This window comes from Hemitrygon akajei, unplaced genomic scaffold (assembly GCF_048418815.1).
Source record: "Hemitrygon akajei unplaced genomic scaffold, sHemAka1.3 Scf000068, whole genome shotgun sequence".
Classification (NCBI taxonomy): domain Eukaryota; kingdom Metazoa; phylum Chordata; class Chondrichthyes; order Myliobatiformes; family Dasyatidae; genus Hemitrygon; species Hemitrygon akajei.
Genome location: NW_027331954.1, coordinates 2,852,468 through 2,924,556, shown reverse-complemented (window position 1 = coordinate 2,924,556; position 72,089 = coordinate 2,852,468). Strand labels below are relative to the sequence as shown.

Sequence of the window (72,089 nt, the reverse complement as noted above, 5' to 3'; positions counted from 1 at the left end):
TGATGCATTCAAGGACGTTGTGACGAGCCAGAAAAGTTATTCCTAAGGCTTTTACATGGATTTCTGCTTCTTTTCTAGCCACACCTTTAACATATTGAAGACTGGAAAGAGTTTACTAAAGTTCATTTAAAACAAAAGGAGAACTAAAGAGCTGCAGATCAATATGCCTGATATGGACGATGAGCAATCACCTGAGGGGATATTGAGTAACAGAGTCTACCTCTATATTAAGGGCCACGTTTGATACCCGACAGATAGAATGTTTTTGAGGGTAAGATATCATGTCTGCAAAGTCTCTTGAAATTCCTCTTGGAGTTAGCTAATAGAATAGATGGAGCTGTCACTTTTCTCTGTACGGACATTAACAATGTCCTTTCCAATCTCCGTTCTGACTTTAGTCCTGACGGTTAGATTGAATGAGATCGAGGGGGCTACAGCAGATGCGCGTCATAAATGACTCAGTAGTGGGAAGTGGAGTGATATGATGCAATGTCAATTCTAAGACTAGAGACCAGTGTCTATCGGTGTGTTACAGGGGTCTGTGCGAGGACTTCGTAATTTTCATGAATATCTTGGTAGGAAAGTGCAGGCATGAGTAGGCAGTCTGAAGACAATAACGGAACGGGTGTTGTTACCGATAATGGAAAATCTTGTGCACAATTCCCGATGGTGGCGTGTTTGAAATCAGCAATGCATGTGTCGAGAGCATGGCACATGATTTTGAATTGAGATAAATATTGCATGCTGGAGGAAATGAAACTAATGCATGGTCTACAGAGTGTGGAGAAGCCGTGTGTTCAGTGCTGTGCGTTTATTATGTGTATCATGGTCATGTGTCACCTGCTGAGGATGTTGTTAAAGGGAAGATAAAGTTCAAAGAGGCTTAATTGAACGCTTGCTAATTTCTGCCAAATGATATAAATGAGTCATTTGAATCTTTGAGGCACTCATTGTAGCTGTCACACAAGTATATCAACTCTCTCTGGCATCGCAGGTTGGCGGCAGTTGTTTATTATAATTTCGAATCTCTCTTTTGCTGCTACAGAGTTAAAGATAGGGCTGTGTGGGTGAAACTGCTGAACTCTATGTCACACGTACATAGGACGGTGAAGAAAGCGTTTGACACGCTGTCCTCCATCGATCGGCGGTGAAATAAAATAGTCAAGATACTCTATATAATGTAGGGTGCTGGTCAGGACACACAGGAGTATTTTATCAGTTTTGTTCAGTCAGGAAGATGTTAATGAATGATAGTAGTTTTCCTCTTGCTACCAAGCTCAAAGTAGAAATCTGTCAGTTACTCCTTTGTTGTCCTTTTGCTTTCTGAGCGCATTCTCGGATGGACTATCCGGTACTGCAGTTTCGTCATCCCCTGTTATTCCAATGTCGTCGAACACTGTCCCCTTCCTGCAATTTACTGGGCAAAATAAAAATAAGATGGATAATCCGCAAATATAATTGTCTTATTTAAACAGGAATCTGTTTTTATTTGAATCAGAATGGTTAAGGTATCAGTTTCGAGGAAGAAGAAGACGCCAGTGCCGAACTTATGACAAAGAGCCTGTTAAATACAAGAGGACTGGAGCTCACTTGTCAAAAGCGTTAATCAAAAATGAAAGGGTTAAATGTTCGGATGATCAAAACTAAACAGGCTGCAGAAGGAGAAACGCGGGTTGTTTTAAAAAGGGGGTTGCTTGTGTATAATATATCATTGGGCACACTTTCACATTACCATGTAGTGGATACATTCAAACCTGGCTTGGCCATGGATGAACTGTAATTTTAAAAGCAACACTCCCTTTTAGCATATATCCATGTCTCGGCTTCAGCGCCCTCAGCTTTAGACTTCCACGCATTCTTTACTCTCACCTTGGCAACAAGCCTTTGCTCTCCGCAACGAGGTAAAACGACTGATTCAATTTGCGTGTCTGTGCCCCTCCTGATCTTTAGCCGTCGAATTGAAATCTCTCCTTGCGGTCAAAGTCAAGAGACGGTCGTGTTGAAGAAAAAGGAAACTGCAGTACCGGTTGACTATCATCAGGGCGCGATATTATTAACGAGTTGGAGCAGTGACATGACCGGATATTTCACTACGCTCTTCACCTGCTCCCTGAACTTGGACTGAGTTACCGCGTAAATGAACGTATTCGTGCAGCAGCTGAAGTTACTTAACAAATACCCGACAAAGTGAAAGACCAGTTCCGATTCACTCGGATCTGCTCCAGTTCCTGAGAGCTGATAATAGATAAATTCCGCCACAAACGGCATCCACAGAAGGATGAAGCTGCCGGACAGGGAGAAGAGTAACGCCACGGACCTCCTTCTGCTCTCCATCTCTAAGTCCCGGTGGTTCTCTCTGATCTTCTGGCCTCTCAGCCCCTTACGCACTAGACTAGCCAAAAATATGTGCCTGACGGTCAGAGCGTTGAGCAACTGTATTTGAGCGAAGGGGAAAAACGGAGTTAAAACCATGTCAAACCAATCAAATAGCACCCACAAGGGGTCAGTGTAATAACTATCCCTCGGGCCACAAAAGAAAGGCACATCGTCAATGATCTTTTCGGATTCCTGTGTGAAGTAGAACGGAACGTCTTTCAGACAGAGAAGAATGCCAGTCGTTGTAAGAACCACAGCCGCAGTTTTCCCTATGCAATATTTTGTTTTAAGTTTCTGGCAACAAATGAGGACAAATCGATCAAAGGTGAAAGCGACGGTGAACCAGACGGAACAGTCGGATGCTGCCCGGCGCAGTACAAGTACAACACTACACACAGCAGTGATGTGCAGAAAACACAATGGGAAGTAATGATGCTTAATCCGAGCCAGAATCACCTCACTGATAATGACCAATAGATCCGCTGCTACCATGGCCACCAGGTAGCGAGAGGTGCAGATGGTGAGGCCGCACTTTCCCCGTGATAGGACCACAATTGCCAATAAATTCACTGGAGAAAGAGAAGCGAAATGGCATTACTGAACACATACTCTGGATCCGAACTCAGGTTCAGTTTTCTTATGATTATTAGGACTCTTTTATCCGGCGCTTGGCTGCATATTTAACTAATTAATGGTAGCAACTTAACTGTTTCAAAGTTGAAGATCATTGACGGAACGAAAACGAGCAGACATTTACTACGATAAACTGAAGGACACTTCATTAGCAACTACGCTTACTGTACCTGATGGAGCTCTTTTCACAGAATTACCATGACCTAGGTAGTGTAGCTACGGCTTTAGCAATTCACCTGCTGGAGGCACAGAGTAGGCTTGAACTCAAAGTGGGGGTAGTTAGTGTCGAGCAGCAGAGTGGCTGCGGGAATGCATCAATACCAGATTGAGATCAATCGGAAAATAACACAAACGATTAGATACACGGCTGCTTGTTCAGGTCATTCGATTGAATTATTGACGAACATGTGATAGGCTCACATTCAGCCTAGTGAACTTGGATGAAGGGCTGAGACACTGTAAAAGTAACAATGTAAAACCCAGCCGACACGCCTTCCTGAGGAGTTCTTTTTCCCGGCACTGGTACAACTCTGCATAAGGGATGCCTAAGGGCAATCCCGTTAACTATAATAGAACCACGAGTTTCTGGAAAGAATGGTTTTAATTCACGTTGTCCGACATTCCGAGAAGGGCAGGGCATTTTTGGATGGGATTTATCGGTGGTGCAGTAGCGGAACGTTGCCACAGCACCATCAGCGTTCCAGCGAAGTTTGTAAGGAGTTTGGACGTTCTCGCAGTGACCGCTTGGGTTTCCTCCGGCTGTTCCTGTTTCCTCCCAAATGCCAAAGATATACCGGTTGGTAGCTTAATACATGACATGCTGGTTTCAGCGCTATTATCTAAAACAATAGCAAATAAGCGTAATAACGATTTTAGCATTGTTCTATTTTTCCTAAAAACAGTCGATTCAGAGGGTTATGAAGAAAATTAAAACTGGTCATTATCTGTTAAAAGAAGAAGCTACAAAAGGTAAATTGCTCTACTCGTTTACCGGGAACTCCAATGACGGCAATGATGACGTACAAGATTCCCTCAACGCCTTTGTATCTGTCCAGCATTTTCGCTGCCAATCCTGTGTTTCCGTGTAATACAGGTAATACCTGGGAAATGCGCACTGAGGCAGCACATTCACAGGACTTTTGGTTTTATACAGTTTGCCTGGTGAAAACGAGCTATAGATACACCCGGTAAAATACTACAACACAATGAAATCACTGCTGTGATAGTCCGTGGTTAATTAAGGAGAAGTAATTGCGATTCCCCGATGACTAGAGATTGCAGTATACCGAGGAATTCTGACAAATGTGATAGAGTTTCAAATGCAATCAGATCCAAATCTACTACACACGTATTTGATCCGATTTCCTTCAGACTAGCTCATTCAGCAAGACCGTCAGAGTTTCTGTCCGGCCAGTTTGAAGGTGGATTTCGCCAAATTTGTCGATCGCATCTTATGAAAATAGGTTCTAATCTCCACTTCTACAATGAATATGAAATTGATTCATTGGCTATAACTAGAGCTTTACACCCAGTAACCCCGCTATCCACAATTCATGGCATGCTTGCCCGGAAAACTCTGGGGGAAAGTATATCTTGTTACACTGCAGGGCATCGACACTCTGACAAACTGACCATTGCGCCTCAGTTTTTTTTTAAATTTACGTAGAGAAGTAGAAATGCAATAACGAACTGGCCATTCAAGCTGCCACTAACATAAAAAGTCTGCACCTGAATGCCCGGGATCCATCTCCCTTTTCTCATTCCACGTTCTGTCTGTTTTCAGTTGCGGCTACACGACTGCTACTTTATCGGCATCTATCATACATCCGAGAACTGGGAACGAGGCGCAAACTACATTGAGTCAGAAAAATAAACTGCCTCAAACATCCCATTTTGCTTCATGCTCAGTCATGCCCCCAACCACAGAAATTCACAGTAAATTCATTATCCCTAAACTTTCACATTTCTAAACTATATAACAGAATTCAACTTTTCAGCGTTTACACTATCATTCTACCTGATCGCCTGTCAGCCACTGATTCTCCTGGAAAAAGGTAATCCAAATTTCTCGAAGATATTTTCATGGTTAACATTTTCTAACCAGGTGGAATCATGATGAAACTTTTCATCCCATTTGACAACGCTCTTACATATGATTAAGCTGTCTATCAAACGTGCATACGATAATCCAAGTGCAGCAGATTAAACATTTGTATAACTGTGCTATGATTTGTTAACTATTGCACTCAACACCTCGACCAATAGAGCAGAATAAGCCATAGAGTCTCATCACACCACTTTTGAGTGAGCTATAGACCTGCAACCCAAGATCCCTCTGTTTAACAATGCGCTTCCGCTATTTACGGTATACTTATTTAGTGCATTTGTCTCCTAAAATATGTGAACACACCTGACGGGGCTTAACGCACCCTACCGCTTCTATGAGCAAACCTTCACAATTCTACACGTTTTATCAAGCTGGTGCTGTTTATTTAATCATTTGCCTCAGCGTGTTCTAGCCATTCTGCATTACCGCAGATTAATAACATACCAGTATAATAGCTGGAATGATTTTAATAAATGCAGCAACGGAAGTGGATAGGGTACTCAATATTTTTTATTGTATGATTGCCTTCCTGTGTCTGGGAATTGATTTTAAAAGCCCTGTGTTATAGTTACGCCCTCCTCCACCTCGTTGAAATAAAAAGAAATAATATATGAGCGCTTTATGGTGCACCTCTGCTTACTCTATACAGGCCATGTGGAGCTTTCGGCTGAGAATCGTTTTATTTCCTTTCCAGTGCTTACAGCGGCCATTCTGTCTTTGACTTCCAACACTTCCAGTGTGAGGCAAAACGCAAACTAGAGAATCAACACCTCCGTTTCCACCTGGTTATGTCTGCAACTCCATGACATTGACTCCTTCAATATCTGGCCATCACCTCCCCCGTTTATTGCTTCTTCGCTCCCTTCAGCTACTATTCACCTTCCACATGCACACTATACCTCCATGCCACAGCCTCCTGATACGCACTGTTTCACTCGGTTCATGTTTCCATTACCTAACATTCCTCTCACTGGGTACACAAATATTCTTCCACTGCCTTGATTTGCCCAGCATTCCACCCTTTTCTCACATTTAACTTCATTTCTCACTCTTCATACTGTCCGGCTATAAGATACAGGAGCTGTAGGCCGTACAGCCCATTGAGGGTGCTCCGTAGTTTCATCGTGGCTACTCCCTTTCCCTCTCAAACACATTCCGTTGTATTACTCCGCCACCGCGCCGCAGATTTTCACGCCCTGAATAACTGATCAGTCTCCGCCTTAAATACACCATGGCTTCCGCAACCACCCATGATAAACGAATTCGAAAGATTCAGAAATTCCTTCTCATCTCATTGGAAAACACCCTCGCTCCGAGGCTGCTTCGTCTGGTCTTAGACTGATACACCATAGGAAACATCACTCCACACTCATTCTCTCTGGGACTTTCATGATGCTGTACGTTTCAATGAGATCTCCACTCATTCTTATCAATTCATGTGAGTACAGGGCCACAGCTATGAAACATTATTTATATGTAAACATCAAACACGATGAAATCTGCAGATGCTGGAAATTCAAGCAACGCACATAAAATGCTGGCGGAACACTGCAGACAAGGCAGCATCCATAAGGAGAAGCACTGTCGACGTTTCGGGCCGAGACCCTTCGTCAGGGCGAACTGAAAGGAAAGATATGTGAAAGTAGTGGGGGGAGGGGGAAATGCGAAATGATAGGAGAAGACCGGAGGGGGTGGGAGGCAGCTAAGAGCTGAAAAGGTGTTTGGAGAAAGTGATACAGAGCTGGACAAGGGAAAGGATCGTGGGACAGCAGGCCTCGGAAGAAAGAAGAGAGGGGGGGGGGGAGCACCAGAGGGAGATGGAGAACAGGCAGATGGACAGAGAGAGAGAAAAAAACAAACAACCAAATATGTCAGGGATGGGGTAAGAACGAGAGGAGGGACATTAACGGAAGTTAGAGAAGCAAATGTTCGTGCCATCAGGTTGGAGGCTACCCAGCCGGTATATAAGGTGTTGTTCCTCCAACTTGAGTGTGGCTTCATCTTGATATACCGGCTTATTCACCTTATAAGAATGAGAGGATAACTTATATTAAAATATCAAATTATGAAAGGAGTAGATGAGATAGATGTAAGACAGTTGTCTTCAGTGATAGGTGAGACTGGAACTTGGCGGCATAGCATCAAGAGTCAGGTGAGTATATTTAGGACGGATTTGAAGGGGACAGCTTTTCTCGAGAATGGTGAACCTGTGCCCAGTAAGGCTGCCTCAGTAAATATATGTAAGACAAGGCTGGATATATGTTTGTATTGTACGGGAAATAAATGTTATGTTGAAAAGACAGGTAGGCGGAAATGAGTCAGTTGTCAGATCAGCCATCTTATTGAATGGCGGAGCAGATTCGACGGGCAAGAGGGCGTACTCCTGCTCCTACGTCTTATCTGATCCACCAATATTCCTCAGAATTCCAGAGAATGCAGGGCCAGCTCAGACAACATCGTCAACCCCGCCCACCCCCACCCACACAACCATTCTGCCATCTCTAGAACCTGCCCAGTCAGTGTAAGGGAAATCTCTGATGCAGGGATAACATTCCTGAGTAAGTGCTGCGAGACCCGGTGGTAATATTTAAGATGCATTCTCACCAGAACCACATACGACACCTCCAGTAGGACCTCGACACATTTTTCCCATCATCCGGCATAATATGACACGATACTATTCTTCTGCCTAATTATTCGATGTACATGAATGTTAACTCTTAGTGATTTATTACCAAGAACCCTCAGGTCGGCTTGAGCAGGCATTTTTGTCCACATTTTAAGATTACTTTTCTAGTTAGTTCCACTCGGAATGGATGTCTTTACATTTCCCCACATTCAGTGTATCTGCCACAACTGCACACATTCTCTTCCGTCTGAATCCCCGAACACTCTCTGTGCCCTTCTAACCCTGCCGCTCAGCCCTGTACAGCAGCCGACATGGATATAACACATTTGGTCCTCACATCCAAATCACCAATGTAAGCTGAGAACAGCTGTAGTCACAAACTATTGGCTGGGTATTGTCTATTTATTCTCTCTGTCTGCCTTTGACCTGCATACCAATTCTATTTCCACACGCGCACATTATCCACGGCCCCATCTCCTAATCAGAATTTCCTAAATTCCACTGACACCACCTTCATCAATTACAAATTCTTGATAGGTTTGTCCTGTCCTTAACCGATACCGACATTGCCAACCATGTTGTTGCTGTCGCCCCAGTATCGTGGGTGTGGATTTGGGGTCCGGTTCAGTATCTCCACCTGTATGGCACAGGGTACAGAATAAAGTGGAAATAAATGACAGCTTGTGCATTAGAAAAATATAAGTGTGCGTGTATTGGTCTTTGTCATTGGAACTTCCCCGTTCTGTCCAGCAGGTCTTTATTGTTCAAGAGCTTTCATGCAGTTATTTTCATTCAGCCCAGTACTTACATCAAAGATAATGATGTCGAAATAAAGTGCTTGATCAAGTAACGGTAACTAAAAAAAAACAATTGCCAGTGTCGTAACCGTATCTCTGGAGGCTGATGCTGTGTGTATATTAGTCCCGTTTTAAATGCATCAGCTCAGAGTTTCTACCGGAGCTGTGAATTTAGGAGCAACAGAAGTCGAATTTTTTTTCCCACTGAAATGGTGAATCCAGTCATTTTGCGTATAGGAAAAGTTTATTATCCCTTTATTTCAGCTCTTGGAATTCCTGGTAAGCCGCAGTGTCTGCTGCCGTAGGTGGGAATTGAAGTTGAATGTCAATGTAGTGATTGCTTCTTTCGCTGGTTCCCACCTCCACATGTCCAGTTCGGCATTCTAGGAAGGGAATCGAAATTAGCGACCGGAGTTTCTCATATTTAGATCAAAAAGTAAACCATTGCAGGAATTCAGCGAATCCGCCAACTTCTGTGTATCTCTCTGGATCAGGTAGATTTGGCCCAGCGGTTTGTGTTCTATAATGCGATGTTCAGGCTTCTTTGTCCTTGCTCTCGTAGCAGCTGCACTGTTTTTGCAAGTATTGTGTTTGGACAGCCGTGGAGGTGATACCAATCTATTATCTGTATTTGTATGGTTAGCGATTGTGTGTGCTACGTGTAATGACCAAACTATCGATTGGTGTTAACAATTTATCAAATGTAAAGAGTTCCATCTTGCAGCATAAAACTTGAGGATTTTTAATAAATGTGTGTGGTGTGACTGAAAGTGAAGCATTTGTTGAACGTCGTTGCTGACGAAGCAATGTGGTGATTGTAACTATCAATACTGTGAAATCTGTACTATTATATCTACATGTGACACCGTTGCAGAAATATGTCACCGAGTCTGCTGCTGAAGGTAGAATTCCTCTCCCCGGTTTCCCTGTGATGGGTTCAGTGGAAGGCTTGAAGTCACTCTGTGAGGTTGTGTCAGAGTGCGCTGTGACTGCTGACATCAGTCATTGTTCTGTTGTAAAGTCAGCGAGGTGGCAAATGCCGGAATTGTAAACAATCACGGGAATGCTGGAAGCTTGTAGAGAAAACGAAAGTCGTGCCTGTGGACACTCTGCAACAGTTCAAATAAAATACAGGTTAACTACTTTTCCACAAACTCTATTTTGTCTGGATGAGTCGTTACGGAATTTGTTGTTTCTGTTGCGTCCTTCGGCTATTCTGTCGCCGACAGAGAGTCGCGTGGAAGTTGATGATTGTCTAATGCAAGAATACCGCCATCGGCGTCCGGATTTATTCATTTCATCCATACCAGACGCTGATGGCGCCTATAGAAAATGTTCCAATCAATGTTTTGTCTGAGATTATCTTTCTGCTGACTCTTCACATTTTGTTCATCAGAAAGGAATCCGTATTCGGATCATATCGATGTTACTTTAATGTTTAAATCTCCTTCCATGTCTCAGCCAGCTCTTCGCCCTCTCTACACCATTCTACCGCTAAATGCAGGAATAATGTAGACATAACATGAAAGCTGATGCATTTGCTTATGCTCAGTATTTTCTCAATTTGCTCTTTCCTGACTCTCTTCCAGCGAACTTGGTGGCGATTGTGATCCTGTCCCGGGGAAAGTGCGGTCTCTCCAAATGTGTCACTCGCTACCTGGTGGGAATGGCAGCTGCCGACCTCCTGGTCGTTATATCGGAGCCGCTGCTGACGTGGACTGCTTGGATTTATTTCCCCCGATCATTCCTGTTCATCACCCCTATGTGCAGTCTTGGTGTTTGGTTGATTTTTGCGAGCACTGCGACCTCTGTCTGGCTGACTGTCGCCTTCACTATCGATCGATTTGTGGCCATTTGCTGTGAGAAGCTGAAAACAAAATATTGCACCGAGAGAACAGCTACTCTGGTTATCGGGGCAGTGAGTGTGCTGGCCTGTTTGGAATGTGCCCCATGGTGCTTTACATTGGAACCGTTGGTAATAATTGACAGTGTTCCCTGGTATTGCGTTGTTACACCGCGCTACAAAAATTCTCCCTCGTGGGCGGTATTTACGATGTTCCACCGCATTCTAACCCCTTGTGTCCCATTTTTTCTGATTTTGCTGCTCAATATTCTTACTGTCAGGCGTATTCTAGCGGCCAGTCGAGCCCGTAAAGGGCTCCGGGGACAAAAAACTGGAGCGAAGGCCAAGGACCGTGAGATGGAGAACCGACGAAAGTCCATCACTTTGCTCTTCAGCATAACCGGTAGTTTTATATTGTTGTGGGCAACACAGGTGGTATTTTACTTCTATCAACGGATTACAATGCGTTTTGTTTATTATTCTGTCACGGATCCAATTTACATCACAGAAGAGTCATCCGGAATGCTGCAGATTCTCAGTTCCTGCACCAACACGTGCATTTACACGCTGACTCAGAACAAATTCCGAGAGCAACTCAGGAATGCTGTGAAATGCCCACTGAGTCCGATTTTGAAACTCATGAAACGTTAGCAATCTATTTCCCCAGCGGCTTAATATAGGGAGTGATAGCCCCCCAACCCGGCCAAACTTATGAAATGTCGTATGAAATGTTGTGTGATGTGTCCCCTGTTACAAATCAATACCCCGAAATATCAAACAGTACACTGTATGTGATTAAACAATTAAGCTTTATAACTCTTACATTGACTTATGGTTAGTCGAAAAACAAAATATTAAAGAAAAAAAGGCCCCATGTCGTAAGATTTGATAGTAAACATTCTGTGCACAAAGCTGTAGAACATTTAATTCAGTAGTCCCTCTTCTACCATCAGTCTCCTCTGAGTGTCGCCGACCTTCGGACACCCTCTCCGAGTCCACCCCGTCCGGCCGTCTACCATATCTCTCCAATCGCGTCTTCTCTTTTCATCTCTCTCTCTCGCAGAATCCCGCAAACTGCTTGCAGAATAGCAAGACACAGCTAAAATGCATCTTGTAATCTCCAGCCGTAACCTAAACATTCCTCTTATAGAGAAACCGTTACATCAGCAGCGAACAGTACAAAGAAGTCATTACATTAGCAGTGAAAACTTACTACGCGTTACAAGTAAATGAAACAACATGGTGAACAGAGTTACAAACAAAGCATGAGAAAATCTACTGATATTCAAAATACAGACCAGCACACACGAAATCGGCGTCCTCATGAAGCCTGCTGGTGTCAAACTTTGAAGGTTTACTCTTTTCCAGAGTTCCTCCTTGTCTAATCAGTTGCTCCACCGATTTGTGTCTGTTGCCTTAGAGTTATAAAACAGTCGTTTACAGACAATGCCCACAACATCACTGGCGTCAGCATCCCAGAGAAATCCCATTTGCACCTGACCTCCAGCCATGCTGAAACTGAAGCTTGAGGCGATCCGTCTTCCCTTCTTCCCGATTCTGACAAAGCTGTGTGATCTTGGAGCATATTTTAGCCAGAATCAATCATTTCTAACCTGTCTTTTCCTTCACGCTCTTTGTCTCCTCTGTCTCTACATGTAGAGTTTCTTTTCCTTCTCGTTTGAACTAAATTTCAGTAACAGAATGTTAGCTCTCAGAGAAAGAGAGGTGGGAAGGTAGGTGAGGGGGGAGATGTTGTGAACCCAGGAACAAAAGACACGCTGAAGCGAAATGGGAACAGATATGATCTAATCCTACACAAAATGCTAGAGGACGCCATCAGCCCAGACAGCAAGATTGGAAAGACAAAACAAATCCAGTTCTGCCGAAGGGTCTCTGCCAAAGTGTCGACAGTTTACCCTTTTCCATCGATGCTGCTTGGCCTGCAGAGCTGCTCCAGGATTTTTGGTTTGTAGAATCTGCAGATTGTCTCTTCTTTCTGATTGATCTAATCTTTGTCAGTGTCTACGTAATATTCGGCTGTGCAAATCAGAACCGGCTCTGGACAAAGAACAAGCGAATAACGGTTGAAAAGGACAACGTGATAGATTGCAAAAGCAGAAACAGACACTTGGTAATCAATGGAACAAAGTTAATTTCGAAATCATGCAATTGGGAAATTGGAGTGTCTCGCCAAACAAACACGATTGAGAATGGTGTTATTTATACGACTAGAAGATGATGGGTGTAGCGGCAGTTTGTATTCAGATATTACATACTCCAGGTGAAGCTGAAGTGTGGAATCAATATGAGTCTATCGGTCAGAGTCCTGCCCCTCTCTGGTTAGTCCGTTAATGTTAATCGTGAGTGGGTAATATTTACATATAAACTTTAAATATAAGCTTGATTAAGAATGCTAACAGGTAGTACGGATAATCCTGGGAATTGTAAGAGAGTCCTCTTGGCATTAATGGAGGCTGAACCTTCGAAGTGGATTCGTAACGATAAGGTTAACAAATATTTGGAGAAGCCTAATTAGTGACAGTCAAATGGCTTTGTGAGGAGATGGTCGTGCTTTGCGCACCAATATGACCTTCTGAGGAGTTGACAAACCAAATGAATGAGGGTAGAGTGGTGAATGCTCTGTGTATGGAATTGAGTGAGGCGTTTGACAAGAGCCCACACAACAGACTCATCCAGAAGGTCAAGAGGCATGTGATTGATGGAAACTCGGCGGCCTGGATTTTGAATTATCTTGCCAGCTAAGGGATGGAACGTTTCCAAGAGATCTATTCCGTAACCCAGCTTTTTTTCTGATATGTGCAACTGACTTGAAAGTGGAAGTCGATATGCGTGTTGGTAATTTGTACGTTGGGGCTTCACGTAGCCAAGCGATTAGAGTGAGATTATTTCAGTTGGGGGCATTAAAATCGGAGTTCAATTCCATTTTATTTTTTGTCTGGAAAGAGTTTGTACGTCCTCCACGTAATAATTATGGGTTTTCCCCCAAGTTAAAAAAAATAGCGGTGAGGCGAGGGTTAAATTGAGGCTGCTGGGCGCCCGGGCTCAGTGTTCCTCTCTTCATCTCTGAATGAATCAGTGACACTGTGTGGTGTTGTTGTGGACAGCGTAGAATTTGGTAATAGGTTACAAAGGGACCTCAACACGGTGCAGAGCGGGGCTTAGATGTGGCAGATGGAGATCCAACAGGAACAGTATGAGCTAATACACAATGAAAAATCAAACTGGATTAAGAGTACAAATGGCAGATTTGATCGCAATTTTGAGCAGCTGTACGTTTATAGAATCCTCAAAATTTACTAGCAAGTTGATTCAGTGGTTAAGAAGGTTTATGGCTAAAGAACTATAAACAGCGGATTAGTGAATTTAGGATTACTTCCGGCTTCACAGGAGGGAGGAGTTGCTAAGGAAATAAATGTAAATGCGTGGCTAACAGTCTGTGCAGGAGGAAATGCTCCGCATACACGCATTGTTGGGCACTCTTCCAGGATTGTTGTGACTGGTGTATGGAGTAAGGGTTCTACACCTTTTAAAATTCTATCTGGGAAGTTTGCTACGGGTCGAAGCGGAGCAACCTTTACGCTTGGGCTGGACATGGCGTCATTTGTTATCTCGTGTGGCTGAATCCTTGAAATGTTCTCACCCCAAAGCTGGTACACAGGTGCGTTCGGGAATGGACCATAGATATAGTGGCGGCACCTGGATATTTAAGTGCAGGTGTTTAATATTACAGACAAGTGTCTAAACTGGTGGAACCCCACTGACAGGTTATTTTCCTGCGTTTTGACTACTCTAGCCATTGATTCTGACCAGTCCAGTCCCACGGCATGTGATACTAATAAGGCGGGAGACTATTTTAGCTGTCGATCCACTTTAATAATATCATTGGTCTCATTCTCTGTGCTGGTGTGCTGTTCAGTTTCCCTATAACCACGCCCACACCTCAGGCAGCGTTCCTAGCAGCTAGCAGTTTCCCGCAGAGCGGCTCAGCTTTGGGAGAGAGGAAGCGTGACCTGTCAGTGTGGGTGTGTCAGCATGCTGCGCTCCCTGCCCTGGGAGCTGGCTACTCCTAGTGGGGCAGAGCATACTATCCTGATGCGCAACCGGTATCGACGATAGCCCGCTTTTGTCGAAAGATGGAGACCAGCTTAATGCAAGCAGCAACAGTTTTATAGAGTTGTGCAATTAAGTTGTGAAGTGGCGTTACCAGGACGGAACAAATGTCAGAAAGGCAATGTGGTCTGTATCGAGCCCCGAGAAAGAGCGGCCAAACGCCGTGAACAATGGAATATGAGAACCCTTGCAACCACTAGAGTACAGGGGAGTCATTACAATTACATCAACATAGGTGGATCATATCAAACTTCAGCTGGCTGTGCTGCCCCAGCGTACGTTCATACAGAAATGGCCCGTGACTTCAACCCTGAACTTACAAGGAAGACACAGAGATCCCCTCCGCCCCCAGGCGTCAATCTGAGTGTCCCCGTGGACTTTGACGGGTTCTGCTTCTCAGTATTACACCCGAAATGAAAGCGATCCTATGGAAAGACAAATCTGTTTGGTAACGTTGACATGGCGCCCCAGGCTGACACGGTAAAAGTCTTCTCAGGGCTACATCACTTAAGAACTTAGGTGTGGTGATTTTGAGACAATAGGGTTTGGAAACCTCTTTTCCCGGGTAATAACGTTTCCCTTCATTGACTGTTCATGGAGGGTTTGGGTTTCTAGAAGGGTGCACACAGGTAGATAGTTTGTGAAGCCACGTGCTTTTTAGCTGAGTCAATAAAAGTTACATGTCGGCATATGCAGATTCTCTGTACCTCACTGACCGTTATTACAAGGGGTGGTACTTGTAACAGAATTGGCGTATTGGAGGATGGAGGTGATCTGGAGGATAAATCTGATTGTTCACCAGGATATTTGAGTCGGTCCACGTGGGTGAGGTACAGAGAGATCTGCGGTGGGGTAGCTAGCGGTTACTAACCGGGATGTTTACTGTAGGGAATTAGGAAACTCTGCAAGTCGGAAGGACTTGGATTGTTTTAATTCGAGGAGATAGCTCTAGAAATGCGTGTTGAGGAAGTTATCGCAATATGAGGAGTTTGTGTTACCCTGCCTCTGAAGGGAAAACTGCTGGGGATGCCCTGTGGAAAATCGTTCAAAGGGTGCTGTCGAGCAGGAAGTGTAAACAATTACAAAAAAAACAGTAGCAGATGGCTGTCTATATCAGTATTTTATATTTACGACAAAATGCGAAGGGAGAACGGCGCAGGTTAGAATCGGAAAACGAAAATCAAAATAAAGTAGAAGCCAGCGAGATAGGTTACAGCAGGAAGTCCTAGGATGTCAACATAAAGCAGAAGCCGAGTGAAATAGGTTAGAAGGAGAACACAGAATGCTTCAAAAGGAGGTAGATCCTTTTTTTTTTGGGAAAGGGTTACACGGTTTGAGAGGTATGGACTTGTTTCATATGATCCAGTTTCAGATGAAGTGTGAGCAATGACAAAGGAAAATGAAAGCTAGAGGAAGCATGCAAACTAGCGAAGTGTTACGTGGAGGGATTAGGCAAACAGTGCAGTGTTTTAAAGAAGGTTATGAATGGGATTCAGAAATCTGCACAGGAAATGAAGAGCAACACTGGCGATCATGCAAAGTGTTTAAAGCAGATTCAAAAGCTGCAGAGCCAACTTGCTGCACAGAGAGGAGTAATGTATGTTTTTTGATCTAAGGAAAAGGAAAGAGGAGGAAGGTAAATACCCATATATTGATTGGCATTATTTAGCAGATAAAGCAAATAGCTATGTTTACGATAATTACGAAGCACCATTTCCTGAATGATTTCCACCAACAACATACTAACGGGAGCAGTCTACACGACTAACACCCCTAGTTACTATCAGACAAGGGGCTGCGGGAGCGCGGGGGCAAATCATATCAGATCTGGACATCCATACCAGTTCCACGATAGATACAATATCACCAAGACCAAGGATATGGTGGTGGACTTTAGGAGATCTAGGCCTTATATGGAGCCAGTGATCATTAATGGAGAATGTGTGGAGCAGGTTAAGACCTACAAGTATCTGGGAGTACAGTTAGACGAGAAGCTAGACTGGACTGCCAACACAGAGACAGGATGAAGAGGTAAATACTCCCCAATGCCATTAGGCTTTACAATTCAACCGCCAGGACTTAAGAACTTTTTAAAAGCTGTTATTAATGCTTTTTGAGATAGTGATTTAGATGCATATCATATTTTTTACTGAGTTAATTATTGTATGTAATTAGTTTTGCTACAACAAGTGTATGGGACATTGGAGAAAAAATTGAATTTCCCCATGGGGATGAATAAAGTATCTATCTATCTATCTATCTATCTACAGAAGTGAGACTTTTTCCAGGCTACCGAGGGCTGCACTTTGGTTTGAATTTCACACTGGGTGTAGAATGGTGAGAATTTGTTATTCCAATAAGACGAGGGCATCGCATCGGTACGAATTGTACGATAGGCACGGAGTAGTTTGTACTACCAAAGTAGTAGGGGATGAGATTGAAAGGTGAACTTGAACACATCCTCTGTTCTGCACATACTGAGACTGGTGACGCTAATCCGTGCAGTAGACTTGTCAGAGTCAAGAAATCAACCATCCCCTCTCTGTTAATCCAGAAAAGTACGTTCATCAATCCGTCCACAAGCCGCATCTAAATTCGTGTGGGCGCGTAAATTTTATTATCAAATGTCCCGGGAATATTGCTCTCGATCTCTTTTATATGTTTAGAAGAACATGCATACAATGTGTTTTATTGTGATACATGCCATTAGCTGTTACTGTGACTTTCGTTATTCAAATGATCTCGAAATGACTAGAACAAGCGTAAGAAAACAAGTGATACTATCCCCCCCCTTAAATAACGTGTACTCCATTGCAGCTTCCGAGCTAATGGTCAGCCCCTAATGTCAGAAGCGAAGGTGCTCTCCTGAATATGACAAGATAAATCTGTCTGAAGTTGATTGTCTATGTTGATTCTTAAAGATGATCGTCTTTGTTAGAAACAACACTGACCAGAAAATGGCCCATACATTGGCAACGTTCATATTACCTTTTCATTAAATGTTAATAAATTGTAACATTCCTTGGGGTTACGAATTCATGGCACGGGGATAGAGTGAGAAAAAACACTTTAATGTAAGTGTTTGTGTAGCCGGTCGTCCCTCATGCGACAGATGCCATAACCACACTAATTGCCTCAGTGGAATTACTCTGAATTGCATATAACTCTGTAAAACCTGGCATCAGTCCATATGTGTGGTTGGAATATTCCGTGCAGCTGAACACAGCTTCTGACAGAATATGGGATACCCAGCGATTTACTACATCGCAGGCGTTTTCTATCCTGCAATTGTAGCGATCGGTATCCCTGGTAAGATACTGGAACTGGTCACTATATGTATGGTGCCGTCGTCATCTTGATATTGTACCGCTGTAGTGCTTGGACTTTTACTGAGCACAGATGCCACAGTCCTCTGAAATGTGTTTCCAGAATTGCGGATTTGTTTCTTCTTCCTTTTGTCAATTCGTTGGTGCCGATACTGCCATAGTTTCACCGTCTCACCTTACTCGGCTCTCTGAACCGACAGTTTTTCCTTTACCAGATCGGAGGTTTTTATTCAACTGACCGGCCAGTCGAATATCGGCACTCCATAAGCCACAAAATTATAATTTATGCATTAAATCTCATATTTTCACTACATAAATCCCTGCAGCTATTTCATCTGAAATAATGCTGTTATTTGTGGAGCGGTCGACCGTTCTCCGGTAGGTGACACGTGGAATCAGATTCCCGCCTCTTAACTGTCTGAAAGTCGCCATCTCACTGCCAGTTGTGTCCACTACTGTCCTCCGGGAGGAGAGCAACGGCGGCGTCCGCACACATTGAATTTATGTTTTTCACTTCCAAAAAATCTATGCCCTGCATAACATTCAGGCATTTGGAGCTAACGATAATTCTGGGTTCTTGTCTTGTTTTCCCTCTCTCCAAATTTCTTGTAGTAAATTTAACGGCGATTGTCATCCTATCTCGGGGAAAATGCGGACTCTCCAAATGCATCACCCGTTACCTGGTTGGAATGGCAACAGCGGATCTGATGGTGGTTATCATTGTTGCTTTAGTGGAACAGACCAACAATATCTTCATTTATTCCAGATCCCTGCTCATCACTCCTGTATGCACAGTGACACTTATATTTAAAGTTGTAACGAGGGACCTTTCTGTTTGGTTTACTGTGAGCTTTACCTTCGATCGTTTCATCGCAATATGTTGCCGAAAGCTCGGGGAACGATACTGCACAGAGAGAACAGCAACTGTGGTTACGCTGACCGTGTTTGTAGTGAGCTGCGGGAGATGTGTTCCGATTTACTTTGCCATTGAACCTTACGTCATCATTGACAACATGCCGTGGCGTTGCGCCTTCACACATGAATATGCTACTTCACCCGAGTGGAGAGGATACGAATTACTGGATAGCATTTTAACACCGTTTCTACCAATCGGCTTAATTTTAGTGTTCAATGGGTTAACGGTAAGACATATCATTGCGGCAAATAGAGTCCGCAGAGGGCTTCGGAACAGCAGTGATAATCAGAAAGATGCCGAGGTGGAAAACCGCAGAAAATCGATGTTTCTGTTGTTTGCTATATCAGCTAATTTCATCTTATTTTGGATACCCTATGTAGCTCATTCCCTGAAATGGCAACTGGTAAATTATTTTTATCAGGACAAATATCTGAGTTCCCCGGTATATATACTACAACAATTTGGGCTAATGCTGCAAATTCTAAGTATGTGCACCAATACCTGTATCTATACACTGACTCAGAGGAAGTTCAGAGAAGAGCTGAAGAATGGACTGAAATATGTGTTCACATTAAACGGCCGTCTGTGTAGATAACGACAAAAAATTGCAATTCGGAGGAATGTTCCAATAAAACAGTTTTAAATATCAGTAGGTTGGACATAAATTCAAACAATCATTTGCCTGGTCATCCAGAAAATGCAGATCCAAACTATCAAAGAGAATTGGCAATCACAAGAGTGGCAATGGCTTCTGGACATCCCTAGGTTCAGATATTTCAAAATGCACAGAGTAGGGAAAAAGAGTGCAAAGGGTGTGCCAATGAAACACAGGGAGAGTATGATTCTACATCCGTAGAAAGGGAAGAAACTGTGGAGAGATTGTCTACTGATAAACTTAAATTGATCTCAGGAGCAGAAAGGGGGAAAAAATCACCCGTTTGAGAGTATTCTGTAGAGACCACACCCCCTCTCATCCAGTCAAAATAAATACATAAATACATGGAGAGGCGAGGATCTGTTCGGGAGATGGTTTTTGAACAGTGCCATATTAAGACGGCTGTTGTCATAGGAAACTTAATCTCCCTGATATTCATTGCCACTGAGATAGGTAAAATAGTTTAGAAATGACGGAATTTCTCAGTTGCGTCTCGGAAGGTGTGCTGGGTCAATAAGAGGGCAGGCGAAATGGAGGACTGTCCATCCGGAATTTCGTACCAGAAAATGAAACGTATTAGGTGACAGGTCTCTTCCTTGGTCAACTATTGGTCATTTTCTATCACCTTACACTGGGTTAGGAGCTGATTGTATCGAACGTATTTAGTTGATTCTACTAGGTAGGAACTTGGGAGCCTAATTTGAAAACAGAAAACTGTGTAGATAACGTTCGTCCAATTTCAATTCAGCAGAGTTTTTGAATAAAACAGTTTTAAAAAAATGAGTAATTTTGGCAAATATATCACGAGTTTAAGTAATCCTGTCCCGGGTCATCCTGTAAAGAATAAATTCCAAACTACCACACAGACTTGACAATCATCCGGGAAACGGTACCGCAGCATAAAAGCCAGGACCAGCAGCCTCTGGGACAACTTCATCCACCAGGCCATCACACTGATTAACTCATGCTGATCTGAGTGTATTTCTATGTTACATTGATTGCTCTTTTTATTATAAATTACAAAGTTTGCAAATTGCACCCTGTTGCGGAAACGTAACGCAGATAATTTTCCTCCTCATGCATGTGAAGGATGTAAGAAAAACAGTCAATTCAACCACAGAGGAAGGAATCAATTCCGGATTTTCGGGGTTCCGATTTTTCAAAATGGTCATAGCTGGGTGAAACAGTGTAAAAGTAGTCTCTTTGAAACACAGTAAGAGTGTGATAGTATCACAGCTGTGGGAAAGGGGGGGCACTGTGGTGGGACTGTGTGTTACTAGACTGTGAGTAGAACTATGGATTAGGACGGGAACAAACACTCGTTTGAAAATTTTCTCAATGGAGCTCCGATCACCAAAAGGAAAAAAAAAACACACAGAAACAGTGACAGATCGGGAGATAGAGTTTGGACAGGTGCCATATTAACACGACTTTTGCCAGTGATAACTTAAACTGCACTAATATTCATTGGTACGTCCTCTGTTTAGAAGGTTTAGATGTGACAGGATTTCTCGGTTATGTCCGGGAAGAACTCCTGGCATAATAAGCGGGCAAATTGTCTGCGAACTATCCTTTCTAGTACTGGAAAATCGAAGGGATCAGGTAACAGGTGTCTCTGCGGGTCAGCATTTCAGAACGATAGAACACAGCTATTCGACGTTTTCTAATACCTTACACTGGGATAGGAACAGAAGGTATGGAATGTATTTTATTGATACTATTCCGTAGGAACCGGATCCGAATTTGGGAATTGATGTGTTCCTTCAAATCCACAAGAGAAATATGGAGATTGTTAAGGGACCACTCGAGGGGGTTCAGTATAGGCTTGTTTCTTTGAAGCGGGGAACGAATGGCTGTATAAAGTAACCCTGTTTGATAAGAGAGAATTACTAGAGTGAACATCCTTACAAAATATTCTAATCCAGGTATGAGTGATTGCGGCCCCATATACGAAGACTTGATACAATTTCGGAAAAAAAGTAAGCAGTCTTTGATATTCACATGTTGCTACAAATTTATTTCAACAAATGAAGCAGACATTTGCAGACAGTAAGATCCAATTGTGAAAGATTTGATTCAAATATCTTTCCAGTACAATCCTAACAATCATACGACTAGTCTTCCGTTGATTTAGGCACGCATTACCACTGTTTCTCTTTGAACTAAACTCATAAATGTTCAGTCCTTGTGCAATATTATACATTCTCAATGCGTTCACACTTTAAACTCTCGCAGAGCTTGACATAATTTTAAGTGTTGAACAGTTAACAAATAATCCGTAATGGGAATCATACCACATTTAAGGAATACTTTCGATTTGAGAGCAAAGGGACGCTGGTAGTTATGTATTGTACGCAAGTTAATATTCAACATATTGAAATCATTTCGTCACCACGTTACCAAATCTACAACGATTTAAACATGCTCTCACCTCCAATCACTTACCAAAGATGGGATTGTGACTAAATGAACGATTTGATGTATAGTATCATGTTTAATAATCACTATTATGACAGTTGAAGTAACAGTTTCACAGGGATGTTGGAAGCGAACCAAAGTGCGGGACACTGGCACGTAGGTAGTATTAACAGAAGTGTGTTTATTAACAAAGTTGTCAATATCAATATCGAATTTATTAATTAACAATATCAAAGTTGCATGTTGTAATACACCACGTAATATCACCACCTACATTGTTAATGACAACAGTCCCTTAATCCTACCTCAAAATTATAATTCAGTTCGTAACGAGACATTGGATTCTTCTCATTGTCGTTGCATTTGCAGAATTTTATCAGTTGATACCTCGGAGCTCTGAATCACTCTCTTCAAACCTACTAGTTGCTCCCTGGGCGGGATTCTGGTTAGCGAGAGTTTGTAAGACAGTGTTTGTGTCGCTGTGTCTGTGTTTGTCTGGACTGTTCTGTTACAAGGACGTTGGAAACGAACCCAAGTGCAGGACACAGACACGTAGGTAGTATTAACAAAAGTGTGTTTACTAATAGTTGCAAGGAAGGCGGGGGAATAGGTCGAGGGGAGCCAAGGAGTGATCGAAGCTGAATCGGGGATCCAACCCGGGGCACGACAGCAAGACTCGGGAGTTTTTAGGCAGAGTAAGGATATGGACCAGGGGATGAGCGTGGCCGGGTAAGAACAGAGGGCGGAATGCCCTACTCCTATTAACACGGGTGAGAATTAATACAGGCAGCCAGCGCGGAAACGGAACTCAGAATATAGAAAACACAATTCGTGACTCGGTGTAGAGGCAAACGACCGGCAATACTCAGCCGGAAACGAAGACGACAAAACGAAACAGCGACGGACAATTCGTATCTTGACTCGGAATAGCGGCAAATGGCCGGCAATCACTTAACTGGACATGAAGAGACAGAATTCCCGAAGCAACTCCAGTCACAGAAGCAACTTAGAATCCACCATTCTCGGCGGCCTGGAACATTCATCGCCGCACTGGCGGAAGTAACGGTCCAGCCCTGAGCAGATGGAAGCCGGAGTTTTTATGCTGCCGGTTCGGATGAGAATCAGGTGCCTTAATCAACGTGCCAGGTAGAATATAGGAAAAAAGGAATTTAAGGAAAATGAGGAGTCAAGGGACCGGACCGTGACAATCAGATGTGGACATTGTACTTGGACCTTTGCCACACGGACCTTCAATTCGAATCTAAGGTCTTTACCGCCTGAGTAGTGGAGGGAAGGCATATACATTTAGTGTGACGCCTCCCTTATAATTGGAGGAAGAAGCTTAGGATGATGGAGCCTAACGGAGCCTGCTTTGCTTGCATCTTCGGAAACAGCACTGTTTCTATCTTTAATATCTCTTTTTCTTCATTTTCCGGGTTCTTTTGAAGACTCTGGCCTGGAGTTAGACACCATAGGAACATATAAAACGATGAAAGAGATAGGTAAGATAGAAGAAGGAAAGTTGTTTCCACTGGTGGGTGACACTAGATCTTGAGGACATAGCCTCACAGTTCGGCGATGTAGATTTTGGAGGGAGATGAGGAGGAACTACTTTTCCCAGAGAGTCGTGAATCTGCGGAATTCTTTGATCAATGAAGCAGTGCAGGCTACCCGAGTAAATATATTCAAGAGAAGTTTGGATATATTTTTACATAGTAGGGGAATTAAGTGTTATGGACAAAAAGACAGGTCGGTGGAGATGACTCCATGATCATATTGGCCATAATCTCTTTAAATGGCGGAGCGGGCTTGATGGACTAAATATCCTACCACTGCTTCTATTTCTGAATTTCTTCTGCTTTTAAGATTGCCGCTCATCTGGTTACATTTGGTTAGCACGTCTAAAGACATCTTGCCTTGGACACGGACTGGAAGCTCCTCCGATCCTTGGAAACGGACTGGGCTTAGACACGGAACGACAAACAACCACAGTCCATTCGACTAGCGGCAAACGGCCTTGGACTCGAGCACGGTAAAATTGAGCACAGAGCCGGGACCCCTCCTTGGGAACAGGACGAAGGTCCGGGGCTTACACAGAGTCACGGCGCCCTCCTTGGGGACAGGACAAAGGGCCGGAATTCATACACGGATACTACACACGGGGACACAAAGAGACAGTTCCAAGCTCAACGATAGATAGTTCCTTCTTTTGGCATGGCAAGGATCCGGTCTCACTCCAGCAGCTAAACTTAGTGGCGATACAGGTGAGGGCGCAGACAAGTTGGCAGGCAAGGCTTCAGGCGTGGTTTGCTGAAAGAAGGGGAAGGGAAGGGCACAGTCCAGTTTCAGGGTAACGGTAAAGACGGCCTGTCTATCTCAACGGAAGCAAGGTCAGGGAGGAACAGATTCAACGGCAGGGTAACGGCAAAGATGGCCTGACTTACCCCACAGAGGCAAGGACAGGATACTGACAAGACGAACCCCACAGAGGCGAGGACAGGATACTGACAAGACGAACCAACACCTACACTCGAACCCAGAGCCACTTATATTTCTGACCCCGAAGACTAGAATCAGGTGCCTATGATTAAGCCCAAATGAAACTAGGGACAGGCGGAAAACCCGGAGTCTGGAGTCCACGGAACGACAGTGTACCGGAACGTGGTTTTCATGGACTGGACCATGACAATGCTCTGCAAATACCCAAACGTAACTTCCTAGATTCTTCGATTCTGCCCTTCTTCTTCTGTCCTTGTATTTTCAGCAGAGATCAAATTTTATGGATGTGATTCTGAGAGTTTATAAAGCTGCTATGTGTTATGGCATTTTGATATGTTCACATACAAACACGGTCCAATGAATTTTTTTTGCTCTGCAGCACCTAGGCAGTGCTCTGCTCTCCCTTGATCAGTTGAATTTAACAGTTCACTATGGTTATCCAAGGCCAGTCATCAATATCATGATCAACATCTCTCAGGTGTTGAGGCACAAACTATGTAGTGCATGTTAAATTGGTCTTTCAGATTCCTGCCCCTATTTCCTTCCATTGCAAATTTCATTCTGGTCGCCAATGGGGAAAACGGTGAGAGTAATGGCAATAGCACTCGATTATTTGGTTAAATGCTGGCAGCAGATGTCTTGAACTGGGCTGCCTATCGTCATAACCATGCGGAGCTGCGTCACTACGTCCAGCACAAACGTCCTATTTCAAATCCCTTCCCTGTATCCATCTCAATAGAGATGCTGCACCAGCAACTTTTCTATCTGCTTTAGCCACTTAGTTTGATCGCCAGTATTACGTTTTTTTTTTCTGATAATGACTTTGGCATTCAAATATATTCATAATCAGTAGAGATTTTACTCAATGCTTCCATGTCGCTACAAACGAGCCTGCTTCTTATCACTCACTGCTTTCTTTCACAAGCCTTCTAAAACTGATTCAAATGCATCATTCTCACCAGATACTCTATTATATCATGGTCATAAGATAGTCACAAGATACCTACGGGGTATGTAACAATATGTTCTGATATTCAGTTACAGTGTGAGCATTGATTGCAAGGCATTACCACTGTTAGTGGTATTGTGCTGAAGAGCATTTTTTTTATATATAAAGGGGACATTGATACGGTTTTACGGTCAAGAATTTTGTTTTCGTTGTGTCCATCATGACGTTGGGCAAGCAATGAATTTACCAGTATATTTGAAGATGGTTCTGAATAAGCAGTGACATTCTTTATGTGAGAGTTCGTGGGACCGAATGTGATGAGATAATTACATTGCGGCATTTGTGGAACTGGGCAGGCAGAGACATTATCCATGTTGTCGGTGGTGTGTCAGAACAAACGTTGATAACATCACATGGTATCTGATATCCCTATGGTCTGTGATAGTCCTGTTCTTTACAGTAATTGGTCGCTCGAAAGGAGGGAAAATAATCCCAATGGTCTCCTCATAGCCCAGAAAGGGAATAAAATTATCGGTCTCGTAAATGTAATCCTTCTCAACGTATCTATCTGCTTATATATCTATTTATGCAGATATCGATCTACTTATATGCGCACATTGGCAATAAACTGAAAAAAAGAAACTTTCTCTGCAAGAGCCATAGTGGCGATTTCTATGGAGACTTCCTCGGCTGCAGCGGTAGCCATGACACCTTATGTTTCTTGTTCTGACTTGGCTCTCCATGAAGCGTTGCTGCACCGCCTTCCTGGGTGTTGGATCTTATAGCTGATCTCATCCGCCGAGTCCGGTAACTGGATTCACATGCTTGGGTAGCAAATCACTAACTCACGGGGGTTCAAGTCTGGCGGCTACCCTCACCTGGTGTAGCCTGTATGTCGTCGTGCTGTACCGGGGTTGCCACTGTCGGAGGCAAACAGTTACCTGGAGCCACCGGTAAGAGCTGGGTGTCAGGAGAGAATTAAAGTGGATGAGCTGCAGCTGCGTAGAGTACAACAAGCCCGCCACCAGAGGTGCAAAGAAGACACTGTTTACAACATTTTAAAATGACGGGTATTGTAGATGTTAATTTGGCATGAAACTTAAGCTGCTAATTAGAGAAATATTAATAATTGGTCTCTTTCATAGCATGTACAACGTGCACTAAGTAAGCATCAAATCTGATCTTTGGCAGAGCACAATGGCTCTCTGTTAACGGCAGGGAGTTTGAAAGCGGGTAAAATGAAGTAAATGTATATGTTTCCCTGAAGGTGGAAGACCCACGTTTCACTGAGCCGTTAGTAATTCAATGCTGGTTATAGTCGATGATATTTAGCGTAATACATGTATACGATATTTATTTGACCATTCCAAACTCCACATTCTCAGGACGACAATGACAGTAATTTTATTCACCGGAGAGACAGCATCTGGAAATTCGTTGCAGAGTTGGCGCAACAACACTATCTAGCACGTAGGCCTGTGTGCTTAGGTACCGCTCACTGAAGATCCAGAAAAACCATCCGAACACGCCTGAAGTTTGGTGCAGTCTCCTGCATTCTCATTTACTTCAGACAGTTATCTTCATTATTTTGCAGGGTTTTTCATTGCTTTTGCAAAATATTTGCCTGACCTGTGATTGACAGAGCGACATTATCAGCCAGAAACGGGTGAGTATTTCTCGATATCTATGTTTCACCTTCTGGAGAATTTACCTTAATTTCTTCCAGCGTCACAGAAACATAGAAACATCGAAAACCTACAGCACAATACAGGCCCTTCGCTCCACAAAGCTGTGCCGAACATGTCCTTCCCTGAAAAAATACCTAGAGTTACCTATTATCTGTTTTTCTGAGCTCCGTGTACCTGTCCAGGAGTCTCATAGAATACCCTATCGTATTCAACTCCACTACCGTGGCCGACAGCCCATTCCATGCACTCACCACTCTCTGCGTTAAGAATTTACCCCTGATATCTCCTCTCCTCCTACTTCCAAGCACATTATAACTGTCTCCACGCGTGCTAGCCATCTCAGCCCGGGGAAAAAGCCTCTGACTATCCAAAGGATCAATGCCTCTCATCATTATATACCTCTATAAGATCACCTCTCATCCTCCGTCGCTCCAAGTAAAAAAGGCCGAGTTCAATTATCCTATTCTCATAAGGCATGTTCCCTAATCCAGGCAAATATTTGTAAATCTCCTCCACACCGTTACCATGGTTTCCACATCCTTCCAGCATTCCTCCTCTGTAACTTCATCCGTCTTCAACCGGAATCTTAGGACGATACAATTCCCTACACGGCCCCAGCCCCTTCTGAGGTTTCTGCAGGTATTACGTCACTCCCTTGTTCACTATTCCTCCCTACTAATCTCCATTCTGGCACCTATCACTGCAAGCGTTACAAGTGTCCTTCCTGCATGTACACGTCCTCCCTCATTCCACATCGGTGAGACTCAATATAGATTCCGGTATCGCATTGTGGAACACTATCTCTTCGCATTCACCCTCCAAAATCGATGGTTTTTGCATTAGCGAATGAAAATGTAAACATTCCCCAGAATTCCTATCCAGATGGATCAGCGTCCGGTCTATAAGAATGGAGATCAGTGAATCCCAAGTAGATTGGCAAAACGAGTTTCGAACTACCTTGATGCATAGATTCACGTTGCAGACTTGCTTTTGTAACTCGCCTCTTAAAATGTCCTACTTTTTTGTCCACAGATGACACGGAAGAAGAGTATGATGGAATATTCCACACTTAATTCTTCAGCAAGCCAATGCGAATGTTGATGCCATCCGGTAAAGGACCCCGCTTCATCACATTTCATTCTGCAGTGTGTACCCTGTTCAGTGCTCGTCCAGCCAACACCTCCAGCGTCTGAGCATTGACCACAGTTGCCGGGAAACATCACCACCTCAGAGTCCCCGTGAGAGTCAGAAACCTGCTTTGCCGAGAAATGCATCTCCGTCCGTCACTGTTCTTCCCTCCCTCTTCCCGTTCGCGAATTGAAAGACTGCAATCTTGTGGAAGTTAATTATTGCCATCGGAGGAGCAATTGGAGACAGACAATAAATGTTGTCTTGGTAATAACACACATATCGCAGTAATCAACAGAACCAGTACGACTGTTGATGTATTGATCAATGCACAGGTTGTATTGATTCATGGCGCAGTGGACAATAAAATGGCGGAGTAGGAATTGAAATGAATTGCTGTCGCAACAAATGACAACTGTTTCCGAGTTACTGATGGAAAATAAATTACAAGAAAAAAGGTGAATCACACGGCGAGGCTAGCATAGTCAGCCTCATAAATCGTATTCAAAGTGTGAGAGGGGAAGATATTTGAGATATTCCCAGAGAAACCGAGGGTCACGCATCAGTACTAGTTCCACAATGGGTGCAGAGTGGTGAGTCAGTCCACGGTGGGTGATGATAACAGTTTCGCACGTCGTGCAGCGACACCATCTCCACGATGGATACAGTCCAGTCATCCTCCAGTGATACCAGATCCGCAGATCGCACATCGATACCAGTTCCACGATAGATAAGACGTGGGAGTACAAGCTTTACAGCTTGAGCAGAATGGTGAGACTGTGTTTATCCAATAAGCCGAGGGCCGTTCATCGGTACGAGTTCCACCATAGGCACAGAGTAGTTAGTACAGCAAAAACAGAAGGAAATGAGCTTGAGAAGTGAGCTTGGACACACCCACTGTTCTGCACAGACTTAGATTAGTGACGAAAATGAGAAGACACTGAATGGGGTAATGGGACAGAGATAATCATGAAGTCACAGATTATTACTACAGAGAAACATGCTCTTCCGTTCATCTAGGTCAACTCTCTGTGATCCTCCGCCCCGCCCCATATATCTGCATCCTCCGTCCCTCTTTCATCCACGTACCTACACAACCTTCACTGAAATGCTACAATTGAATCCGCATCTACCAGTTACGCTTGCAGTTCCTTCCACACTCGCTCGACTCTCTGAGTGAATAACTTCTGCTACATACACTGCTTGCATATTTCAACTTTCTCCCGAAGTCTATGAGCTCTAGTTGTAGATTCACAAGATAGAACATATCCTTCACCCAAAGCATAGACCATATGACAAAGAAATCGACAGCATATTACCGGCCCTTCCATCAACAACGTTGTGCCAAATATGTAACTTTCTGGACTTTCCCGAGCGCATAGCCCTCAATTTTTCTAAGCTCCATGTACCTGTCTAAAAGACTCTTAAAATATCCTGTTGTATCTGTTTGCACCGCCGCCGCCGGCACTGCATTCCACGAACACACCACTGTCTGTGGAAAAAATACCCCTGGTATGTCCTTTGTACCAATTTCCAAGCACATTAAAACTATTACCTCTTCTATTAGACATTTCGGCCCCGGGGTGGGGGTGGTGGGAAGAATACCTCTCTCTATCCACGCGATTAATGACTATCTTCATATTATACAATTCTGCCATATCACCTCTCATCCTCTGTCACTACAATGAGAAAAAACCCTGTTCTCCTAAGGTACGACCTCCATTCCAGGCAATACCCTTGTATATCTCCTCTGTACTCCCTCTGTAGTATCCACGCACCCTCGCTATAGTATCTATTGTATGAACCCTCCATGGGGAAAATCTATTTCTTTTTTTATTATCAAAGGTCCCTGTAATATTACTATTTCTTTTATATGCTCAGAAGGTCATTCGTACAACTTGTTTTATTGTTACACATGTCATCAGCTGTTACTGTTACAGGACAGAAAAAAAAGATTCTATTTCTCCCCTCGATAAATTCTACCCTATTTCACCTGCCGATCTGAATACCCGCCCTCAATATCAGCAGTGAATGAGTTCCCTTGAATGTGTCAAAATAAATCTGTTTGAAGTTGATTGTCCGGGTTCATTGCTCAGGATGATTGTCTACGTTAGAAACAACACTGATCAGAAATTGGCCCATTTTGGCAGCTAACGTCAGATGTCTTGGAGAGTACATTGGCAATGTTCGCATTATCCTTTGTTTAAAAGTTAATAACGTGTAACATCCCTTGAGGATACGAATTCATGGCAAGGTTACAGAGTGAGAAAACATTTCAATGTAACTGTTTGTACAGCTGGCTGTCTCTCATGGGACAGATATCATTACCACACTAAAAGCCTCAGTGGAATTACTCTGAATTAGTTATTACTCTGCAAAACCTTTCACCAGTCCATATGAGCATTTGGATCGTTCCCTGCAACTGAACGCAGCTTCTGACGGAATTATGGAATATCCAGCGATTTACTACATCGTGGGCGTTTTGTTTCCTGCAATTGTAGCAATTGGTGTCCCTGGTAAAATACTTGAGCCGGTCACTTTATGTATGGTGCCCTCGTCGTCTTGCTTTTCTTCAATTGCGCTGTTTGGACACTTACTGAGCACTGATGCTACCTTCGTCTGAAATGTGTTTCTAGAATTGAGGATCTAAGCATCTGATAGTTTTGTAACTCAGTTTCCATATTGTTTCTACGTGATGCTTTCTATTTCTTTTATCAAGTATGTTGGTGTCGATATTGCCATAGTTCTACAGTGTCACCTTGGTTGACTTTCTGAACTGACCCTAGTCGTTTTTCCAGATCAGAAGCTTTTTCAACTGACCGGCCAGTCGAAAGTCGACTCTCAGGTCTGTTCTTCATAAAACGTTAGATTGTAACTTATGCATTAAATCTCATGATTTCACCACAAGTAATCCCTTCAGCTATTTCACCTCAAACAATGGAAATGGTGTTGTTTCTGGAGCGATCGACCTTCGCGGGTACGTGCCTTGAATATCAGATGCCCGGCTGTAACCTGTCGGAAAGTCACCAACCCATTGCTAATTCAGTCCACTATTGTCCAGCCGGAGTGCACGGACAGAGTCTGCACAAATTGAATTTCTGCTTTTCACTTACAAAAAAAAATCCGAGACTGCGTAGCATTGGAAAAATGGTGGGCATTCAGACATTGCAGCTAACGATAATTTTGTGCTGATTTGTTCTCTTTCTGAATTTCTTGTAGTTAACTTAACGGCGATTGTGATCCTATCTCGGGGAAAATGCGGACTCTCCAAATGCATCACCCGTTACCTGGTTGGAATGGCAACAGCGGATCTGATGGTGGTTATAGTTTTCGCTTTACTGGAACAGACCAACAATATCTACATTTATTGTAGATTCCTACTAATCACTCCTGTATGCGCAGTGACAGGTGTATTATTTGTTGTGACGAGGGACTGTTCTGTTTGGTTTACGGTCAGTTTTACCTTCGATCGTTTCATCGCAATATGTTGTCGAAAGCTCGGGAAACGATACTGCACCGAGAGAACAGCAACTGTGGTTATGGTGACGGTGGTTATAGTGAGCTGCGGGAGATGTGTCCCGTATTACTTTGTTGTTGAACCTTACGTCATTATTGACAACGTGCCGTGGCGTTGCTCCCTCACACATGAGTACGCTACTTTACCCGTGTGGAGAGGATACGAAATGTTGGATAGCATTGTTACACCTTTGCTACCAATCGGCATAATTCTTGTCTTCAATGGGTTAACAGTAAGACATATAATTGCGGCAAATAGAGTCCGCAGAGGACTTCGGAACAGCAGCGATAAACAGAAAGATACTGAGATAGAAAACCGCAGAAAATCTATGATTTTGTTGTTTGCAATTTCAGCTAATTTCATATTACTTTGGATGCCCTCTACAGTTCGTGCCCTGAAATGGCAAACGGAAAATTACTATTACCTAGACAGATATTTGAGTTCCCCGGTATATATACTACAGCAATTTGGTTACATGTTCGGAACTCTCTGTGTGTGCACCAATACTTGTATCTACACACTAACACAGAGGAAATTCAGGCAAGAGCTGAAGGATGGAATAAAGTGTGTGTTTACTTTAAATGGCCATCTGTGCAGATAACGACCACTCAATTTGCAATTCAGCGGAGTTTTAGAATGTAACAGTCGGAATAAATCATTAGATTTGGAAAATATGCCAAAAATTCAGAACGATTTTTTTGCCTGGTCATCCTGTAATAAATATATTCCAAATTATCACAGAGACTTGACAATCATCTGGAAACGGTACCACAGCATAAATGCCAGGACCACCCGCCTCCGGGACAGCGTCACCCCCCAGGCCATCAGACTGATTAACTCACGCTGATTTGAGTGTATTTCTCTTTTTCATTGACTGTTCAAATTATTATAACTTACTAGGATTGCACATTGCTCATTTAGACGGAGATTTTTATTCCTCATGTATGTGACGGATGTAAGAAATAAAATCAATACTATAACAAGGGGATGATTGACTTCCGGACTCTTAGGGGTTCAGATGTTTCAAAATGCTCATAGTCTCTTAAAAAGAGTAAAGGGACTGTCTTGACAGCCTCTCAATTGCGGAAAAGGCGAACATCGTGGGGTGATTGCATGTTAATAGACTGTGAGTGGAACTTAGAAGTAGGAAGTGAAGAAACAGTCGTTTCAGAGTATTCTGTACAGAGCTTGCATCACCGAAACGGGAACAACACACAGAGTCGGTGACAGATCGGGACACATATTTTGCACAGGTGCTTATATTAACACGGCTGTTGTCACAGGCAACTTAAACTTCACTGATGTGCATCGGCAATTCCTCTGTTTAGAAGGTTTAGATATGACAGAATTTCTCAGTAGTGTACAGGAAGGAGACCTGGCACAAGGAGCGGGCAGGCGGACTCGTGAACATTCCATCTTGTGCTAATACCAGAACGTGAAATGGGTTAGATAACTGATCACTCCGCGTGTCAGCATTTCAGAACGATAGAGCACAGGTATTCGACATACCTTACACTGGGATACCAGCAGACAATATGGAATGTACATAATTGATACTATTGGGTAGGAACGTGGGAGCTGAATTAGGGAAGCGAATTGTTCTTTCAAATGCACAGGAGAAATATGGAGATTGTTAATGGAGCACTTGTTTGGCTTCAGCGTTGGCTTCTTTCATTGAGCGGGAGAACGGATGATTTAAAACACCTCTTCAAGAAGAGGAAGGAAATATAGTTAAGGTTTGGGAAGGGATGATCAGAGAGGGCTGTGGAAAGTCAAAATGCAGCCAGGAAGGTTTTAACAATGGACTTAGAAGAATTAAAATGAGAAGGAATGGAAGAGACGAGCTAATGTAGGTGAAAAAAAAACAGGAGGATGACGACAGAGAGTGTGGGAGAGATAAGAGATAAAGTAGTAAGCATTGGTCTGAGTGCAAGAAGGCACTGAAGGTCCTTAATGATCCTGTGCTTCACCAGTGATTGAGATCTTGATGAATGTGGATACAGCGAAAAAGAACAGGTGTGCTGAAACATGCAGACACTTCGAAACTGGGAAAACATGGAAAATTATCCATTCCCCGGTGCTGGAAGGGATGTAATCCATGTAATTAGAGAAAACGAGTGAAGATGTTGCTGCGCTTATGGACATAACATTTCTGTCATCACTGGCCACAGATGTGGCACAGGAGGATTGGAAAATCGCAAATCGTATTTCTGTGTTCAAGAAATGTAATAAGAATAGTCTTGAGAATTACAGGCCCGTGAGTCTTCGGTCAGGAGAGGGCAAGGTATTGGAGAGGCTTCTCAGAGACTGAATTTTTGGAGAAACGCATTCTGATTAGGGATAGTCAGCATGTCCCTTATGAGCCAGAATAAATTCCATGAAGAAGTGAAAAGTAGGCAGATGAAACAGCAGAGTCGATGAGGGGTGGATTAGTTTTGTAAGGTATCAGACTGGGTTCCCTATGGTGCACACTTGGAGAAAACAGGTGGCCTGGGATCTAGTGAAGCATGGCTGCATAGATTCAGAACTGGCTAACCAAGGGATCGCCGATGAGGTAGTGGATGGAGTGCATTCTGCCCGGATGACAGGGGCTAGTGATGTTCCGCAAGGAAGGTATCATTTTCAGTACACTTTATAACTAAATCTGGACTATGCTGTTATAGCGCTTTGAGTGACAGACATTATGACTATCCTGCAGGAGTTGGATCATTTATTGAGTTAGGGCTGATTTTGAAAGCAATCAACTGAATTCGAACTGAAACTGCAAGCAATCTAAACTAAAATCACGTTTACTTATTACAGGGCAGATACTACAATTATATCAAAACACTTTTTTTCCAGTGGAACTCTGCAACTCAAGATCAGCATTTCAAAATATTCAGTAGCATCCTTTGTTATTTTCCAAATGAGCCAGTCTCCCAGAAAGCGAATTTCAATTCCCAATTCATGTACACACGGATTGGTCTCATGTAAATTTACCTTTGAACAGCGGATTTGTCATACCCGGAATAGATACAGTGATATCTCGATCTCTTTAAGCTTGATTTCGCATGGGGCTGCGGAATCCGTGTCTCCCTCTGTAAGCAATACCACAGCACACAAACACAAGAACGCTATCGATATCCGCAGGTAAGGCAGAACAAAAACCTAAGCTCCAACGTTTCTTCCTTTCAAAACTGTCTCTGGTAACTGGCGTTTACAGAATAAACAGTTAATTCCTAGAATGATAATCCTTATCAAATATTCTAAAGAACAAAGTGAAACCAGATATTTATGCGACCCCCATACACTAAGTCTTCATACAATTATGGAAAAATAAATTCACATGTTCTTGCAAATTAATTTCAAACAATGAAGCAGACATTTGCAAACAGTGAGATCCTATTTTGAATGAAAAGAATAATTCAAACATCCTTTCAATACAATGCTAACAATCACACAACTGCCTTCCGTTCATTCACGCACGCATTACCTCTGTTTCTCTTTACTGAACTCACGAATTTCCTGTCCCAGTGCAACATTTTACATTCTCAATGCATTCGCACTTTCAACTATCACAGAACTGTTAAGTGTTGAACAGTGAACAAATAATCTATAATTAGAATCGTACAACATTTAAGAAATCCTTTCGAGTCTAATGCAAAGGGGCGCTGAAAATTACGAATCGTCCGCAAATTCTTCTTCAACATTTCTGAAAGATGACTTCATGACGTCACAAAATCTCCAACGACTTAAACGTTTTCTCCCTTCCAATTTACTGACCAAAGATAGGGTTGAGATTAAATGAGCATTTTTTTGTATATTATCAGGTTTAATAATCCCATCACTACCGTTAAAGTAACAAATTTGTACACTGTGCTGGCCCCTTTGCCACATGCCATCCACCCCCCAAGTCCGGAACTATGGCCTTTACCACCTCAATGATTGAGTGATGGTATGTTCCTCTAGTGTGTTACCACCCTTATAATCGGAGGGAAGAGTTTAGGATGATGGCGCCTAACCGAGACTCCTTTGCTTCCATCTTCTGATTCAGCTCTATTTCTATCCCTTTTTCTTCCTTTTCTTTTGAAGCTGTGGCCTGAAGTTGCACGATATAGAAGTATTTAAAACAATGAAAGGGATGGATAAGATAGAGGCAGGAAAGTTATTTCCACTGGAAGATGAAACCTGAACTAAGAGACATACCCTTAAGAAACGGCAAGGCAAATTTTGGATGGAGGTAAGGAGGAAATATTTTCCCAGACAGTAGTGATTCTGCAGAATTCTCTGCCCAATGAATCTGTGCAGGCTACCCCAGGAAATATATTTAAGACACGGTCGGATAGGTTTTTGCGAAGTAGATGAATTAGGGGGTAAGGAGAAAAAACAGGTATTTGAAGACGAATCCATGGTCAGATTGGGCTTGACCTTATTAAATGGCGGAGCAGGTTCGATGGGCCACATGGCCTACCCCCGTTCCTATTTCTTAAGTTCTTCTGTTTTTTTTTTACGCTTGCCGCTTGTATAGTTACATTTGGTCAGCACGTCTAGCGGTGTTCTCTGCTAATGCCCAAAAGTAACTTAACAGATTGTTTATTTCTTCACTTAGTCCTCTATATTTGTATTTTCGGAATAACAAGAATGTAATCCCGAGGCTTTATAAAACTGGTATGTGTTGAGGTCTTTTGATATGTTCGCATAGGAGCACAGTTCAATTTCTTTTCTTCTGCCGTACCTTGTCATTACACTGCCCTTTGGTGGCAGGTTTCCTGTAACAGCTCACGATGATTATCCGCGCGTAGTAATGTCCCAATATCTTGATCAATATTTCTCAGACGCTGAGGTACAAAGGATGTAGTGCATGTTACATTCTTCTTTCGTATTCCTGCCCCTGTTTCCTTCCATTGCGACTTTCTCCCTGGTCGCAAATGGGGAAGAGAGTCAGAGTAGTGAAACAGTGCTGGGTTCTTTCTTTGTATGCTAGCAGGAGATGTTTGGAAATAGGCTGCCTAGCATTGTCGTACCATAATGAGCTGCATCACTCCGTCCATTACCATCCTCCTGTTTCAAACCCGCCCCTGTTTATTATTTTTCTGTGAATGGAGATGTTTTCCCAGCAACATTTCCATCGGCTGTAAACCCTTGATTTGATCTCCAGAGTTAAGTGTCTATTCGGATAATAATTTTGACATTACATTCAAACTGCTTATAAATCATTATACATTTCATTCAATCCTGCCACTCGCTACAAGCTAAAGTGCTTCTTATCATTCACTGTTTGCTTTCGCAAGCACTCTTGGATTGAATCAAAAGCATTATTTACACGCTCCTCGCACTCACGTTCATCGCAAATTGGTTGTCCTCTCATCAAGATTGACACTTCTCTTCAAGGCGAATCACCACATCATTGGAAACATGATTGCTTCTTCTAGTCTGCTCCGCTGAAATTTAGCTTGTTGCCGCAATTCTACCCATTTCTCAATTAAGCATCCTTTTGCTGCGGCTTCGTTTAAATTATTTGCCTCACATTCTCCCATGGGCAATCATTGAGATCTTTATCACAGCGTTTATATTTTCCTTCATACATCCAGACCAGCGACATCTCCACACTGTGGAAAATTCCACGTTGCCGTGTAACAATCAGGATAGGATTCTGAGTACGGAAGTTGTTGAGCCTTTCTGAGAAAGTTATCATTCAATTGTTAATTTAGAAGTTTTGTCGGGCATTATATCAATAAAAATCCATTAACATTCATAAAGACAATGTGTGTGCAGATGCAGCTGGGACTTCAGAAAAAAAACTGAAAGGAACTGCTTGACGTTGAGTCAGTTGCGAAACAATAGGGGCGAGTAATAAAGTTTGTACACGCTGTGAAGGAAGCTTTCCAACCCAAGGTATTGAGAAGCACAAGAAAAACAATAGATTAACGTTGAAATTTCAAAGTAAAATTTATTATCAAAGTACGTAAAACATACAACCTGAGATCATTTTTTTTTCTGCAGTCTTATTTAGCAAACCCATAGGAGAGCATATGGATGAATAAGTATATGGTAAAATATTGAAGAAAAGACATCTATAAAAAGAATAGAGAAAAAAATAGTAATAATATCAACCGTCCGGCATATGAAAAAGTGAGAGCAGTAGTCAAGAGTTAAATTCGCAATACCAAAATGCAGTTTGAGAATGATGTTGCCGATAATGCTAAGATTGACCGCAATAGATGTTCTTCCTTATAATTGACCAGTAAAGTAAAAGTTAAGGAGGGAGTTAAGCGCATTAGAAATAATAGTAGAGTGTTATGTTTTGAAGAGAAGGACATAGTGGATACCCTTAACTCATATCTTGCTACCTTATTCATCTGAGATCATAGCAATATGCCAGAAAGTGTGGAGATACATAAGGTTGGGTTAATATTGACCAGCAGAAATTACCTTCCAATCAAGGACAGGGGAAGCAGTCAAACCAGTTGTCCCCCAGCCACCCCCCTTCTTGTGGACTCTGAACTGATTCTTGATCTACGATAAACTAATCAGATCAATTGAATGCCGACACAAGAAGCTTCAGCTAATGAGCTGGTAACCTGTATCCATTCCCAGACAAGTAGCTGTTTGTTATGTAAAGAGGGTGGACTGTGAAATGAATCTGTTTCTGGGTCAAACTAATCAGAACAATTGAATGTTGACACAAGGAAATTTAGGTAATGAACTGATAAATGAGTATTCTCGTAGTCATAGACCTACCAAAGAAACAATCCGTAATCTCGTTAGACGTTGTCTGGGTTGCGTCATTTAATTGGTTTAGAGCAGTCAGAGATGGAAGACAAAATACACAAGGCTCGGGTGGGACAATGCAGGTTTTAGCCCTGCAAAATGACCAGTAGGAAGTTGATCCAGGTAGGTCAGGTGACCTCACGCCAATGGAATGGATAAAAATTGATAGGGAACACTATAAGAGTTAGGCACTCTAAATACACTTGGCCGATAACTCTCCAGCAACCAGAAATCAACCTCGCGGTAAAGGAGAGCCCCACAGACACGTGGAGATCGGGACAATGATGGACGTGTGGGCAGCGTAATCATTTTTCTCTTCATTGACTGTTCAGGGAGGGTCGGGAATTCCAGTAGGGTGCACACAGCTACACAGTTTGTAAACCCACATGCTTTTTAGTTGGGCCAATAGCAGTTACTTCTCAGTAAATGTGTATCCTCTGTGCCTCACAGATCATTATTACAAGAGGTGATACTTGTAATGGAATTGTCATCCCTAGCTTGTCTCGAACATGAATCCCTTTGTTCAGCTGGTGACGCGAATCGGACCACGTGACTGAGGTATAGAGAGATCTGATGCTAACAGAGGGTGAATAATTCAGGGGATTCTGCCAATCCAAAGTACTTGGATTGCTTTAATTGGAGTGGATACCTTTAGAAATACGTTTGGAGAAGTGGCCAGAATATGAGGAGTTCGTCGCTCACTCACCCTACCTCTGAAAGATGGAGATGTCCTGCCGGAGATGTCCTGCGTATGTTCGGCCTACAGGAAACTGTCGATCAGCAAGTTTAAACAGTTACAAAAAACAGTAGCATTCGGCTGTTTAGCTGAGGATTTGATAGTTGTTAGGACAAATCGCCATCTCAGAACAGCACAGATTACGATCAAAAAACGAATGTCGGCATAAAGTAGAAACCGAGCGAAATAGGTTAGAAAGAGGACACAAAGTGCTCCAAAAGAAGGTAGAAAGCTTTAAGAAATGGTTACATAGTGGAGAGCTGTGGACCTGATGCATATGAATAAGTTTCAGTGGTGGTGTGAGAAATCACTTAAAGGCAATGTAAGCCAGAGGAACCAGCCGATCTAACGAAGGGTGATGTGGAAGGTTTAAGGAAACGGCGCCATGACTAAAAGGAGGCTATCACTGTGATTCAGAAATTAGCCCAGGAAAGGCAGAGCAACGCTGTCGACCAGGCAAAGTGTTTAAAGCAGATTCAAAAGCTACAGGACTTGCTGCACAGAGAGGAATTATATGTGCTTTTGGATCTAAGAAAAGGAAGAAATAAAGTCGAACATTTTCTTTCATGAATAACTTGTGTCACCATTTACATTACCCTGCAATTGAATCGTGTCAGTGGGGCATGCTGTGGCTGAGGAGAGAGGCAGTGTTGCATGAGTTTTGAGATCAGTGCACCATCACTACCCAGACTCCATCTGACTCGAGCACTCCCGGGCCGGTAACAAAGCCCGTGCATCCTTCCTGAGGCGGACGATCAGAGATGCACACAGCACTCCAGCTGTGATATCGCGGACACACACCAAGAACAACACGTGAACAGGCCTTTCCGCTCACTGCGTTGTTCTGAAGCAATTGACCTGGTAATTTCATGTTTTACTAAATCAATCCCATCTGCCCTCACAAGGTCCACATCCCTCTATTCGCCTCATATTCGCGTGGTATCTAATATCGCCTATGGCATCTACCTCCGCCATCACCCCTGGCATTCATCCGAAGCACTCAGAAATGTGAGTGTGAAAGGAGATTGCAACGCACATTTCCTTTAAACATTCTGAGTCAGGTTTACAATACTCTGTAGTGTAAGTAGTTTCATTTCCAGTGGCAGTGTCAGGATAAAAATACAAAATTACACTAAATTACAAAATAATTTCTTAATTACAATACGAACTGAGAAAACAGCTACCTGAAAACGCTTTGCTATCTTCTTATAGCATAGCCTTCTCCTGCTTTGCTGGCATCATTTATATTAATTTTCAGAGTGCTCAGCAGCTGATTAAAGAAGTGCATGGCTGCTGATTACTGGGACAAGATTTGAGGAGGCAGATTATTTAGAAAGCTTTGAAATTTACATCACCTGGCCTTTCCTAACGACGATTATGAAGAAGCCATAGCTATAACGAGCTAATTAAGGTCTGAGACCTTGGTAAAAGTTATCTGAGAGCTCAAATCTTTGGAGTGCCCAAACTCTTGCATGGTGCTCTTTTCCTTTTCTTCACTCTAAAATTGTACAAAAGAAAATGTATGCACTAATCATGCGTAAAATGATGAAAATAATGTTTTATCTTTAACTTCATGACTTTTGGAGTTCAGTTCCTCGTCTACTCACTGAACTATTCACAGTAATACAATCGTTGACCAGGGCTGCTGGAACATTTAAATGCCACTGTACATGAGGCAGTGGAAAAGTGCCACAAAATCCGGACCGAAAAATCACAAAACCTCAAATGTTGCCATGGAATTTTGCATGCAAACTCGTGACTGCTGAGAAGGAGAAATTACAACTGTCAATATACCATCCATCTGTTCGTTGACGTCCAATGGCGAGTTGTTATTTTTCTCCTGGACTCCACTGATATCCCAGGATACATTTTCACTGATAGTTGTTCAGTGGCATACATTTCAAACATTGCACATCACTTTGGGGATCCTGGAGCAAAGCATCACTGGTCATTATGTTGCCGAAATGTGAAACAATATAATTGTGGCCAGTTTGATTAGAATGACAGACCTTAAGGTATAAATAAGGTGATAGAGTTAAGAGTGTAACCGGGGAAAGATCGGGAGTTATTTCGGAGTAACTCTACACGGGCTGCGCGTTCAGTCAGGGGCGGAGTGTATTCCGAGATAAATATTTATTCTCGGACATGTGAGAATTATTTTATAATTCGGTCCAGAAATAATGCAGGTTGCAGATTCATGTTGAGAGAGAGAGAGAGAGAGAGAGAGAGAGAGAGAGAGAGAGAGAGAGAGAGAGAGAGAGAGAGAGAGAGAGAGAGAGAGAGAGAGAGAGAGAGAGAGAGAGAGAGAGAGAGAGAGAGAGAGAGAGAGAGAGAGAGAGAGAGAGAGAGAGAGACAGACAGACAGACAGACAGACAGACAGACAGACAGAGGCAGAGAGATCAGCATCCCGATACGATTAATATTTCTTTTTCTGCGTGTGCCTAAAACAATTCGCCGAAGCAAGTAAATATTGAGTTTATTCGACAGCACAACGAACCAAGGTGAGGTGTAATTAGAGGGTTTCATAAGCATGGCTTCAGTAAGGGTAGGATTCGTTGCTTCGCTATTTGGTTAACTGAACAAAGAAGACAAGAATGTGGGTTACGCGTGATGCCTTGATTCAGCAAATGAACCATCTGCTCAGACACCTTCAACAACGGGAAGTGAGGCTACGCGTGTTGAACTAAAGAACCAAACAGGGAGATTGTCTGTAGCACTGCGGGCACATGCCTTTTAGTGTATAAGGGAGGATCTCCTGCAACGCTTGTAAACTCACACTCGCTTTCTCAGATCGAAATCAAAGGTGCATCGATTCGAAGTTAAACACAAATAATAAGCGGGGTGTCTCAGAAGCACAAAATCAAATGTAACATTTCAGTGGAAGTGCTCAGCTGGAGAGTCGTCAAGTCACCCGGGCGTTGCAAGCATTAAAAATCACAAGTGCTCTAGGTGAGGCTTGAACTCACAGCCCCGGCATTTCTCCGCCGTGTACTGTCATATAAGTACCGCGCGCTAACCGATTCCGCCACTAGAGCGCACTGCTACAAACGAGTGTTTTTACATATCGAAAGAAAATTTAGAAGAAATTTACAGATATCATAGATCATAGAGCCTAAATATGTACAGCGCGTGAAAGGCCGTTCGGCCCACAATGTATTGCCATACGAGTTAAAAAGCAAATCAAAGGAACAGGGGCAGAGAAAAGCAAGAACAGAAAATACAGAGCAGAAACTAATTCAGGCGTTTGAGGGGATCCTGCAATATTACCAGTTCATTGTCGCATTTAGTGAAAGTGTCAAGAGAGGGCGCATGTCATCCAGAGACAGAAGAGGATTTTACACTGTAACATGAAGTCAAAATGATGCCGATACTAATTCCGAAATCTGAAGTGCAGGGGAAAACTAAAGCCCGGTTTTCACCCTGCTTAGAGCCTTTTTTTTTTTAACCGCTGCCTTCGCGTCACGTTGGATGAAATAAGTAAATCCGGACGCTGATGATGATGATGATGATGATGATGACGCGGACCATACACTCCCCTGGCGCCCTCTGTCAGCGGCAGGACAGCTGGAGTGCGGAATAATGGCGGGAAATGTTCCAGCCAGAACAGAATATGTGGAAAAACATTTAAATTGTCTCTTCTCAGAAACACACACACACACACACACACACACACACACACACACACACACACACACACACACACACACACACACACACACACACACACACACACACACAGATACGAAAGAGAGAACAAGGTCGGGTGACAACGGTGAAATGACCATGATACTGTTGAACAAACTGAAGAAAATCCGCAGAAATGGGAGGTCCAAGGCAACACACAGTGAGAACAGGAACATCCCTGCTGAGAATTGTGTGCGTGTTTTTGCTAATGTAATAGAATTTTGTGAGCATGTCAAAGCTGCCTGAGGTCAGACGAAAGTTGTGAAGAAATATTTCAAGCTGCCAAGTAATGGGACATGTTTAAAACTGGTACTGAATCATCATTTGTGATTATCTTAATCTTTTCTTCAATTTACATTTTACACAACTATATTAATCAATGCACGCATGCACACACCCCAAACATGTTATCCCCAAGTACGTGAGCACCCCATATCCACGTTTTTGTGGGTGTATCTGGGGGTTCAGGCGGATTTGGCGTGATCTTGATATGTCTGCGGATTTGTCGGTCTCCTCATGGATTTTGAGGTGCTTGGGGCGTTTTGATGTCAAGGCAGCCATCTTGTGTTTGAAACCATCCTGTGCCTAATTCATCCAATATGTGGGTTGAGGTGTACATGCATTTTGGGGTGCGCTCTTATTTAGAGATCTGCGAAGATTTTGGTGTTCACACGGATTTTCGTGATCTATGCATATTTAGGTGTGTACTGTTGAGTATGTGGGTACACAGGGGTTTGTGATGAGAAGCAAATTTCATTGGGTCTTCCGATCTGTAAACAATTTTCGGGCATTTGCGAGGATTTTTTAATGTCGAGACAGCCATTTTCTGAACTGGTTGAAATGACTCCTGCTCTGAAATAATCCATTATGCATTTGGAAGTGTCAGCGTGTTTTAGTTGCGCACTGACTTGGGGATTGCGCAGATTTATGTGGATGTTTTCGGAATTCTGAGATCTCACAGAGTTTTGGTGTCTGCGGATTTGGAGTTCTGACTTGTCTAAATTTTGCATCATTTACAGATACTTTCATAATACATATACTTTTAATGTTCAACAGTATTCTTCATACTTTATGGTGGCGGCAGCAATTTGGTGATCGGTTTGAAGTGATCCTTGCTCTGGGAAAATCTAATGTGCATGTGCGCATGTCAACGGGCTTGTGGTCAGACTGAAATTGGGATTGCGCCGGTACAGGGGTGCAAGGGTGAATATGTGGCTCCACGCAAATTTGCTGTACAACCATACTTTTGTGCAGTGGTTGATCTCCAAATGAATTTTGGGGTATATGTGGATTTTTAATGTCGAGGCCGGCATTGTCTGAATTATTTAAAATGACTCCCATTCTGAGATTATGCATTGGGGTGTGTCAGAGTGATTAGGGTACGCGCCGATTTGGGGTAGCCCAGATTTAGGACGTTACCTACAAATTTGCGAAGCACAATAATTTACGAAGCCATCATGTGTACTGTTCGAAATGATTATTTTCTGGGATTATGTAAAACGCATTTGAGGTTCCCGGCGGGTTTGATGCACACGTGGATTTTGGGTGTGCTCTTTCTTGAGGATGTGTGTGTATTTGGGGTGCACATGGGTTTGAGATGCGAACTTAATTGGAAATTGCGCAGACTTAGGGGTTTCCTCTCCGTTAAAGGGATGCAAACCGATTGGGGGTTTGTGCATCTACACTCCATCCGCCGAACAGGCGGTATCTCCAAGTGGTCACCCATTTTAAATCCTCTTCCCATTCCCATTCCGATATGTCCATTCATGAGTTCCCCCACTGTCACGATAAGGCCACACTTAGGTGCGAGGAACAACAGCTTATAATCCGTTTGGTTAGCTTCCAACCTGATGGCATGAACATTGCTTTCTCAAACCTCTCCTTCACCATTTCCACCCCTTTGTCTCTCTCACTTAATATCTCCTTGTCCGCCATAGCCTCCCTATGGTCCTGCTCCCCTTACCCCATTTTTTTTCTTTCTTCCATAGCTTTCCTTCTCTTTCTGCAATTAACTACCTAGCACTTTGCTTCATCCTTCCACCTCCAAGTTTCACCTGCCATCTGGCGTTTCTCTTTCCCCTCACATCACCTTTCAAATCTACTCCTCTGCTTTTTCTCCTCCCAGTCCTGCTGAAGGGCTTCGGCCCGAAACATCGACTGTGTTCTTTTCCATAGATGCTGCCTGGCCTGAGAAGATTCTCCAGAATTTGGACTAATCAACCCCCCACCCGTTTTGATAGGTATTCAGTTATATGGGGCAGTAATGTACAGCATACAAGACTGCATATACTGGTGCCTTTGATACAGGTAATCGCATTCAGCCGACTCAAGGAGTTGGGTAAATCTCCAGTTGAATTCCATGCACAGGGGAGAAAGTTAAAATATGGGTGTCTTAGGAATGCATTCCTGTGAATGACCGGAACACGCTGTTACATTATCACACTGGTCCGTGTTAAGGCTCAGGAGACAATAACATTATCATTATGGTCAACGATGGTCAAATTCATGTGCACTCTCATACTCAGCAGTAGTATGAAAGTATCTCGAAAATGAGTGTGAGTCCCAAAATCTGTGCACTTCCTCAAGTAAGGACGCACATTCGATAACCCAGACGAGGAATTATTTCAAACATAAAATGGCTACCATGACACTAAAAGCCCCACGCATCCCAAAGGTCGTGAGCATATCACCAAATCCGCCGACACACACAGAACAACCCAAATCCTTATGAACTCGCAGATACACCCACAGAAACGTGGCGACTCCATATTCGCCGACAAACCCCCAAATATGCTATCCCCAAATACGAGCGCATCCCCATATTCAAGAACAAACCCCAAAATCTCTGTGCATCCATGTGCACCCCGAGACCCTGTACAACCCATTTTCGCTGACACGCCTAATTTCTGCGCAATACCCAATGCAGCGCGCACCCCAAACCCGCTGACACGTCCACATGCCCATGAGATTTTTCCGAGCAAGATACATTCGAAACAGTTGAGAAAATGGCAGCCTCGACGTTAACAATCCGCACGCAACACATTCGTGTGCAAATCTTGATCCGCCAACACACCCAAATCTGTGTGTATCCCCAAATACGTGTGCACGGCCATGTTTGAGACTAAATTTCGAGTGATGTCTGAGTTTCTTCCTTAAATCTCACCGGCGGTTCTTTTCTCTCATTCCCTTCAAACTTGCAGCAATTTCTAAAAGCACAGCGCAGTACTTTTAAATGTGAATTTAAAGTATTTTACAGTATTGATAAAGAATTAGACCATTATTCTGTTAAGTAGCCCAGCTCTCCCGATTATCGGAATACACTTTAGCCGAGACTTTGCATTGATAAATCAAAACTGCCCGCCATGAATCCAGAAAACCTGTGCACATCACCAAATCAGTGCGCACTCGAAACACGCTGAGCCGACACACCACATATATGATAGATTATTCCAAGGCAGAATTCATGTTCAACATTTCAGAAAATGGCTGTTTCGACATTTAAAATTCGCACGCACCCCAAAATACGATCGCAACTGTCGATCGGTCAACAAATAACTCCCGGAATATACGAACATCACAACATCTAATTACGCCCCCGTAATTGACTACAAAACCCAAAATTTGCGCGTATTCCCAAATCCTTGTGCATATTTGCCGCCACCCCCTAAATCTACGCACACCCAAAATCAGTGCTCACCCCCATATATTTGAGGACTCAACTTTAAATCCGTGCGCATTCCCAAATCCAAGTTCACACCACAGCAGTGTGCACCCCTTATTCTCCGACACTGTCCAATATCTGGCGACCCAATTCAGTGCGCACCCCAAAACCGCTAACAACCTGACATGTAGTTTAGAATCCTTTCAAGAAATCAGAAAATGGATGCCTCGACATTAAAACCCGCACACAGCCCAAAATTCATGTGCAACTTCAGATCCGCCAACACGCCCAGATCTTTATCTCCCCCCCATATCCGTGTTTACATGCACACAATCCCAAATCCATGTACACCTCAAATATGTGCACCACCACTAGGAGCACACCCTAAAATTCATGCGAATATCATACCCGCGGAGAAACTCACTTATCCCAGAGGAAGTATCATTTAAAATACTTCATGTCAAATTTCAAATTAAATTCATTATTCACGTGATCTAAATGAAATAACTTTGAGATTCGGCACACCTCCAAACCGCAGACGTGAGAAATCCGTGTGCATCTCCAAATGCAAATGAATCCCCACAACTTAAAACCGTGGAAACACACACGCTAATTAGATTATCTCAAAATAATAATTTCAGACATACACAAGATGACAAAATCTGTGTACAACGAGCCCCACAAATGAATGTGGGGGTTTCAGCGTGTTTGGGCTGTGCATGGATTTGGTGATGCGCACCAATTTGACGAAGCACATGGATTTGGTGATGTTCGCTGATTTGGGTTGCCTTTTCAATCATGGGACACACATAGATTTGGTGAGTTGACGGATCAAAATTTGCGTGCGGATTATTAACGTCGAGGCTGCCATTTTCTCAATTGCATTTATTGATTGTTACTCCGGGAAAATCGGATGTACAAGTGGCGGAGTCCGTGGGTTTCGGGTTCGCATTGAATTGGCGATTGCGCAATTTTATTTTTTGTCGTCAAATACGGGTTCTACACGGTCTTGTGGTTCATATGGATCTGGGGTTGTGCATGGATTTAGGACCGTTCTCTAACAAAGGGTTGCAAACTGATTTAGGGGAGTGCTCTGATATAAGGGTGCGCACCTTTTTAGGGATAGCAAATTTAGGGTAGTTAGCGAATATGTGCACCACCTCAACTAAACTTCATGCGAATACAATACCCGCGGAGAAACCCACTTGCACATTTTATTATCCCAGAAGAAGTATCATTTAAAATACTTCATGTCAAATTTCAAATGAAATGTATTATTCACGTGATCTAAATGAAACAACTTTGAGATTCGGCACACCTCCAAACCGCAGACACCCCAAATACGTGAGAAATCCATGTGCATCTCCAAATGCAAATGCATCTCCACAACTTCAAAACCGTGGACACACACACGCTAATTAGATTATCTCAAAATAATAATTTCAGACATACACAAGGTGACAAAATCTGTGTACAATGAGCCCCACAAATGAATGTGGGAGTTTCAGCGTGTTTGGGCTGTGCATGGATTTGGTGATGTTCGCTGATTTGGGTTGCCTTTTCAATCATGGGATACACATAGATTTGTTGAGTTGACGGATCAAAATTTGCGTGCCGTTTATTAATGTCGAGGCTGCCATTTTCTCAATTGTGTTTTATTGATTGTTACTCCGGGAAAATCTGATGTACAAGTGGCGGAGTCCGTGGGTTTCGGGTTCGCACTGAATTGGCGATTGCGCAATTTTATTTTTTTCTCTCGAATACGGGTTCTACACAGTCTTGTGGTTCATATGGATCTGGGGTTTTGCATGGATTTAGGAGCGTTCTCTCGGAAAGGGTAGCAAACTGATTTCGGGGAGTGCTCCGATATAAGGGTGCGCACCTTTTTAGGGATAGCAAATTTAGGGTAGTTAGCGAATATGTGAGTCTCCACGTTTTTGTGAGCGCATATCGATTTGGTGACGTACGTAGGGACTTTGGGATACGTGGTGGTTTTTACTGTTAAGACAGCCGTTTTGTGTTTGCAATGATTATCCGTCTGGGTCATCTAATATGCCTGTGGGGTGCACTCGTATTTGAGGATGTGCGCAGATTTGGGGGTGCGGGCGGATTTTAGTGATCAATGTCCAGTTCGGGGTGTAGTCTTGAATATGGGGCTGCACATGGATTTGCGTTGACACGCAGATTTGGATGTGTCGCCGATCTGAAAAAGGATTTTGGCTTTCTAACCTCGAAACGGTCATTTTCTGAATTGATTGAAATGTTTGCTTGTCTGGGATAATCCATTATGCATCTGGGGTGTCAGCGGGTTTGGGGTGCGCACCGATTTTGGGTTTGCGCAGATTTAGGGCTGCTTCGGCATATATGGGTGGCAACTGATTTGCGATGCGAACAGATTTAGTGAAAACAGCGGATTTGGGAGTTGATCTCTTTAGGAGAGTTTCGGCGAGTACGTGTGCACAGTGATGGGTGAATTCGGAACCACATACGTATCTGATGGTGCTTTCTGATTGTGAGGTTGCACAAGCTTAGGGATGTATCAAGCAATATGGGTGAACAGGACGTCAGTATGGATTTGGGGTGCACAAGGGTGTCTGACGAATGGGAATGCGATCAGGTTTACGTGTGTGTCGGTGTATATGGGTGCACATGAATTTGTTGGTGTCGGTTGGCTTTGGGTTGCGGTGAAACTCAAAGTTATCTCATTTATAACAGCTGCACTATGTTGTCGTGATTTCTTTAAGGTGAATGCTGTCACTCTAAAGTGACTCTTCCTTTGGGAAAATCAAATGTGTATACGTGGGTGTCAGCAGGTTTGGTGCTGTACACGATCTTAGATTCTCCCGGATTTGGGGGTGTCTTTGGATTTAGGGTCTTGACAAATCTCAAGTTGTTTCATTGATAGGTTCTTTATTAATAAATGCACTTTCAGTTTTCTACTCTGCTCTTGCTGTGATTTTTAAGTTGGAGGTTGCTACTTTGTAAACTATTTGAAATTACTTCTCCTCCCGGCTAACCTAATCTGTGAGTGGGAGGTGTTGACGGGTTCGGAGTGCGCACCCATTTGAGTGTGCATACGGATTTGGGAGTGCACGTGGATTTTTGGATGTCGGAGGAATTGGGTTAATGCCAAAGTTCAAATAGTTTCGTTTACAGATAATCGGATAAAAATGCACTTTAACGTTGAGTTTTGTTCTTGCTACTTTTAATGTGGATTAAGCTATCTTGTGAAAAGTTTGAAATGTTTCTTGCTCTAAGATAAACAATAGACAATAGGTGCAGGAGTAGGCCATTCGGCCCTTCTAGCCAGCACCGCCATTCACTGTGATCATGGCCGATCATGCACAATCAGTATCCCGTTCCTGCCCTCTCCCCATATCCCTTGACCCCGCTATCTCTAAGAGCTCTATCTAACTCTCTCTTGAATGCATCCAGATTTAGTGATTCGGAATTATTAGATATCAGAAGGTTGTTTCATTCATAGATAATTTCAGAATCAATGCACCTTGAACTTTTCAGCATTATTCTTGTAACTTTATGCTGGAGGCACGCATTTTGTGAACTGTTCGAAATTATTCTTGCCCTGTGATACTGTACGGTGCATGTACGGGTGTCAGCGGGTTTGCGATGCCCATTGAATTGAAGATTACACAGAGTTAAGGCAAAATAGTCAAATATGTAGTGCACACAGTTTTGACGCTGCGCCTGGATTTGGGCATGCGTCAGATTTATGAGTGTACTCTGGAATATGGGGTGTACACGGATTAGTAGATGAACACAGATTCGGGTGTCTCGGCGGATTTAGGATAGCACATGAATTTTCGTGTACGTGCGCATTGGTGATGTGACGAATATCCCGGTCCTGTCACTTGTATACTGGTGGATCTACAGATTTGGAGGGATGAGGAATCTCTAGGCTGTTGCCTTATGACAGCAACCTTGTGCGCTCTCTGAAATGATCCTTGCTCAACGATAATCCAATCTGTATTGGAATGTGTCTGAGAGATTGGGGAGAACGAATTTGTGATTGCATGTGTATTAAGGGGAGGACACGAATTGAACTGTCTGTGGATTTTTGTTTGCAACTCATGTGGGGGTTGCTTACGGATTTGTTGCTGCGCACAAACGGGGGGAGGAACTTGTGTTTGCTGCACATTGGTTAAGGGATGCACCATAATTTGGAGAAGCACAAATATTTAAGGATAGGTATGTCAAATAAATTTGCACATATTTTATGTTTTTGTTTTAAATATTTTGGTGCACTTGGATCGGGGATGCACATAGATTTGTGCGCCTCAGCTGGTTTAGGGGTGCACACGGATTTCGTGGTGTCGGTCTATCCTATGAGTTTACATAGGAATTATCGAACTGTACTCTGCTGCTATAAAGGCGAAGGTTCATGACATTTACACCTGAATGTTCATGACTGTGAACTTGAACACGAACTGAAAAGTTGAGACTCAGGTCCATCCCAAACACTGGAGCCCAAACAATGTTCCTGCCCAGGAGTGAACTGGGGACCTTTCGCGTGTGAAGCGAACGTGATAACCACTACACCACAGAAACGGTGCAAAGCGCTCATTGCTCAGCGCTATTGAACATTGACCAGAGGCACCCCCTCCCCACAGCAATAAGAACAAAACATTGCCCACCGTTCCTCTCAGCTTTCAGTAACAAGTATTGCATTTGTGTGACGTGCGCAGTGACATGCATTGACAATTTCCTGTGAAGGTACGATATGCAACAGGGAACTGAACTATGTTGCATACATAAAGCAAGCACTTAAAACATCTTCCTCTAGCTTCCATCAGTCTCCACAGGGTGGCGATCTGGTCCAGCTGGTAAATTCAACAGTGCCTTTAAGATTTCTGACCCTGTCTCCTCGTCCGTTCTCTTCACCTCAGATTACGAGTTAATTGAAGCAAGTGAGTGGACCCTGTGCCGATACATTTATAAACAACAGGACGCGTTACAAGCCAGGGTTACTTGTGAGATGATGCCGGCTGTACAGTAACGAATCACGGCCAATCGTCCCACCGAGTCAGCCGTAACACCAGACACACCATCACACTGATATTCCCTTAATAATCATATTCCAACCTGATCCATCGTGTCGCAACCAGACCAGGACATCAACGAACAATTAAATGACCTGTTGTGAACGAAAATTATATTAGTAACAACAACCTTCAGGAACGGAGCGGCAAGTCGATCACATCTGAGGTCGTAAATGGAGGGATCGCATTCCAGCCGGCAGGATCTTATCATTGCAAACGGAAGCTCAGCACGTCAGTGGCATCGGGGAAGGTGCTGAATCTTTAACAGAGGATTGGTGAGCACGTGACATGTGAGAATTAATTTATAATTCTGTTCAGAAAGAATGCTCATTCATCTTCAGAGAGAGGAAGATATATATACCATTTACGGCCGTTGACGCTCGATTAATATCTCTCTTGTTCGCGTGTGCCAGAAACAATTGGCTGATACAAGTAAACAGTGCAAAATGTGCATTCTGACAGCTCCTGACAAACCGAGTTAGGGAACTGGAGCTGGAGCTGGATGAACTTCGGATCATTCGGGAGGCAGAGGCAGAAATAAGCAGGAGTTACAGGGAGATAGTCAATCCTAAGAGTCAGGAGGCAGGTAGCTGCGTGACTGTCAGGAGAGCGAAGGGGAATAGACAGAATGAGCAGAGCACCGCTGTGGCCGTTCACATAAATAATAAGTATGCCGTTTCGGATACCCTTGGTGGGGACCAGCTACCAGGGACAAGTTGCAGTGGTTGCGTCTCTGGCACCGAGAACGGACCATCAGTTCAGAAGGGAAGGAGGGAAAAGAGGAGAGCAGTAGTGATTGGGGATTCAATAGTTACGGGGGAAGATATGAGGTTCTGTGGAAGAGATCGAGAATCCCAGATGGACTGGTGCCAGGGTCTGCGACATCTCAGATCGAGTTCTCAGTATTCTCAAGAGGGAGGGTTAGTAGCCAAATGCCGTGGTCCATGGATGACGTGGATAGGAGAAGGAGGAGGTCCTGCAAAGAGAATTTAGGGAGTTAGGTGCAAAGTTGATGGACAGAACCACAAGGGTGTGTGTGTGTGTGTGTGTGTGTGTGTGTGTGTGTGTGTGTGTGTGTGTGTGTGTGTGTGTGTGTGTGTGTGTGTGTGTGTGTGTGTGTGTGTGTGTGTGTGTGTGTGTGTGTGTGTGTGTGTGCGTGTTCTTTCCATTGGTCGCAGCATTGGAGATAATTACTCAGGGGTGGAGATTCTAAATATTTAACCACTACCGAACACCTCCGTTTCCAGAAGCGAATGATAGGTTGCCCGCTGAAATGTTTCATGTTCGGGAACTTCCTGGTGAAACGCTTCTTCATCGGTTCCTCTGTAATCACATCTAAACGTCACGATGCTCTAAATAGAATTATATATCACTCCCGTAAGTGAAGGCAGGTATTCGGAATGTATTGTACTACACACTATCCATCCTTCATTCATGTTTAAAATCCCATTTCCTTGCCTTTCTCTACATGACCACTAGAGAACCCCGTCAGACTTTGCCAATTTCCCGACCCTACTCATCCATGGCATGTAATGACCATGTACCTCAATATTGGCCTTTATCTACACTTCGCTGACTATTGTCAGATTGTTAAATTTCACAGCATAACTGAAGACCCATTGGCTTATTACCACAAGGATTATCTGGCACTTGAAAGATTCTTCTTATGTATCATTCAGTTAATTCAATTCAGTACATAAATACATCAAAGTCGCGCTTCACGGCAAAAACAAAAAAGAACATAGAATATACCACATCCTTATAGATTTCGAGCGAAAGCGCAGTTCAAATCTATCAAATAAGTAAATGCCACTATTTACCTCACTATCGACAACGCAACTGATTTAGCATATCTGAAACTATCATTGTTGGTTCTCTGTCGATTTTAGCATTTGCATCAGTTCAGTGGTCATGTATACAGTGATTGAAATGCTTGTGCGATCTTGGAACGGAGCTGGTTCACGATGCGAGGGACTGCACTAATTTGATGTGCATACAAAATGCAAGGTGAACTCAGCAAGTTAGATCATATCGATGGACATGACGAAGGGTCTCGGCCCGAAACGTTGGCTGCTCCTTTCAGCGGATGCTGCCCGGCCTGCTGAGTTCATCCAGCTCGATTGTACGTGTTGCCTTGACCACAGGATCTGCAGTGTACTCCGTGTTTAATTTTGAAGAAGTTTCGGACAGAAAAGTGAACAATTTGTTCATATCCATAGGTGTTGCCTGAACTGCTGATAAACTACAGCATTTTGTATGTGTTACAGTTAATTTGATTGACGTTTTGCAAGCGTTCAGTATCTTCGTCAGCCTGGACGCTTTGTTAGTTTAAAGCTGCTCACTATATTACAGTAGCGTGCAAGCCACATTAAAAATATTTATATTACAAGGTCTACAACTGCCACAATTAACAGAGTGAAACAGAGCAGCCCAGTGACCGTACAGCATTAGTCTATGATGACAAAGTCCATGGAGCCGAGAAATGGAAAAGAAAACATTGACCATCATAAAACCGAGAGTTAAGCCTGAGGGCGTTTCGCAACACCATTCACTGACTTCTCCAATCCTCATTCCTTAGTCTTTGAGATTTCGCAATTTAGTGCCAAGCTATTCATACCACATCACAATTGGGAATTTACTTCAATAGCATCACGTTTATTTTTACCCCAACTGCGGGACGACACGTCAGTCTTGTGTAATATTGAATATTTAATGTGCTGGAGTGAGTATAAATGAATGACCGTGGAGATTCGTCAGCTCAGATTTTCTCCAGCGAGATCGCGACAGCTGGAAGACAGGCTGAATCTCACACAACATGCTTGCAACATTCTACACTGTGAGGAAGATATATTACGTGATTATTGCCGTTATTGGAATTCCTGGTATGAATATAGGAGAGCTAACATTTGCTACTCTGTGTCCGCGATCTTAAGACGCATTCAGTTACCGACAGCTTTGTGATGCCGGTGCATCAGTTGAATACATTGCCGACATTGTGACAGAGCTCTGAATTGGTTCAACCGTTCCCTGCAGTTTAATCAGTGTCCTCGGCTGAACGTACACCTCAATTTGAAACTGATGTTGAGTGGGAGATAGGGGAGATGGATTTTTATTTAGATTCATGGATGGCAGTTTTGATTTATCAACGTTAAGCCGCTGTAAAAGTAAACACCGATACTCCAGTGTTTTCTGTATCTTTACCGGTTACTTAGTGTTTTTATGCATGTATAGGGGAACTGTTTTAAATTCAAATTTAAAGATATTGCGCTGCGTTTTAAGAAATTGTTCCAAGTTTGACGGCAATGCGGTAAGCGACACCCGGATGAGATTCAGGCGAATGTTATAGACATCACTTGCGAGTTAGATTCCAAACCATCGGGAGTATTGAATATTCAAATAGATGTCTGTTTTTTTTTTTGTGTACTATTGTTTGTTTCCACGTCCCTAATGACCGTGAAGTGAAGGAGGAGTTAGGAACCCACCCATTGGTTTCCGCTCGACATTAAAAGGGATAAGGTGAAATTAGATGAGATAAGGCAACCCCTAAAGGATTCGGATATTTTGAAGACTTTCCTTTGGTATTTGGACGTTTTAAGCGCCAACGTGCACCGTGCCGGAAAGGTTCAGGCAGAATCTTGAAAATCGAAAATAAGATCATTCTGATCGGAAGCCTTGACAAAGTGTAAAATAATTCGTCCAAAAGTATTTGCAAAATTTAAAAGAAGCCCGACAGCGGGACCGGTGTAGGTGGGTAACATAAGGGGATTCGTTGAGGAGACTAAGACATGCGAGCGGGGGAAATAATTTCGTTTTGAAGTTCGAACATTGTAAATGTACAGTTGCGAAGGGAGCAGGTCAGTGCTGTATCCTGAGAGCCCCAGAACATAGACAACGGGACCGGTGCAATCACCATTGCTGAGAAGGTTGCCGCCGTATCCGGGCTTCACACATCGTGAAAAACCTGATGGTGGGAGATTTATATTTGTCTCTCCAAAGCGCTCTCTGCGATTAGTTGACAGAGCCTCCTTCCCAAGCACTGTTCCTTTTCCAGTCGTGAGTGTCGTACAATTTCAACCAGTATGCACAGGGTTAGGGATATTGCGACTTGCGCTTTACTCGTTTAAATCTCCAGAAATGAGTTTTCTGCACAGTTGTATAGTCCTCCATTTATTCCGTCCTGAGAGATAGGGACCGGCGAGAGAGTAGTTCACTAATTATTTTTGTTTTTCCCACAGTGAATTTAGTAGCAACTGTGATTCTGTCCAGGGGAAAGTGCGGCCTCTCTACCTGTACCACTCGTTACCAGGTGGCCATGGCAACGGCGGATCTACTGACCATCGTCTTTCAGGTGATACCGTGGAGGGTCAGTTATAATTATTTCCCCGGGACATTCCTGGACATCACCCCCGTATGCAGTGTGATCAATGCCGTGGGAATCGCAGCCACGGGATGTTCTGTCTGGTTCACTTTCACTTTTACCTTTGATCGGTTTGTCGCCATTTGTTGCCAGAAGCGGAAAACAAAGTATTGCACCGGGAAAACTGCGGCTGTGGTTCTGACAACAACCGGCGTTCTGCTCTGTTTTAAAAATGTGCCCTACATCTTTCTATTTCATCCAGTCAAAGTGATTGACAACGTACCCTGGGACTGTATTATAAAACCTGCTTACTATACAGATCCCGGGTGGGTGGGATTTCGATGGTTTTCGGCTGTACTAACGCCATTACTGCCGTTCGTGTTAATGCTTCTTTTCAATGGCCTGACGGTGAGACACGTTTTAGTGACTAGACGCGTCCGTAAGCGGCTGAGGGGTCACAGCAAGGCGGGGAACCGATGTGATCCAGAAATGGAGAGCAGGAGGAGGTCTCTGATCTTGCTTCTCTCCATCTCCGGAAGCTTCATCATCTTGTGGTCGGTGATCGTTGTCGAATTCCTTTATAACAGCACTGATGGATTGGATCGAAATTATTACAATGATTCGGAATACATAGCTGATCAATCCGGATACATGCTGATGTTATTAAGTTGCTGCACAAACACGTTTATTTATGCGATAACTCAATCCAGGTTCAGAGAGCAGTTCATCAGCGCAGCAAAATATCCGCTCGTATTAATTATTCAGGTACTTAATAAACTAAATAGATAAGTTTTTCTAAGAGGTGGTCGCAGTGTTTTCGAGTTTCACACTACAGAACTGGCGGCCATTGGATAACGTAGCAGCGGGGAGAATAAAATGATGTTAGAGCCTGAGAGAGTCACGGCACAGAAACAGACCCTTCGGCGCCCAAGAATGCAACATCGACCTCCTGTCAAGTATGAACCTCACTTCTACTAGTTTTCACCATATTTCGCTCTTGTCGCCACCACGACCCTTATGGTAATAAGAGAGTGGGTCCGAATCTAAGGAGGGTCAAGACTAACTCGGCAGAAATGCATCCCATTCGTTACTTCACTCTTTGCATAAGAAAGAAATGAAAGAAGGTCAGTAGACTGTAAAAAAAAACTTTCAATAGATCTTGCACTTCTAATTCACACTAGATAAACATGTTACGCAGAAATACGTAACACTACAGAACTCATTCATTCTCTTCAGAACTGAGCACATTTCTGTGGAAGTCCCACGCCAATGCATCAAGGAAAGAATGCCACCTCTCTTCCGGTTCTCTAATATATTCCCATCCGAACAACCTGCATGTTGAATCCCCTGCATGCACTCCAGTAGAATCGCATGGTTATTACTATTTTTATTTCTCAGGTGAAACTGGTTAAAATCGACGTGTGGAAATAAACAAGCAGACTCACTTCTCAATTCCGAGGAGCTTTTGGATTATTTTAGTGCTGTTTCGTTCAGTGCTTTTATGGAGATGTACATGCATATTGTCGTGCAGATCTATCTCTTGACCTCACCTGCTATCCAACCAGCCTCCGCGAGAAGCACGTAATACTTTGTAACTTCCGCCATCAACAACGCGATCCCACCAGCAAGTACATCTTCCCTTCTACATCCCCTCATTTTGGATTTCCGCACGGATCGCTTCCAAAATTACTCCCTTGTCCATTCATCCCTCGCCACTGATCACTCTCCCGACTCTTACCCTTGCAAGCTGAACAAGTACCTCAACTATCTCTACAAAACCTCCCTCACTGCCATTGAAGTCCTCAAACTGCCCTGCCAAGTGAGGCGATACTGCTACTGTGAGACTGTTGGGGTATTCTATTGTACCTGTTGCTCCCCGTGTCGCCTTCTGTATATAACTGAAACCCGACGTTGATTTGGAGACTGCTACACCGAATACTTACGCTCCACCCATTAGAAAAAAGAGGGAAATCCAGCGAGCCAGCGACTTTAATTCCACACACCATCCCCATTCGCATGTTTGTCCATAATCGCCTCTACTGTTGGGTGCAGTACTTATTTGGTGCAGCAACGCCTTACAATGCGCCTGGGTAAGTCCAATGTGATGGCATAACCAACGATTCCTCGAAGTTCCGGTAAAGTTCCAAAACATCACTATTTCCCTCTCTAAGCTTATCTGCACACCTGCCCCTCAATTCCCGCAGGTCCTCATCCCCCTTGGCTTTCTTCGGTCCTCTCCTATTAGAATCGCTTTCACCACCCTGTATCAATTTCACCAATCACCTTCCCAGCTCATAACCTCACCCTTACCCCCATCCGAGTTTCATGTATCACCTAACACACAGAAAATGCTGGTGGAACACAGCAGGCCAGGCAGCATCTATAAAGAGAAGCACCGTCGATGTTTCAGGCCGAGACCCTTCGTCAAGACTAACTGAAAGGAAAGATACTAAGAGATTTGAAAGTAGGACCGGGAGTGGGAAATGCAAAATGATAGACCAGAGGGGGTGGGATGAAGCTAAGAGCTGGACAGGTGATTGGCTAAAGGGATACAGAGCTGGAGAAGGGAAAGGATCATGGGATGGGAGGCCTAGGAGAAAGAAAGGGGGAGGGGGGCACCAGAGGGAGATGGGGAACAGGCAGTGATGGGTAGAGGGAGAGAAAAAAAAACAACTAAATGTGTCAGGGATGGGGTAAAATGTGGAGGAGTGGCATTAACGGAAGTTAGAGAAGTCAATGTTCATGCCATCAGTTTGGAGGCTACCCAGCCGGTATATAAGGGTGTTGTTCCTCCAACCTGAGTGTGGCTTCATCTTGACAGTAGAGGTGGCCATGGATAGACATCTCAGAATGAGAATGGGACGTAGAATTAAAATGAGTGGCCACTGGGAGATCCTGCTTTCTCTGGCGGACAGAGCGTAGGAGTTCAGTGAAACGGTCTCCTAGTCTGCGTCGGGTTTCACCAATATATAAAAGGCCACACCGGGAGCACCGGACGCAGTATACCATACCGGCGACTCACAGGTGAAGTGTCGCCTCACCTGGAAGGACTGTCTGGGGCCCTGAATGGTGGTGAGGGAGGAAGGGTGAGGGCAGGTGTAGCATTTGTTCCGCTTACAAGGATAATTATCAGGAGGGAGATCGGTGGGAAGGAATGGGGGGGGGGGGGACGAATGGACAAGGGAGTCGTGTAGGGAGCGATCTCTGCGGAAAGCAGAAAGGGGGGGAGGGAAAGATGTGCTTGGTAGTGGGATCCCGTAGGAGGTGGCGGAAGATACGGAGAATTATCCGTTGGAAAATACACCTTCTGGTTCCTCCTCGCCTTCCACCAGCTTCTAAATCTGTCTCCGCATCTTTCCCCGGTAGTAAATTACACAACATTCATACAACGCGAGTTTTGGGGGAGGAGAGCTGTCACAAACTCACGATGTTGTCGGGACTTGAGAATGTCCTCCATAGAAATTCCGCAGAAAAAGGAAGCCAGAGGGTTTCATTTGTGGGGCTTGTCCCGGATCGATTTACTTCCACGCTTTGTGATTGACATGCCCATTGATCAAGTGGTTTGTGTGTTTAAGCCTGTGTTAAATTTTTTACCGGTAAATTGATTAAGATATGTGCTTATGGATGCTGCAGATTCTGAGCACTGGTGCGAATCCATGGGGTTACCGGCAACGAATGCGTGTGTACTTCGAGTAATAGGGATTCGGGTTTCCGACGGGTTGTTAAACCGATCTTTCGGTACCATTGAAGCAGTTGGAGCAAGTACGATCACGGAGCGGAGGTATGACAAATTGCTGGACAAAGACGTCGTTTTAAATCAGACTAGAACTGCCATAATCGCAGTTGAATTGCCTGATATCATACTCCGGGAGAGCAGGGGGGTGGTGGGCGCCGTTGGCTGTTCATACTTACCGGGAAGAAGGGAATGAGGCCGAGCGTACTGAATCGGAAGCCGAGTTTCCTGTAGCTAAGGGCGGAGGCTTCAAAGATGAGTTCCTTTCGTTTCTGCGGAGCGAGGGGGGGGGGGTGAAGTTGTCTGATGTGAGAAATTTAATGTGTCCTCCAGCGAGGAGTGAGAATTTTGAGTTGTAATTATCCCTTACCTTCCTGGCGACTGAATAACAATATACAAAGCCCAGCTATTCAAAGCTGAGATTGTCCTCAGGAGTGAAGCCCGCACCGAGGGGGAAGAGTAATAGGAGACTTGGGCGAAGCAGACCTCTCAGATGCTGGATGAGTGGCCGTGCGCTCACAGCAGGAAAAAAACAAACACAACGATTTATTGGAAGTTTGAGGGTGAATCTGCCAACGCGGTGATATCCGCTTCGCCCAAGTCTCCTGTTACTCTTCCCCCTCGGTGCGGGCTGCTCCCCCTTTTACATGAGTATAAAGGGACGTAACACAAGATCGTGACAAGAAAGAACATTGTTACAAAGGGTTAATTGATCACACAGTATAAATTGGTGTCAACGTCGGCAAAACATCGTGCACCAAATGGCCTTTCCAATAACGCTTCAGAATATCCGCAACTTTGAAAAACTCCATGTACTAGCTAATGCGCCACTATGATAAAGTGACTACTGATCGACTGTTTTCTTCACGGTTCTGATTGCATTGAAGAATTTGTAATCAGGCAGGAAATGTATTCGTATGTATGCAGACCATTATCCACTTACTAACTCTGATTTTGGCATTATTTTGTAGAATGTTGGTTTCCCTTTATGGCCTCACTTAACTGGAACTTCCACTATACTGCCAGTGTCACACTGAAAACTGATGGAGAATACTTATTCAGTCCGTCAGCCATTTCATTACCCCCATATTGCTACCTCTCGAACATCGCTCTCCATCTGCCCATTATGCAGTCTCACCTATCTCTTACACATCATGTATCTGAATAAACGTTTGGTACTTTATTTAATATTATTGGCTTGCATAATTTTGTATTCCTATTTTGACTTCTTAATGACATTTTATAGTCGCATCTGTGGGCGTTTAAAAACTTCCGAATCATCTAAGTTCCCACTAATTATGCACTATTGTATGCTTTCTCTTTGGCTATGATGTTGGCTCTGACTTCTCTTGTTCGACACGTTGTATCTTCTTTCCTTTAGAACACATCTCCTCTTTGGGATGTATATATCCCGCGTCTTCTAAATTCTTTCCAGAATTTATTGTCATTCTTGCTGTGTTGTTATATCTGCCAATGTTCTTTTCCAGTCAGTTCTGGCCAATGTATCCCTCAAGACTCTGTAATTCCCTTTAGTCCACAGTAAGTCTAATGCATCCCACATCAGATCCCTTTTATTAGGCTTCAGAGTGCATTCCAGCATATTAAGATCATCTTCACCAAAGCGTTCTTTTACCAAGCCCGGTAATCAATTCCGGCTCATTTTACAGCACCTAATTCAGAATAACTGATCCCATAGTGGCTAAACCTTGAGCTGCTCTAAAATCCATCAGGTATGCATTCCAGAAATCCTGCCGCTTGAAATCCAGCACCAACCTGATTTTCACAGTCCTGCTGAAAATTTAAGTCCCTTATGACGATTGTTGTACTACCCTTTTGGCATGTATTTTCTATCTACCACTGCAATTAGTACACAACATCGTTACTTTTGTTTGGGTTTCGGTATATAACTCACATCAATGTCTTTTACCCTTACAGTTCAGTAGCTCTATCCACAATGATTCAAGGTCTCACGATTCTATATCACCTCTTTCAACTTATTTCATTTCATTTCTAACCAACAGTGCAACACTGCCGCTTTACCTTTCTGCGTGGAATTTTGCTGCATTGTGTATCATTGACGTGAAGCTTCAAACTGTAATCTTCTTTCAACAATATGTTAAAATCAGAAAAAAATTTCTGTACCCACCAGGTTTCGAAGCAATGTGAGAGTGTGAGCTTCATTTTGTGGATATCAGTCCCTGGTACAGAGTGAACGTATGGGATTCTGCAGGTGTCAATCTCTGGTTAAGTGCGAGTGAATGAATTTTATTCAATGCATACCAGTCTCTGCTACAGTGTGAGAATGTGGGTTTCTTTCTGTATCTGTCAGTCTCTGTTACAGTGTGAGAGTGTGGGTTTCATTCTGTATCTGTCAGTCTCTGTTACAGTGTGAGAGTGCGGGTTTCATTCTGTATCTGTCAGTCTCTGTTACAGTGTGACAGTGTGGGTTTCATTCTGTATCTGTCAGTCTCTGCTACAGTGTGAGGGTATGGGTTTCCTTCCGTATCTGTCAGTCTCGGCTCGAGCGTCAGGTGTGTCGTATCAGTCCAGTACCTGTGACTCCCTGATTCAGTGTGAGCGTGTTTTTCTCTTTCTTTCCTGCTGTTCCACAACAGTAGTAAATATTCTGAAAATAGATTCTGTATTTCCCGAGATACTTTGAGAAAAAGAGTCTTCTGTAGTTGCTTTATGTTAAATATGGAAGATTGACGGTGCTCTGATGAATGATGACTGCTTTGTGGAGCAGTATGACAAATAGTCCCTTGATGTAGAACTCTTGTCACACTATCGCGATTGCATTACTGTACTGGACCGATGATGGATCCTCTGAGATATTGCCGCCCGAGATTTTGACACTGCTCACCGTGTCCACTGCTGAGCCATCAACAAGTGTTGCTCTTTTCCCCAGAATTTCTCTTCCGGAATACGGAATGCTGTCTTCAGTCCCTCAGTCACTCTGCTGCTGTTGTGCGAGTATAGCGTTTCTGCAGCGGACGGATCTTGGCGGCGGATTATGCAGAGTCTAAGCTGCTGATGGCGAGGTACCGGGGTGTTAGATTCAACTAGTTTGAGGCAACCGAATACTCTTCGCGAGAAATGTCCATAGGCCTCAGAAGAGCAACCCTCATAAACAGACATGGTCTGGAGTGAAGTCAATGTGTTACTGCGACCATGGGAAATACATAGAAATTGGGTAATCCAAATGAATGCCAATCGTGTAGACGATATATCATAAAAAAATAATGGCTTATCTAATCACTATTCAGAGAAACTGAAATCAACTATTTTAGATTTAGGTCTCAGCATAATGAAACATTTGAACAGATTTTTTTTTTATTTCTCTGTGTCCCTTGCAGCTATTGCGAAGGATGATTCCTGCGATCATAATGCAATCTACGTGAAAAGCAAAATGAATGCACTTTCCGTGTTAACCAAGGGAAGTCCAACAGTATATGGGACAAATTCGCTGTGAAGAATGGGTATATGCATAATTGGGCACGATTGTGGCAAATAGAAGCAGAGAAAACCTACACCAAAATACAAGCCCTTGGGTCCACAATGCTGTGAAATTACCTAGGGTTACTCTTAGCTTAATACTCATACTATTATTCGAAGCACGACGTACATACCCAAAAGTCCCTTAAATGGTTTCGAATTAATTTTCATTTGGAGTAGATATTTCGTTTGCCCTTTAGGACCTCAGGGAATGCCATGCATGTGAAATGTTAATTTTGCTGGAGGGGTTTGTCTCCGGGATAGCGTTATGAAGATTTATTTTATGGACCGCATTTATTCGATTGTGCAATGTACAATTAATTGCTTCGCTTGTTTAGATTTCCTGTCTCGTAAGACTCAGTATGTTTGCGCAGATCTATCAGTCCGAGGACTTGAGGTAATTGCAAACGGGTCGATATGTTCGCTGCAATATCGTCAGGTTCTGAAGGGGGCGTCCTGTTCTGCTACTTTGGGAGCAATTCCATCATTCATTGTTTTGTATAGGTCAGGCAGATCCACTATTCGAACACGCCTGCAAATTTTGAGGTGTGCTATTCCCGATTATTCTAGGGACAGAAAGCTGAAAGATGTGGACATATCGGGAGATGACTCTACTCGTAGAAGCTGCTGTTGGCATTGCATGGTTCTTATATTTTCTATCATTCGGAGATATATCAGAGACGGAGTATCTGTATTCGGCACTGTGTTACTGCAGAGTGTTTTCTCAGACAGAAGTGATAATATTTTCAATAGTATGGCCTTTTAAGATTTCATCTAATAATCCCAATTTATAACGCTGCTGTTCTGAATGTCAGATAGTTTCCTGACATAGTTCTTTATATTTCTTTCTACTGTTTGATGAGTTACCAGACTGCGCCTCGTGCTGAGAGGAATTGTGGTTCAGAGCTGTGATATTCATCGCTTTTTTGGAGTTTAAAAATGCGCCTGACCTGCTGTTTATTTGAGTCATGCGTCTGTGCGGTTTGTTCTTACAAGGGGGTTTTCTTTTTGTTTATTCAGTATGTTTTCTGGTTTGAAGATTGTATCGGACATTGTATACTGAGAGAAAAAAAAGAAATGACTGTTATTACACCGTTGAACTAGACCTTGTAACTAGTATACTAAAGCAGCTTTATGTGCAGTGTTACATGTAAAATGGGGCAAACAACAGAGATATTGTACTTATTTGGAGAATGACCTGCCTGACGGGTTGAGATATTTTAAACTTTTTTTTTAAATTCTGAATCTCGTATATTGCTTGGTGTGATCAGATTGAAGTACATTTTTTTATATTACGGTAGCAGGGTCACTTTTTTTTAGAGGGAGGTCACTAATAATGATGTGCTGTGTGAGTTTCATGTCCTTTGGTCCGAGCAATTGTACCATGTTAACTCACGTGTTCCATCTGAGTCGTCTGTATTTGTTTCATGTTCCGTCAATGCTAGAGTGCAATATAGACGCTTTATCGGCCCACGGCGTTGGCGGCATGTCTTGTGCGAAGATGCTGAAGACTTTTTTTCCTGTATTGCTCTGCATGGTCGCAACTTCTTCGTCGGGTGCTTTCTGATTAGCATTTGATCTTGATTCCATCATCATCGGATCCGATGATCCTGACCTGTGGCACAGTAATTCTGAATTTCACTGGTCCGCTCACATCCACAACTACTTATATGCATTTTATTAAAACTTCAGAAGTTAAATTGTCTGAATAGATAAAATATGAGAGGCTCTGTATGATCATGAGGTACACCACCGGTGTGGAATGTTACATTACTACAGCGTGTTTGTAGTTCGGATAAATTCCATCTCCATTGAGCGCAGAAAATGAGACGTGATATATTTGGTTTATTTTTGTCCTGAAATTTATTCCTGGCACGATTTCTTCCTTTCACATTTCCTCGACAAGTCAATCCACGAAATCATATGCAGTGTGTAGTATTTGTGAAAGATTCTCTCATCCCTGCGACTCCAACCATTTCAAATTTTCAAAATACATATATTTTAATATTTTAAACATGTGAAATACTGCCCATGATGGAATCCGAAGCAATACACAGCATCCTGGGGGAACTCAGCAGGGCAGGCAAAATCAATAGACATGAAGAAACAGTTAACGTTTATTCTGTCATCTTCCCGAAACCGTTCTTCAGTAAGGGACGAGACGCCAGAATAAATAGCGTGAGGCGTGTATAAGTGACAGAGGAAGCAAGGTGTGTATGAACTGTAAAGGGCTGGAGAGGAATGAATCTGATAACATTCATCAGTGGAGCACAGGGAAAATGGAAGCAGGTCGAGACGCCCTTAGAGGTGATAGGCGGATGAGGCCAGATTGGTGAATAGAAGAAGAGGGGAGGAGGAGGGACTTTTTTAAAAATCAGCATTCAATAAGGAATAATCAATAATCCATAATCCATGTTCCATAATCAACATTCATTTAATGACGTTCCAGCGTCATCAAGGTAGCCTCACTGTGGCACAAGATAATCAGATTTAAACTGTTTGGACGCCGGAAAACTCCTCTTTTCACCGATGGAACCATGGTGGTCGACGAAATGACGTACAGTTTATCCCGGGTCTCACCAATGTGGAGAAGGCCGCACCAAGAGCACCAGGAGCAATAGACGACCATAGCAGATTCGGGGCTGCAGTTGTGCCTCACCTGATAGAACCATTTGGATTCTGACGGATTTTGAGTGAGGAAATCAATGGGCAGGTTTGGTGGTTTGACCGCTGGCAGGGAAAAGTACCGGGACGGAGATCAGTGGTGAAGGACGGATGAAAAAGGGAATCACGGAGATAGCGATCCCTGTGGAAAAGGAGGTAGTGGTATGTTTGTTTGTAACATCCCTATAAAAATATGGTTAGCCCTTCCGCGCTTACCAAGTCTTGCCGACGCCTTAACAGCGATAGAGATTCTCTTGTCCTTACCAACAACCCAAAGACAACATATTATGCTGCGCAACTTTGGTCATTTCCAAAAAGCATACTACCAATAAAACTATGTTTAACTCTCACCTGCCGCCACCACACCCCGAGCCGGCTCTCCACTTTCTGCAGCGTGGAAAAGGAGCAACAACTTATATTCTGTCTGGGAACCACAATTCTACTTCCCGTAAAAAAAATCAGTGTTCCCCTCCCCACTTCTTCTATTCCCCACTCTGGACTCGTACCTCTTCTCACCTGCCGGACACCTCCTCTTGGGTCTCCTACTCTTTCCGTTTCTCCTATGGTTCATTCTTCTATTCTCCTTTCCCATCAGATTCGTTCATCCCCAGGTTGAAGCTGCTTGGGAGTAGGTACAGGGGATATGTCAGGGGTAAGTTTTTTTGTACACGGAGAGTGGTGAGTGCGTGGAATGGGATGCCGGCAACGGTGGTGGAGGCGGATCCGATAGGGTCTTTTAAGAATTTTTGGTTAGGTACATGGAGCTTAGAAAAATAGAGTGTTGTGGGTAACCGTAGTAATTTCGAAGGTAATGACATGTTCGGCACAACTTTTGGGCTTAAGGACTTGTATTGTGCTGCTTGTTTTCTATGTTTCTGCCTTTTAGCTTTCCCGTCCGCCTGACTTCAACTATCACCTTCTTTCATCTCTCTTCCCCTCCAACAGATTGTCTATCTTGCATTTCCGAAGAAGAACCTCGGACAGAAGCGTCAACTGTTTATTTTTTTCACTTCTGTGAATATCACCTGACATGCGTCATTATCTTTGTGTGTATTGCTTTTAATAATTAGTGGTGACATATCGTACCAGAGCGTCCGATTCAAGTATGTTATTGCAATGTTCTCTTTGGGCCTTTGATGCCTCACTGTTCAAATTTCAATTTTCAATATTTCAATATTGAAGTGGCTTTTAAATTATAAAAAAAAATGAAGACACATAAAACCTTTAAAAATAACTGAAAAGCATGAGCATGTAGGTATTAAAGAAAAGGATGTGCTGGAGCTTTTGGGAAACATCAAGTTGGATACGTAACCGGGACCAGAGGAGATGGACCCCGAGCTACTTTCGCAGGCGATCGAGGAGATCGCTGAATCTCTGGCGATGATCTTTACATCAATGGGGACGGCAGTGATTCCAGAGGATTGGACAGTTGCAGATATTATTCCCTTTTTCAAAAGAGGGAGAAGAGATAACCCAGGAAATTACAGTGGTTGGTAAGGTGATGGAGAAGATCTTGAGAGGCAGAACAAGATTAGGAATATTCAGCCGGGCTTTATTTAGGCACGTTGTGTCTTAGAAACCTGACTGAATTTTTAGAGGATGTGACTAAACACATTGATGAAGGCACAGCCCTAGATGGAGTGGAGATGGATTTCAGCAAGACTTTTGGTAAAGGCAAGGCAAGCCCATGCAAGGCTTATTGAGAAAGTAAGGAGGCATGGGATCCAAGGGGACATTGCTTTGTGGATCCGGAACTGGCTTGCCCACGGAAGGCAAAGTGTGGCTGTGGATTGGTCATATTCTTCATGGAGGTCGGACACCAGTGGAGTGCCTCAGGGATCTGTTCTGTGACCCGTACTCTTAGGAATGTTTACAAATGACCTGAACGATGACGTGGTGGATGGGTTAGTAAGTTTGCTGATGACATAAACGTTGGGGGTATTGTGGATAGTGTGGAGGGCTGTTGGAGGTTGCAGCGATACATTGATAGGATGCAAAACTGGGGTCAGAAGTGGCAGATGGAGATCAACCGAGATAAGTATGTGGTGGTTCATTTGGTAGATCAAACATGATGGCAGAAAGTATCATTCATGGTAAGACTCTTGGCGGTGTGAAAGATCAGAGGGATCTTAGGTTCAGAGTCCATAGGACACTCAAATCTGCTATGCAAGTTGACTCTGTGGTTAAGAAGGCATACGGTGCATTGGCCTTCATCAATCGTGAGATACAGTTTAGGAGCCGAGAGGTAATATTGCAGCTATATAGGACCCGGATCAGAACTCACTTGGAGTACTGTGCTCAGTTTCGGTCGCGTCACTACAGGAAGGATGTGGAAACCATTGAAAAGTGTGCACAGGAGATTTACAAGGATGTTGCCTGTATTGGGGAGGATGCCTTATGAAAATAGGTTGACTGAACTCTGCCTTTTCTCCTTGGAGCGATGGAGGATGAGAGGTGAATTAATATATGGGTATAAGATGGTGAGAGGCATTGATCATGTGGATAGTCAGAAGCTTTTCTTTTATTTTTCCCTGGGCTGATATAGCCAGTACTAAAAGGCACAGTTTTAAGGTGCTTGGAAGCAAGCAATGAGAAGAATTCGGGGGTAAGGTTTTAACGCAGAGAGTTTTGACTGCGTAGAATGGGCTGCAGGCGACGGTGATGGAGGCGGATACAATAGGGTATTTTAAGAGACTCCTGGATGGATACATGGAGCTTTGAAAAATAGAGGGCTAGGTGTAACCCTAGATAATTTCCAAAGTAAGAACTTGTTCGGCACAGCATTGTGGGCCGAAGGGCCTGTATTGTGCTGTAGTTTTCTTTGTTTCAATGTATCTATCTATGTCTTATTAAAGGTTACTGGGAGAAGGCCGGGGAATGGGGTTGAGGAGGGGGAAAATGATCAGCTACGATTGAATGGCGGAGCTGGCTTGGTGTGCCCAATGGCCTTATTCTGCTTCGAAGTCTTATGGTCTTATCGTTACTCGTCCAGCCTGAGGATGGCCTCTGCAGAAAAAGCGGTCATGGAGCAACATTTCGGACGGGAAGAAGGATAGAAATTGATGACTTTAGCCACTCGGGAATTCCGGCTTTTTTTTTTTTTGTTTGTGGCTGGAGCTCAGGTGTCGCGGCCTGAAACGTCGGATGCTTACTAATTTCCACAAGTGATGACCTGTTCAGGACTTTCAGCATCTTGTGTTGGTTGCAATTCATTAAATTACATGTCTGAATGCATTCACTATCTGCGTAATTCTGGTTGCTATATTAGTTTAATACTCCTCAATATATTTCAGGGTCTTAAAATGACATTTTCTTTATTTTTAATATTTTTATTGCAAGTTCAATAACTGAGACGATCCCAGAGTAAAACAGTGCAGCCTAATGACAGTATAGCATAGGTCTATGATGACTAAATATAGGGAGTAAAGGACATTATTAATAATAACGATCATGAAACCGGGAGGTGAGCCTGAGAGTGTTTCGTAAAAACATTCACTGACTTCTCCAATCGTCATTTCTTCGTCTTTGAGATTTTTCAATTTCGTGTAAAGCTGTCCATCGACATCACAATTGGGATTTTACTTGAATGACATCATGTTTATTTTTTACCCCAGCTGTTGGAAGACACGTCAGCCTTGTTCACAATTGAAAGTTCAGCGTACTGGAGCGGGTATAAATGAACGACTCTGGAGATTCCTCAGCTCACAGTCTCTTCAGCGAGATCGCGGGCAGCTGGACAGGTTGACCCTCACACAGGATGCTGGAAACATTTTACCGTATGAGAAAGATATATTACATGATTGTTGCCGTTATTGGTGTTCCTGGTAAGAACACAGGCGAAGTTGCATTTACTGATTTCTGTGCGCGGTCTTTGGACTCTTGCAGTTGCCGACAGCGTTGTGATGCCTGTGTATCATCGAGTGCCGTGCAGACATTGTGCAAAACTCCTTGTTTGGTCAAAAGTCCCCTTGCAGTTGATCCGTTGCCTCGGCTGAACATAAACCGTCAGTTAAAGCAGATGCAGAGTTTAGGATCGGAGAGATGGATTCATTTTGTGGATTCATGGCAGGCAATTTTGATTTATCAATGCAAAGCCGTTGTCAAAGTAAAGTTCGATTACCCAGCGCGCTCGAGCCTTTACGGGCTACTTGGTATTATACTCTATCAATAGAGGTACGGCTATAAATTCACATTTAAATGTAGTGGTTGCGTTTCAAGAAATAGTTGTAAGTTTGAAGGCGACGCTGGAAGCGAAACCGCGGTGAGATTCAGAGGGAGCGGTAGACATCACTTTTGAGTTAGAATCCGAACCATTCGGACATTCGGAAGTTGAAGTCACGGTGTGTGTGCGTTTCAGCGTACCAGTGTTATCCGTGAAGTGAAGAAAGAGTTAAGTGCCAACCGACCGGTGTAGTATAGAGGTCAGACGGGTTAAAGTCCATGCGATAATCTGCTTTCGAACAATAATCATCGAAGCATTTACAATAATGATGGAATACTTGAAGCAACTCCAGAAGGGACAGAATTTTTGAAGTACGTACATTGTTCTCCCTTTGGAAACAGGATGGTTTAAACTGGAATGTTGAAAATATCCGAAACATTCAGCAGGTGAGGCACAATCTTACAGAGTGGAAGTTTAGAATTTCTGATCGAATACCTTAACGCACTATGAAGGAAAGTCCGCCAAACGCAGAATTTAAAAGAAGCGATGCTCCTGGTCGCCGATGGCAAGCAGGGGTTGTGGTGGCGCCGAAGACATAAAAATGGGTGACATTAAATTGCTTTGAAATTTCTGAATGAACAGGGGCGGAGGGTCCGGGACTTCACTCGGTGGGGAGATTCCAGACCATATGTGACGGGAACGCGGCAATCACCATCGCTGAGAACGTTGCCGAGGCATCCAGGCTTTAAGAATCAGGCGGGGACCTGATGGTGGAAGATTTGTTTTGATTTGTGAATTGCCTTTGGTGAACAGTTGACAACAGTTCCCGAACAGCGATACTCTTCCAGAACCAACTACCGTGCCCTACGCGTGTGAGGTATCTGGGACTCCCACTTTACACCTTTTTAATACTCCAGAATTCAGTTGACTATAAAGTGTGATTGTTCTAAATTTCCAGTATATCTCTGCTTGGTACCAGCAAAGTGGCGAGACAGTAATTCACTCATTCTTTTTGCCGTTCCCCTAGTGAATTTGATGGCGATTGGGATCCTGTCCCGGGAAAAATGCGGTATCTCCACCTGCACCACCCGCTACCTAGTGGCCATGGCAACGGCTGATCTACTAACCATCATCTTTGACGTCATATTGTGGCGTGTCAGTTATTATTACTTCCCCGGGACTTTCTTGGACATCACCCCCGTATGCAGCGCGATGTCAGCTCTGGCAGAGGCAGCGACAGACTGTTCTGTCTGGTTCACCGTCAGCTTTACGTTTGATCGGTTTGTTGCCATCTGTTGCCAGAAGCGGAAAGCAAACTATTGCACTGGGAAAACTGCGGCTATGGTCCTGACAACAACCGGTGTTCTGCTCTGTTTTAAAAACGTGCCCTACTTCTTTATGTATCAACCTGTAAAAGTGATTGAAAATGTATCCTGGGACTGTGTTCCAAAGCCCGGCTACTACACTGATCCCGGGTGGGTGGCATTTGACTCGCTTTCTACGGTTCTAACGCCATTACTCCCGTTCGTATTAATACTACTGTTCAACGCGCTGACAGTCAGACACATTTTAGTGACTAGTCGGGTCCGTAAGGGGCTGAAGGGTCAGAGCAAGGCGCAGGGCTACAGTGACCCGGAGATGGAGAGCAGAAGGAGGTCAATGATCTTACTTCTCACCATCTCCGGAAGCTTCATCATCCTGTGGTCAGTGAATGTTTCCGAATTCCTTTATTACACCATTGCAGAACTAGATCAAAATAATTACAACGATTCCGAATACATATTCTACCAATCGGGATACATGTTAATAATCTCAAGTTGTTGCACAAACACTTTTATTTATGCGGTAACTCAGTCCAAATTCAGAGAGCAGTTCATCAACATTGTGATTTATCCCCTGATATCAATTATACAACTAATCAATAAACAAAATATCTAAATTCTTCTCAGCTGAGAGGCGGTGCTCCCCATCTTCATACTATGAACTGGTTGTCATCGGAGTATGTAGAAGCGGGTAGAATAAAGCACCAAAAGAGATACAACTGGTGAACAGACCCTTCAGCACCCGTTGTCCCCGAAGTACATCTTCTTCCAATTATTAAGCTCACACCGCTTTTTATTTTCTATCACCATATTTCCGCTCTTCTTATGCCACACCTTTCGACAATGAAACTCGCT

The 72,089-nt window shown here is 43.4% G+C and overlaps 2 non-coding genes across 2 annotated transcripts; both read right to left on the bottom strand.

Moving 5' to 3' along the window:
• Nucleotides 1-42,040: 42,040 nt before the first annotated feature.
• Nucleotides 42,041-42,134, bottom strand: trnai-uau (transfer RNA isoleucine (anticodon UAU)). The gene is made up of 2 exons: nucleotides 42,097-42,134; nucleotides 42,041-42,076 (listed from the first exon to the last, which is right to left on the bottom strand). It is a non-coding gene; the product is annotated as a tRNA-Ile (tRNA).
• Nucleotides 42,135-50,937: 8,803 nt separating this feature from the next.
• On the bottom strand, nucleotides 50,938-51,010 carry trnav-cac (transfer RNA valine (anticodon CAC)). The gene has a single exon. It is a non-coding gene; the product is annotated as a tRNA-Val (tRNA).
• Between the last annotated feature and the right edge of the window lie 21,079 nt (nucleotides 51,011-72,089).